The 71504-nt window shown below is 41.9% G+C and overlaps 3 protein-coding genes across 13 annotated transcripts; 1 reads left to right on the top strand and 2 right to left on the bottom strand.

The window, feature by feature from the left end:
* Positions 1-11118: 11118 nt before the first annotated feature.
* wt1a (WT1 transcription factor a) lies at positions 11119-31292 on the bottom strand. Of its 7 annotated transcripts, none has more exons than XM_024380007.2 (9): positions 30507-31292; positions 26585-26701; positions 25476-25578; positions 19085-19165; positions 15116-15215; positions 13171-13315; positions 12965-13054; positions 12663-12746; positions 11119-12374 (listed from the first exon to the last, which is right to left on the bottom strand). In XM_024380007.2, exons 1-9 carry the CDS (start codon positions 30904-30906, stop codon positions 12253-12255), a joined length of 1242 nt encoding a protein of 413 aa, XP_024235775.1. In that variant the 5' UTR covers positions 30907-31292; the 3' UTR covers positions 11119-12252. The 7 variants fall into 7 exon arrangements, with proteins under 7 accessions (XP_024235775.1, XP_024235774.1, XP_024235773.1 ...); XM_024380006.2 differs by having other exon boundaries at positions 19085-19168; positions 30507-31291; XM_024380005.2 differs by having other exon boundaries at positions 11120-12374; positions 12654-12746; positions 30507-31291.
* A 16666-nt stretch (positions 31293-47958) lies between these two features.
* LOC112218817 (coiled-coil domain-containing protein 73) lies at positions 47959-65679 on the bottom strand. Of its 5 annotated transcripts, XM_024379998.2 has the most exons (20): positions 65560-65679; positions 65301-65376; positions 62681-62776; positions 62440-62577; positions 60924-60995; positions 60658-60729; positions 60046-60081; positions 59750-59824; positions 59225-59263; positions 58632-58767; positions 57620-57699; positions 57148-57273; positions 56976-57035; positions 56603-56707; positions 55801-55911; positions 53786-53926; positions 53443-53626; positions 51680-53278; positions 51383-51510; positions 47959-48517 (listed from the first exon to the last, which is right to left on the bottom strand). In XM_024379998.2, exons 3-20 carry the CDS (start codon positions 62717-62719, stop codon positions 48221-48223), a joined length of 3438 nt encoding a protein of 1145 aa, XP_024235766.1. In that variant the 5' UTR covers positions 62720-62776; positions 65301-65376; positions 65560-65679; the 3' UTR covers positions 47959-48220. The 5 variants fall into 5 exon arrangements, with proteins under 5 accessions (XP_024235766.1, XP_024235764.1, XP_042157650.1 ...); XM_024379996.2 differs by lacking the exon at positions 65560-65679 and having other exon boundaries at positions 65301-65541; XM_042301716.1 differs by lacking the exon at positions 65560-65679 and having other exon boundaries at positions 62440-62496; positions 65301-65541.
* A 1163-nt stretch (positions 65680-66842) lies between these two features.
* On the top strand, positions 66843-70544 carry LOC112219140 (DEP domain-containing protein 7-like). The gene is made up of 9 exons (XM_024380347.2): positions 66843-67014; positions 67275-67695; positions 67797-67915; positions 68068-68254; positions 68409-68671; positions 68811-68953; positions 69227-69352; positions 70064-70139; positions 70230-70544. The coding sequence occupies exons 1-9, from the start codon at positions 66948-66950 to the stop codon at positions 70442-70444; spliced, it is 1617 nt and encodes a 538-aa protein (XP_024236115.1). The 5' UTR covers positions 66843-66947; the 3' UTR covers positions 70445-70544.
* The last annotated feature ends 960 nt before the right edge of the window (positions 70545-71504 follow it).

Genomic DNA, 71504 nt, shown 5'->3' with positions numbered 1-71504 from the left:
ATGCTTTCATCAGATTTCCTCACCAGAGATAATACATGTAGTCTAGTTCATGTTTTTATTAGGTGGCATATTTTCCATGTATGGCCATATATCACCTACCGGATAAGGCAAGCAGGGTTTACCTTTCAAAATAAAAGTGTTGTTCTTAATCTTATCTCCTTTTGACTAATGAAACTCTATATGGGCCACTAGAACAGGATCTAGATAGCCCATAACTGATATATTTTGGGCCCTAACTCCTTTAGGTATTGGAACATGACATGGGAGCAAAGCTTGTAATCCACACCCATTCCTCTCCAAACCTTTACACAGATCTATCTGCTCTTAATAGTAGAGATCCCGTCATCATTGTTGATGTAAGAGATCCACATATAATGATTTCATCAAGTTTAATACAGTTTTTTTACAATCACTTTGGCACTAATTGCGAACCTTGATGTCATTTTTCAGAACTCTAGACACAAAACTCACAACCAATGATCAAAATGCAAATTTTTCAAAACGCTGACACTTTTTCCAATTGCTTGGATACAATACACATTAAGCTAAGATCATTTGTTCATTGAACTAAAATCACCTGTTCAAAATGACACAACATAACATCAAAGTATTACCATTTCAAAATGCAATTCACACATTACATCTGAGATGACTGTCTATTCATTTAATTACAATGATCTAACTATCAATTGATATAACTGATCAAAATGATAAGTAACTGTTGCATTACTCTTAATGCATAGTTTTATGGAAACTGACAAACAATATTCCATGTTTAGATGATGAAAGTTTCAGGATAATGAGATCCATTGACACCAATTACCGTTGAACATGAACCAATTGGACTACAATATCTATGGATGTAATATTTCATCATCATTCTTTATCAGACACTGTTTCTATGGTCCCATGTATCACTTTTCCAGACCATGTTCTCAGATTTGACATTACTGTAAACTCACCGGCCACTTTATTAGGTACGCCTATAGGTACACCTATCTAGTGCTAGGTAGGACCCCCTTTTGCCTCCACAGCCTGAATTATTCACAGTGTTGTACCTTAAGAGATGCCCTTCTGCACAGCACTGTTTTAAACAGCTGTTATTTGAGCATTTATGGCCTTTCTGTTAGCTTGAATGAGTCTGGACATTCTCCTCTGACCTCTCTCATTAACAAGGTGTTTTTGCCCACAGAACTGCCGCTCACTGAATGTGTTTTGTTTATCGCACCATTCTCTGTAAACTCTAGAGACTGTAGTGCATAAAAATCTCAGGAAGGCAGCTGTTTCTGAGATGCTGGAATCACCATGTGTGGCATCAACAATCATACCACGGTCAAAGTTGCTTAGATTACACATCTTGCCCATTCTAATGTTTGGACGAACAACATCTAAAGCTTTCTACTCTATATACTCTATATATTGAGTTGCAGGCAGCCACATGATTCGCTGTTCGAATGTAACCTTCCTTGATGAGCTAAATCAGGTGTGTAGAGCTGATGGCATGACCTAGGTCATTGTGTGGGATAATGTCAGGTTCCACCTTGCTTAAATGGGGCAAGCATGGTTTCAGGCCCAACCACAATTTACCACCCTGTACTTACCCCCATACTCTCCTTTCCTTAATCCGAATTAAGAATTTTTCTCCACATGCAGGTGGAAGGTATTTGATAGGCGCCCTTCTCCAGGCCATGGATGACGCATGCAATGACATCACGGCAGACCAGTGTCAGGCCTGGATTCGCCCGAAGATTCTTCCCAAGATGTTTGGCTAATGAAAACATCCATTGTGATGTGGATGAGAACCTGTGGCCAAATCCACAAGACAGAGTTGAAGGAAATATAGAAGTACAGTAATCAATCATTTGTTTAGCTTTTTACAGTAAGCCAGGTGAGGAACATTGCAGTGATGTTTTACAGTAAGCCAGGTGAGGAACACTGCAGTGATGTTTTACAGTAAGCCAGGTGAGGAACACTGCAGTGATGTTTTACAGTAAGCCAGGTGAGGAACACTGCAGTGATGTTTTACAGTAAGCCAGGTGAGGAACACTGCAGTGATGTTTTACAGTAAGCCAGGTGAGGAACACTGCAGTGATGTTTTACAGTAAGCCAGGTGAGGAACACTGCAGTGATGTTTTACAGTAAGCCAGGTGAGGAACACTACAGTGATGTTTTACAGTAAGCCAGGTGAGGAACACTGCAGTGATGTTTTACAGTAAGCCAGGTGAGGAACACTGCAGTGATGTTTTACAGTAAGCCAGGTGAGGAACACTACAGTGATGTTTTACAGTAAGCCAGGTGAGGAACACTGCAGTGATGTTTTACAGTAAGCCAGGTGAGGAACATTGCAGTGATGTTTTACAGTAAGCCAGGTGAGGAACACTGCAGTGATGTTTTACAGTAAGCCAGGTGAGGAACACTGCAGTGATGTTTTACAGTAAGCCAGGTGAGGAACACTGCAGTGATGTTTTACAGTAAGCCAGGTGAGGAACACTGCAGTTGACCTTTAACTGTTTTTTATTTTTTGTTGCTAATTATTTTTGCTTTGATTCAAAGAAACCTATGTTGTGATTTTATTGCATTTCATCAGAAATGTCATATTTTGTTCAGTGATTCCACTGTGTCTGTAGTATTCTCTCTACTAGTCCTTTTACATTGATGTATTTACGTGTAGTAGCATAATGAAACATGTATCACATATTTTGTACTACAATATTTAATGATTGTACAAACAACTACACAGGGAAACTATCAGTATCTTGTGTGTGGGTGATCTAAATCAATGTTCCTATGGTATTTCATGATAAATGAGTTATTTGAACCAATGATTCTGCAAGTGCAAGGTTTCTTTAAAGATATGAATGCACTATGCTATGTTTTGAACATTGGCCAGCCTGTGTTACAAGTGATGACCGTTTTGAGTTTTGTGTCTAGAGTTTTGAAAAATGACCACAAGGTTCTGAAATTAGTGCCACAGTGGTTGTCAAAAACTGTTAAACCTGGAAACCTGGAAACGAAAGCTTTTGTTATTTTATATCCCACTTTTCATGTTGATCGTGTCATATTTTTCCCCATTCAACAACAACAACACAACAACAACATAGTTTGTTTTACAACAATGCGAACAGAATAACGCTGTCCGAGGGAAACACCCCATCAAATTAAATCATTCATCAGAGGAGAGTAGTGCCACAGTGGCACTGAGAAAGACCAGCAGCCAGCACTCTAAGAGAGGAAGAGCCATATGCCTGAGAGAATTTTAAAAGGTATTTAAATCAACGCTCATATCTCAGATCACTCTGTTCCCCTCTCTTAAACCAGGGGGATAAATTATCAGACAGGGGCTCATCGAAGGCCAGCACAGCTGCACTGTGTGTGTGTGCGTGTGTGCGTGTGTGTGTGTGTGTGTGTGTGTGGGCAGTAACCTGTCTCTCTTCTCTCCAGAGTACTACCACCTAAATGGTTAACTGCCACTTTAAGGGGCCAGTGGTGAGGTGCACCTAAAGCAGCTCACCCTCTGCCCTCTGTGGTGCAGCTGCAGCATTGACCCCTATGAAGCGTTGTATTTCATCTCCTGTGTGTTTGCTTTCTTCTGTCTGTCTACTTTACTGTGTGGAACAGCAACAGACCCCCATCACCCTTAACTCACAGGGCAGGTTTGTAGCGCAGCTCTGCCTGGGCCTGAAACAGAGATGTGCACTTCCAACATTAAACCAAGCATTCCATCACATATACTGTTACAGCTTCTAGTCCCAGTTGTGCCTCTCCATATGTTTCACAATATGTTTTAAGAGTTGTGTGTGTGATCGTGTTGAATTTTGCCACATTGACTTCATGTCCACATCCCAGTTCAAATCTAACTGTAGCCTCAACCCTAACCCTAACCCTAACCTTTACCCTAACCCTAACCCTAACCCTAACCCTAACCCTAACCTTTACCCTTACCCTTACCCTAACCCTAACCCTAACCCTAACCCATACCAATTGGAAGCACTACAGGGCAGTTTTTCTACCAGTTTTTTCTGGTAGGAGTCTGCCAGCTGAGTATGGTTGGTCTAGGTCAGGGGTACCTGCAGTCTGCCAGTTGAGTATGGTTGGTCTAGGTCAGGGGTACCTGCAGTCTGCCAGTTGAGTATGGTTGGTCTCGGTTAGGGGTATCTGCAGTCCACCAGTTGAGTATGGTTGGTCTAGGTCAGGGGTATCTGCAGTCCACCAGTTGAGTATGGTTGGTCTAGGTCAGGGGTATCTGCAGTCCACCAGTTGAGTATGGTTGGTCTAGGTCAGGGGTATCTGCAGTCCACCAGTTGAGTGTGGTTGGTCTAGGTCAGGGGTATCTGCAGTCTACCAGTTGAGTATGGTTGGTCTAGGTCAGGGGTATCTGCAGTCCACCAGTTGAGTATGGTTGGTCTAGGTCAGGGGTACCTGTAGTCTGCCAGTTGAGTATGGTTGGCCTAGGTCAGGGGTACCTGCAGTCTGCCGGTTTAGTATGGTTGGTCTAGGTCAGGGGTATATGCAGTCCACCAGTTGAGTATGGTTGGTCTAGGTCAGGGGTACCTGCAGTCTGCCAGTTGAGTATGGTTGGTCTAGGTCAGGGGTATCTGCAGTCCACCAGTTGAGTATGGTTGGTCTAGGTCAGGGGTACCTGCAGTCTGCCAGTTTAGTATGGTTGGTCTAGGTCAGGGGTATATGCAGTCCACCAGTTGAGTATGGTTGGTCTAGGTCAGGGGTATCTGCAGTCCACCAGTTGAGTATGGTTGGTCTAGGTCTGGGGTATCTTCAGTCCACCAGTTGAGTATGGTTGGTCTAGGTCAGGGGTATCTGCAGTCTGCCAGTTGAGTTTGGTTGGTCTAGGTCAGGGGTATCTGCAGTCCACCAGTTGAGTATGGTTGGTCTAGGTCAGGGGTATCTGCAGTCCACCAGTTGAGTATGGTTGGTCTAGGTCAGGGGTTCCTGCAGTCTGCCAGTTGAGTATGGTTGGTCTAGGGGATATGTCCCTTTCGTGGGTAACAGACCTCTAGTCCCCTTACCTCAACCTAGATTCATGTCGACTTCCCGGATTAACACATAAACCCTATAGCCTCAACACTAACCCTAGATAAGTTCTCGGTTTAACACTAACCCTATAGCCTCAACACTAACCCTAGATAAGTTCTCGGTTTAACACTAACCCTATAGCCTCAACACTAACCCTAGATAAGTTCTCGGTTCCCCTATAGCCTCAACACTAACCCTAGATAAGTTCTCGAACACTAACCCTATAGCCTCAACACTAACCCTAGATAAGTTCTCGGGGACTAACCCTATAGCCTCAACACTAACCCTAGATAAGTTCTCGGTTTAACACTAACCCTATAGCCTCAACACTAACCCTAGATAAGTTCTCGGTTTAACACTAACCCTATAGCCTCAACACTAACCCTAGATAAGTTCTCGGTTTAACACTAACCCTATAGCCTCAACACTAACCCTAGATAAGTTCTCGGTTTAACACTAACCCTATAGCCTCAACACTAACCCTAGATAAGTTCTCGGTTTAACACTAACCCTATAGCCTCAACACTAACCCTAGATAAGTTCTCGGTTTAACACTAACCCTATAGCCTCAACACTAACCCTAGATAAGTTCTCGGTTTAACACTAACCCTATAGCCTCAACACTAACCCTAGATAAGTTCTCGGTTTAACACTAACCCTATAGCCTCAACACTAACCCTAGATAAGTTCTCGGTTTAACACTAACCCTATAGCCTCAACACTAACCCTAGATAAGTTCTCAGTTTAACACTAACCCTATAGCCTCAACACTAACCCTAGATAAGTTCTCGGTTTAACACTAACCCTATAGCCTCAACACTAACCCTAGATAAGTTCTCGGTTTAACACTAACCCTATAGCCTCAACACTAACCCTAGATAAGTTCTCGGTTTAACACTAACCCTATAGCCTCAACACTAACCCTAGATAAGTTCTCGGTTTAACACTAACCCTATAGCCTCAACACTAACCCTAGATAAGTTCTCGGTTTAACACTAACCCTATAGCCTCAACACTAACCCTAGATAAGTACATTGTAAGTCCAGTGTAACAATGAGTAATTACAATACACGTTACACTGTAATTACTGTAATAAGGACACTGCAATGTAAACTGTCATCTAAATATAATGTTGCTCTGGGTTTTGCTCTGGGTTTTGGTCTGGGTTTTGCTCTGGGTTTTGCTCTGGGTTTTGCTCTGGGTTTTAGGCTGGGTTGCTGTATAAGAACTTTGTGTCAACTGCTGATGTAAAAGGGGCTTTATAAATACATGTGATTCATTGATTTGATTGATATCAAAGCACAACTACAGTATAAGGCTCAACTAGCTACAGCCCCCCCATACCAGAACCACCTTCCCCGGTCTCGGTCTCATCCCAGCCTCAGCCCATGTCTCAGACAGGCAACAGGAGAAGGAATGCAGCCTCCAGAGGAACGGCCAGCGCTCCACTCGGCGCTAAGCTGTACCAGGTCCCAAACATCTACAGTATCATCTCCTATCATTACAGCATTACCCAGTGGCCAAGAGGCCTGTACAACACCAACACTCACTAGCTCCCTCTCTCTCTCTCTCTCTCTCTCTCTCTCTCTCTCTCTCTCTCTCTCTCTCTCTCTCTTTCTCTCTCTCTCTTGCTCCTTTGCACTTGTTTATTTCTCTCTCTCTCTGTTTCTCTTCTGCTCACTTTCTCTCTCTCTCTCTCTCTCTCTCTCTCTGTCTGTTTCTCTTCTGCTCTCTTTCTCTTTCTCTCTCTCTTTCTGTTCATCTTCTGCTCTCTTTTTCTCTCTCTCTCTCTCTCTCTCTCTCTCTCTCTTCTCTCTTTCTCTCTTTCTCTCTCTCTCTCTCTCTCTGTCTCTCTCTGTCTCTTTCTCTCCGCCTCTCCGTCTCTCTTTATCTCTCTGTCTCTCTCCATTTCTCTCTCTCTCTGTCTCCCAATATAGCCCTGATTTGGCTCAGCTTACTGTACTGTCTGCCTGGTGAAAAAAAGCTGGGATTTGAGTGCTAATAACGATTTCAATTTTCCATTCTATATTCAATAATGCTTTTCTCATAATCATAACAATATTTATGATTATTGGAATTAATTGCATTTTTACTCAAACTGTTCTGCATTTGTTTATGATCAACCCTCTCCTTTTGTTATCGGGGTAGAGCTTCTATAAATTGCAGTTAAGGCAGTGTTTAGTATCCATTGTTTCGTTTGCTTTATATTTTCAAAGTGCACTAAGTGTCCTTCATTGTATTGTGTCCCTTAGATCCAGGAGGTAAAGAATCCACAGATGATTTGTAATCAAGTAAGGTTAATCAAGGACATTAGAGGGAGCTGCTAAAAGACTATGACCTCAAGGTGATGTTATATGTTATAGGTTCTGTGGATTTATTCCGTTGCCATGCAGGTTGGAGTACACATGTTTTTGGGCAGAGTGAGTGTGGATGGGGGTGAGAAGTAGGAGTGTAACTTCATGAGATTTACAACTCACTGATACTTCAGCTACTATCCGCTCTCCTTGGATCAGATTCTCTCCGCTCTCCTTGGATCAGATTTTCTCTGCTCTCCTTGGATCAGATTCTCTTCGCTCTCCTTGGATCAGATTCTCTCCGCTCTCCTTGGATCAGATTTTCTCTGCTCTCCTTGGATCAGATTCTCTTCGCTCTCCGTGGATCAGATTTTCTCTGCTCTCCTTGGATCAGATTATCTTCGCTCTCCTTGGATCAGATTTTCTCTGCTCTCCTTGGATCAGATTCTCTTCGCTCTCCTTGGATCAGATTTTCTCTGCTCTCCTTGGATCAGATTCTCTGCGCTCTCCTTGGATCAGATTTTCTCTGCTCTCCTTGGATCAGATTCTCTCCGCTCTCCTTGGATCAGATTCTCTCCACTCTCCTTGGATCAGATTCTCTCTGCTCTCCTTGGATCAGATTCTCAGCGACAGGCCTTAAGCTTCTAATTGCTGACAGACTCCTCCAGTCTCACTACCTATTCCCCAAATAAACAAACTGATCAGACGCTGAGTGCCTAAGACCCTATACATTCCCTCCTGTGTCTTTACTCTTTAATAGGCCTCATTATTTATCACCATCTCCCTGTTAATCTTATCAAATCAGAGGCTTGACTGAAGGGCTGAGACGGGCCCACTGGTCTGGGTCGTAAACGTGTCAGCGACACGGCAGGATTCTTTGACCAGCAGAGCAGCTAAGGGCTTATCAGGTTGGAATCACCCACCAGCACTTTACAAGCTCAACACACACCAACCCCACACTCACTCTCTGGTCACTGGTCACACTGTTTACTATATCACCGAGCTAGAACTCATTAATAATGTTGTGTGTTCAATAAGGTCACTAATATTATATAAAGTGATATAATATAGTATGCAATGGTTAATATAATTAGCTGCTATATAGAAATACTGGTTTAGGGTGCTAAAAAATAAGATGGGGAGCAGGTTTGAATGTGTATATTCTCTGAACGGCGTCTGTATCAGTTGAATGGTTTGCATAGATGAGGCATTGTTAATATAACAAATGTGTTCTACATTGTGTGTTATTCCCACATCTCTGGACACAGTGCCATGGCTTTTGCATTCTGGAAATGGATGAAAGAGGATTCTGAGGGGATTTCAAAGTTGTAGGAAGATGGCACATCTATATGGAGACATCAAATGTACACTATATTATTTATGTTAGCGTGTTCTATCAGATATCAGTCGATTGTTTGGTTTCTTCGGGTCAACTGGCATAGAGGAGAACCCCACTGAGACATCTCTCTGTTCTGAACCTAAAACCACACTTTCTTTTTAACAGTCACAGGATCTTCAGTCGGTTTAAGGGGTTACTGTAATGTGTTATATATACTGTACATCTCATGACTGCTAAACTAGATGACTAGCGCATATCAAATCCATAGATAGTCATGTAAAATGTTAATGACCTTTTATGATGAAGGTACACCTCATGAACAATGACTTCTTAGATAACACAAAAGGCTTTGAAAGCAGTGTTTAATGTACTGTAAAGTTGTCCTACGACAGTACACTATACTGATGTCATCCATATTCTTTCCCATTCAACCCTATCCTCTTAGAAAGCCCCACATTTGTGTAAAGGAATGTACTATTTCTATGTGGATGGTTTTCATACAGCCTCTGTTGTGACGATTATAAGTGGACTGCACTAAAGTTACAAAAAACAGTCACCTCTCTTCAAAGGCTGTGGAGCTGGGCCTTGGAGCAGAAATCTGGGACAGAGATTAACCACTGGCACTCTTGAGATATAGCGTTTTTCTATATGAGTAATAGTGTGAGAGAGTCAAGCTGATTTACACAACACTGGGGCCAAGTGAATAGTTAAAGAAAGAAGAGGATCTCAACAACAATATTCCCCCAATGTGATAAAACAGCATCACCATGCAGTCAGCCACTCGGAGAGAAGGCTTGATGTTTTAAAGCTGTAGTACATTTTGACATTATAGCAAGCTGTTTGTCTTGTTTTCACAGTGACAGTGCATTAATGTGGATGTCAAATGATTCAAAAAATGACAACGGAAAGAGGATATTTTTGTCTTGATTTAGAAACAACATAGACGTGTGTCCTTTTTCTAAGTGCAGGGAGAGTGCATAGCTGGCTTGATTAAGATGGAGTGCTGAGCAACAGTGAGTTTGAGAGAAAACATGTTTATGTTTATCTGTGTCTCCTGTTTCACTCAGAAGCCAAGGAATTTTAAAATAATCTGGTTCGAGATAAAGAAAGCAGCGGATGTTAGCTACAGTCAAAGAGTTCTGTTTTGTTATCATAACTACTTTTATGCTGGCCAGTATGAGCCTCCTCTGGCGACTCGTGTAAGATGACCTACGAGCGGTCACGACCTGGTCAGGTTAAGGTCAGGCTATGGTCTGGTCATTGGGTCTCAGGAGCGCGGTTGATCAGCCCTGTTAGTGAGGGCAAAAGTAACTCAACACTGGCCCCCTGAGCCAACACAGCTGCCCAGGCAGGCCACACACTGCTGGAGGACTTTAATACAGAACTCAATGGGGAAAATAACAGCAACAGAATCAGCATATATATATGTATATATATATATATATACTGTATAAAAATAGTGGGGAAAAATACAGTTTAAACAGAGGGGAACAGAACATAATATACTGATAATACACTTCAGAGTAAAAAATTAAATGCTTCCATGACAGATAAGTGTTTTGACACTTACAGTTTTTCTCAATTGCTAAAACACAACTTCTGAAACCTTGCTCCATTTCCTGAAAACATTAAACACAAAACCTCATCTTCCAGCACTATTTACATAACCTCTGACTCCTCTCGCAAAATGAAACATTCACCTCAAAACAGTTTTACCTGTGTTCAAAATCAAACACTGCTCTCAAATCATAAACAAAGTGATCAAAATGATTGAGAGTGATATACACTCTCAAGCAATAGAAAACACATTGTTCAAAACATACAATTCTCAGGGAGAAGTACATATTTTTCTGTCATTGTCTTTTGATGAACGAAAACATGTTCTATCATAGTAGCTCAAAATTGCTCAAAATGGATCAGAAATTACAACTCTGCTTTGCTCTTTGCAATTTTGTTTTTTGTTCTTCCTCCTCCTTGTACCCCTATTTTTACAGTACTGTACCCTGCATCTCACAAACTTGTCCTTTGTCTCTGTGATACTGTAATTCTTGTTCTTTGTTGATATGAACCTGCAACCAGTCAAAATCTATTGAGCAGTCAGTACTGTTAATAAATGGAAAGCAAAATGTTCAGGACCATACAATTCATCCATTGTACAGTATACAGCCTACAATGCACTGTACTACAGTATCCATTCTCAGACTTTCTCCTTCCCACCTTCAACAACCTGTTTGCTCTCTGAACCAACTTATATTGGTTGTGTCGCATCATTTGAAACAGGTTAAATCCATTTTGAGTGGTTGTGTTCAATCAATGACATATATTCTCTATTTGTATTTGATTGTTGCCACTTGTGTTTACCAGTATGGATGACATGTGCATTAGAGTGCAGAATGTGTTTTGAGAATGAGAATGTGTTTAGAGTTTTGCTGAAAAGTCTAAGTGAGATCTGCTAATGGTGTTTTACCATGTGAAATGGTTTAAGGTATTGACAACAGACTGCATAATTAGCTAAATGAGTCCAGGCAACTGAGAACTTTGTTCAGCCAATGGGTTTTAGTGTTTTAGCAGTTGAGAAAAACTGTAAAAAAGCATTTCCTGGATCTATCAAAGTAGGTCTAGTCTAAAGTATAATAGTTAAGTCACATGTTTCCATGGCAAGGATATTTTTTTCAAATACAATCCATTGTCCAGTACTATTATTTACATAATTTAATACCACAACTTCTTGGCCACATAGCCAGTGTGACAATACATGTATATTTTTTAACTCACATCCCCAAAATCCACAGTCAAAGTGAAACAATATTTACAGACAACATCCCAGACCGAAGCGGACTTACTGTAGCTTTATGATTCAACTACCTGGTGCAGATCAAATTTGTGGACTGAACGAAAGCGATGATGAACATGCTGCTGGACCAAAGTAAAAAATGTCCCCCGTTCCAGAAATCATTCCAGTGAAAGATATTTTAATTCACAAAAGTATGATAAAATAATAAATTAATCTGAAACTGCTCAAAGTAACACTACAAATGAAAAAAAAGGCATAAAGTCATTCACATCTACTGTATACAACACCAACAAGAGACAGAAACTATTTTTTTTCCTCTTTAAATGTCTTACTAAAAATAACCCTCTGGATCAGAGCATCTGGACAGAGGACCGTCCTTAGATGGGGCTGTTTGGAGGACTGTGCGTAGGTGAGGCTCTACAGCTACATGCAGATGAACAAGACTGTCAGCCCCCTGCTCTGTTACCACAGCCACAAAGTAATAAACCCCGCCTATTCCTACAATTTCTCTTCTTTAAATATCTACAATTTCTCTTCTTTAAAACCTTATACCTAACCCTTACCTTAAATTAAGACTAAAAAGCTCATTGTTGTTTTTATGAATCTTTACAACGCAGTGATGTTTTACTTTGTGACTGTGCTATCTAGTGGATAGACCTGCTCTGCTGCGTGTCCCCTTTGTGCTACAGGCATCATTGAACGAGATGGAGATTCAGAGTCTCATGTAGGCAGAGTGTTAGAGAGCAGCGAGGCCAGTGTGTATGCAGAGCAGAGTGGTCTGGTTCAGATCTGGCTCAGATGGCAAGTTGCAGCTTGGTCAGGTTCCTCTGGTGCATGTTGTGGTGACGAACCAGCTCATCAGACCTGGCAAACTTTTTCTGACAGTTGGGCCATCTGCAGTTGAAGGGCTTCTCGCCTAGGAGAGGGAGAGAGAGCGTTGTTAGGTAGTATCTGGTTTAAATTATACTGAAGGGGAGGAAGAGATCCAATTCATTTCCTATGATCCTTTTAGATCACTTTCAGTAACATTTTATCTAACCAATTTCCATCTGGTAAAATAACATATCCTTGACTCGTTGAAACACTGTACCCCCAAAGCCTTGAGCTCTACATACCGGATGTTCATGAAACGTACCTAACTAAGTTCTAAGCAGAAAAGAGATAAGTAGATGTGTAAAAATAAACGTTTACGCACTTGTTTTACCTGTATGAGTCCGGGTGTGGGTCTTAAGGTGGTCAGACCGCGAGAACTTTCTCTGACACGTCTCGCACTGGAACGGTTTAACCCCTAGGCACACACAGAGAGAGACAGACAGAGTAGAGCACAGGCCAGGAGGGAAGCCATTGCAAAGGGAACCTGAGTTATAGTGTTCCATTAACAATAGAGAGGGCAGAGAGATGGAGGGAGCTCAAACAGAGAGAGAGGGAAAATGAATAAGAGAAAGAGAAAGAGAGAGGGAAAATAAATAAGAGAAAATGAAAGAGAAAAAGAGAGAAAGGGCAAACCTGTGTGTCTTCGCTGGTGTCTCTTGAGCTGGTCTGACCTGGAGAACCTTCGTCCACAGTCGGTAAAGTCACACTGGTAGGGCTTCTCACCTGGAGGGAGGGCAGGGGGGAACACAGAGTGGGCTTTGGTACAGCGAGACCTGGATCACTGATACACTAGTCTGTTTGTGTAATAGGGTTTGATCTATGGTTGCCCTGGCTCTTACCTGTGTGTTTCCTGCCATGCATTTGCAGGTGGGACAGCTTGAAGTATCGTTTGTTGCAGCCAGGATATGCACACATGAATGGCCTCTTCTCATTGGTCTCTGAGCGAACAATGGCTGGAGCGATACCTGGCACCCGTCGGACATCCTGTGATGTGGCGCGCACACGCACACACACGGACACACACGGACACACACGCACACGCATACACACACGCGCACGCATACACACACGCACACACACGGACACACACGCACACGCATACACACACGCGCACGCATACACACACACACACACACACACACACACACACACACACACACACACATAGTAAGCAATGGTACAGGTTTAGAACCATAACATATCATATAAAGAGATAACAGTAACTAAGCTACCTACTAGTCTATCACAGCAAAAGGTAACTCAAAAATAATGACCAATTAAAAAAGGCCAAGGCAAAAGAAGTGTGATTATCTCGCTAACGGAGGCTCATTATACTAGAATTAGCCGTAAAACGAGCGCTCAAATGAACTCCATGCCACTGATTTAGTCTCTAAACGTAAGCCATTAGTCACGGACGTTAGGCAGACCCCATCTCAGTTGTCCATGCCCCCCCTGTACTCCTCCCCTTCTTCAACCCCCCCAGACCCTGAAACCCATCTGATGTTCATTAGGAGGCTCTTAGTGTAATGGGCTCTGTGGACACTGGCAGTCTAAATAATAGTGTTAGCAGTCTATTGATAAGTAAATGATTTCAGTGTTTTATAGCACTGCTGTACTGCCTGCCTTGTTCTTTATCTAGACACCAACACTTCACAGAGGGGGCAGAGCCAATGTTGGGATTGTCCAATAAAAGGCTTTCTGAGCACCAACACACTTTTTAATTGTGTCCACTTAGACCTGACATTCCAAACATAGACCTTTTCATACCATACATTTCAAATGTTTCATCCAAGTATGTCTTTTTTGTGAATGAGGTTTTCCTGGTTTAATTTGAAAACAATGGGAAGGGAGTGAGAATAGGTCTGGAGAATCTCTGCTCTCTGTATTTTAAAGCTACCGACGGACACTAACTAAGATCTAATGATTTATTAACATGGGCCTGCGTATGGAAACTATCTTTATTGTTCATGGATTTCTTGAAAGTGATTCCTCTTCCCTTTTCATCCTGAGATGCCTTTTAAATGTCCCAACTATTCTGGCATTCTGCTCACTGCGTCAGGCTCTTTCCTCCTCCTTCTCTTTCTTCATTCTTTCGATCTCTCTCTCTTTACTCTACCTCTCTAGTCTCTCCCACCTCCTCCTCCTTTCTTCACTCTCTCTCTCTACTCTACCTCTCTAGACTCTCCCACCTCCTCCTCCTCTTCTGCCAGCACCCGTGCAGTGCCTGGACTTGGCAGTAGAGGATGACCTTGTTCTGGCATTTAGGAGTGTGTGTATGTGTGTGTGTGTGTGTGTGTGTGTGTGTGTGTGTGTGTGTGTGTGTGTGTGTGTGTGTGTGTGTGTGTGTGTGTGTGTGCGTGCGTGCGTGCGTGCGTGTGTTCATGCGAGAATATGTGTCTGTGCTCCTTGTGCCGACCTTGGCCCTGAGCACATAAGGAAAGTTATGTATGGAGAGTAGGAATCAGAGTGTGACCTGGGTGTGAAGAATCCATGAGAGGAGAGAACTGACCTGCATGCCTCTGAAGATGCCGTGGGTGTGAGAGGAGAGAACTGACCTGATGCCTCTGAAGATGCAGTGGGTGTGAGAGGAGAGAACTGACCTGCATGCCTCTGAAGATGCCGTGGGTGTGAGAGGAGAGAACTGACCTGCATGCCTCTGAAGATGCAGTGGGTGTGAGAGGAGAGAACTGACCTGCATGCCTCTGAAGATGCAGTGGGTGTGAGAGGAGAGAACTGACCTGCATGCCTCTGAAGATGCCGTGGGTGTGAGAGGAGAGAACTGACCTGCATGCCTCTGAAGATGCCGTGGGTGTGGATGCGGTACTGGGTGCTGCAGCTATACACCATGGGAGGGTTGGGGTCACTTTCATAGCCCGTAGCATGGCTGTCCACAAACAGGAAGACACAAGAGCATTTTTTAGTGAGGAATGATGTGACCATTTTCTATTTTGTCTGCCAAATTACAACTCACATAAAAGCTGAAGTTCAAGAGCATTCAGCAGCTTCAGGGCCATGAAAAACGGCAGAGTGGAAGTCAAGAAAATGTAGGATGCAATGTAGGATGAATGCCTATTATTTTCACGTTGTTAAATGTACTGTAAAACTGCAGTAAATGGTCCCTCTTGAAAAGGGTCTCCCTGTCCTAAATAAAACTTGCCATTTAGGAGTTTAGCACTCTTCATCTAGCTAAGCCAGGTTCAGCTGCATTGGCATTGTATTTCAATAGCATGGACAGTAGGTAAAAGCCCAGAAGAAATAAATGCCGCGAAATCCCCCGCTATAACTTGTCTTGACATAGGAGCAAATTGCTCTATGCGTTACAGTGCAGTATATTCACCCAAAGCATCCAAAGTGGAACTCGGAGGAAAGACAAAAGGTTCACTTCCTGTCATTCACAGATTTATTCGTAAGGCTAGGCCTCTCTCTCTGACCCGGGATTAACACACGTTCAAGCTGCATACTATATTCGTTTTCCTCAGTAAATAAGGGCTTGTCTTAGTAAATCAAAGAGGAACTGGTTAGCACTGCAAGACCTGGTTGTCACCCACCTACTACTCTCAATCAAATAGGGATACAGGATAAGGACATAGCACAAAAGTACCATGATCCATTGTAGTATATCCAGAAATATGGAATATGTATGAAACATAGTTTAGGTATCGTGTGCGATCCTTTGTATTGTGTACTAGCCTACTTGTTTTAGAAATGGAAATGTTTTCTGAACACTTATTAACAATCACAAACTGAGGGTAGCCTCTGAGAGTATTAACTGAAGATGGTTCAGTTACGTACAGTACACTGCAGCTACAGCATTTCAAGACAGCTACGGTTCACATTTAGTCCCATAATATCCAGATGGCTTATATCTGTCATTAGTTTTAAAAAGCATTCTGTCATTTTTCTATTTCAGGGAAGGAGGGTTTGTATCCTGTACAGTTAAATGATCAATACATGGTTGTGAGGGCATAAAGCAGTGTTTGTCTCTGCTCTTTCCAAGGACAGCCGGAGTGGAGACAGTGAAGCTGCATGCTGCAATAAATCTCCCCACAGATCAGTCACTCATTCATTGTGGCGCATAACACCTCAGGCTCACGTTAACATATACAGTCAGAGCCTGGGGAAGGAGATGGGGCTGGGGAGGGAGACGGGGCTGGGGAGGGAGACGGGGCTGGGAACGGAGACGAGGCTGGGGAGGGAGACAGGGCTGGGGAGGGAGACAGGCCTGGGGAGGGGAGGGAGACAGGGCTGGGAAGGGAGACGAGGCGGGGAGGGGAGGGGAGGGAGATGGGGCGGGGGGAGGGGAGGGAGACGGGGCTGTGGGGGAAAGACGGGGCTGGGGAGGGAGACGGGGCTGGGGAGGGAGACATGGCTGGGGAGGGGAGGTAAACAGGGCTGGGGAGGGAGATGGGGCTGGGGAGGGAGACAGGGCTGGGGAGGGGAGGGGAGGCTGGGGAGGGGAGGGAGACAGGGCTGGGGAGGGGAGGGAGACAGGGCTGAGAAGGGAGACGAGGCTGGGGAGGGGAGGGAGACGGGGCTGGGGAGGGGGACAGGGCTGGGGAGGGGAGGTAAACGGGGCTGGGGAGGGAGACAAGGCTGGGGAGGGAGGGAGACTGGGCTGGGGAGCAAGATGGGGCTGGGGAGGGAGACAGGGCTGGGGAGGGAGGGGAGGCTGGGGAGGGGAGGGAGACAGGGCTGGGAAGGGAGACAAGGCTGGGGAAGGGAGTGAGAGGGGACTGGGGAGGGAGACAGGGCTGGGGAGGGGAGGGAGACAGGGCTGGGGAGGGAGACTGGGCTGGGGAGGGAGACAGGGCTGGGGAGGGGAGGGAGACGGGGCTGGGGAGGGAGACTGGGCTGGGGAGGGAGACAGGGCTGGGGAGGGAGACTGGGCTGGGGTGGGGAGGGAGACGGGGCTGGGGAGGGAGACTGGGCTGGGGAGGGAGACAGGGCTGGGGAGGGGAGGGAGACGGGGCTGGGGAGGGAGACTGGGCTGGGGAGGGAGACAGGGCTGGGGAGGGAGACTGGGCTGGGGAGGGGAGGGAGACGGGGCTGGGAAGGGAGACAGGGCTGGGGAGGGAGACAGGGATGGGGAGGGGAGGGAGACGGGGCTGGGGAGGGAAACTGGGCTTTGGAGGGGAGGGAGATAGGGCTGGGGAGGGAGACTGGGCTGGGGAGGGGAGGGAGATGAGGCTGGGAAGGGAAACTGGGCTTGGAGGGGAGGGAGATAGGGCTGGGGAGGGAGACTGGGCTTGGGAGGGAGATGAGGCTGGGGAGGGAGATGAGGCTGGGGATGGTGACAGGGCTGGGGAGGGTGACAGGGCTGGGGAGGGTGATTGGGGAGTGGTGGCGTTTATCTGGAAGAGGCACATGCATACTTTGCCGTGCGTTTCTTGAGATGAGACTCCACATCTAATTTTCCACAGCCTAAGCACTAGAGTCCCTCTCATTTAGAAGCAGATTAATCATTCAGTCACCCCGGCCTCTGCTGGCTTTTTCGGGGAGGTGGTGGAAGGGTCAGACCCTCCCCTCCAGTCTAACTAAGCCCTGGCTCTGGAGCCCAGGCTGGAGGATCCCAGGGGGAAAGCCTACTGATCTACTTCCACTACTCCCCAGTGCAGAGCCCTTCCCCTCTGTTACATGTCCCACCGTGGTCAAGGTTGATGCCCCACACGGGAAAATTATAGCAGGATACATTTCCCAGCCAGGACAGACAAAACAGAGAGGCTAATTTAACATGCACACAATCTCCGGAGAAAACAGACAGAAACAGAGGGAGGGTTCGGGAGGAGGGGAGGAGGGGAGTTAGAAAAAGAGGGACACTGAAAATGACAACAAAGCAAGAATGAAAGAGGACCTTTTCATTAGAGCAGTAAAGCAAGTGAAAATGTGATGTTTCCCCCTCAACTAGTGATGTGATGCAGTGATGTAGTGATGAGGAAATAGGTAGGTTAACTCTGATCACGTCGTGTGAAAAAAGTAACGCTCCCTATATTTACTCCCTATACTTACTCCCTATATTTACTCCCTATATTTACTCCCTATACTTTCTCCCTATACTTACTCCCTATATTTACTCCCTATATTTACTCCCTATACTTTCTCCCTATACTTACTCCCTATATTTACTCCCTATACTTTCTACCTTCACTTACTCCCTATACTTTCTGCCAATACTTACTCCCTATATTTTCTCCCTATATTAACTCCCTATACTTCTGCCAATACTTACGCCCTATATTTACTCCCTATACTTTCTCCCTATACTTACTCCCTATATTTACTCCCCACACTTACTCCTTATATTTACTCCCTATACTTACTCCCTGCATTTACTCCCTATACATTGTGTGTGTGTGTGTGTGTGTGTGTGTGTGTGTGTGTGTGTGTGTGTGTGTGTGTGTGTGTGTGTGTGTGTGTGTGTGTGTGTGTGTGTGTGTGCCAGAGAGCTAAGAGAAAATAAAAACAACCCATATGTGACATGTGACATCTGTGATAGAGGGAATATTTTTTCTTTCTAATCACCTCAGTGAGAAATGATGTATTTCACAGGCCCCCTGTGGAGCCTCACTCTGCTACTAAATCAAATATTTAAACAATGCCAGTGAGTGTTCAAACGTGTGATTTAATGAAGGGAGCCCTCCACCCCCAACAACCACCTCCTCTCTCCGCTATTCTGAGACTAGTGCAGATTAATGACTGTTAATCCCGATCAAAGAGGAATGTTTCAGATGACAGGAGCGGGTCACGTCGACATACCTCTTAATGGTGGAAGCCAGCGTGCTAACAGGGTTCCATGCCATGCATTCCAGCTGAGATGCCATTTGGTATAAATTATCACTGCTGGGATTTAAACAAATAAAAAACATTTTTAGGAATTTTTCCTTGGGACAACGTGGTACCACTGTTTTCAGTGTAGACAAGCACCACAGGAGAGTCAGAGAATTATCAAATGTGGCCCCATCTATACAGGTTCATCCTGGGCAACGGCTCATGAATGTTCCACAGAATCAGGATCCACCCACACTAACACCAACAGGGTGATGTGTTAACCATAGCCCTCCATAGCCCTCCAACCCTCAGATCCAAATAACCATCTGTTATTAAGCGTCTGGCTCCAGGATCATTAGTTAAACTGCCAGGTGCTTTCCCAAACACATACTTTAGATGTATCACTGCCGCCCCTGACATCACATCGTTTTATCATACCACAAGAACAGCTCACTGTAGTGGGATGCTCTGGTGCCTGGTACCCTGTACACTGACGGTAGCCTACACTCTATCTAGTGATTAAAGTACGTACAGTACAGTGTTCTGTAGAGTTTCACTTCAAATCAATTCAACTATTTGGAGGACAGAGGGTTAAAAGATGATGAGGGTTAAAAGATGATGAGGGTTAAACGATGATGAGGGTTAAAGGATGATGAGGGTTAAAAGATGATGAGGGTTAAAGGATGATGAGGGTTAAAAGATGATGAGGGTTAAACGATGATGAGGGTTAAAGGATGATGAGGGTTAAAAGATGATGAGGGTTAAAGGATGATGAGGGTTAAAGGATGATGAGGGTTAAAAGATGATGAGGGTTAAATGATGATGAGGGTTAAAGGATGATGAGGGTTAAAAGATGATGAGGGTTAAAGGATGATGAGGGTTAAAGGATGATGAGGGTTAAAAGATGATGAGGGTTAAAGGATGATGAGGAGGGTTAAAGGATGATGAGGGTTAAAGGATGATGAGGGTTAAAAGATGATGAGGGTTAAACGATGATGAGGGTTAAAGGATGATGAGGGTTAAAAGATGATGAGGGTTAAAGGATGATGAGGGTTAAAGGATGATGAGGGTTAAAATATTATGAGGGTTAAAGGATGATGAGGGTTAAAAGATGATGAGGGTTAAAGGATGATGATGATGATGAGGGTTAAAAGATGATGAGGGTTAAAAGATGATGAGGGTTAAAAGATGATGAGGGTTAAAGGATGATGAGGGTTAAACGATGATGAGGGTTAAAAGATGATGAGGGTTAAACGATGATGAGGGTTAAAAGATGATGAGGGTTAAAGGTTGATGAGGGTTAAAGGATGATGAGGGTTAAAAGATGATGAGGGTTAAAAGATGATGAGGGTTAAAGGATGATGAGGGTTAAAAGATGATGAGGGTTAAAAGATGATGAGGGTTAAAAGATGATGAGGGTTAAACGATGATGAGGGTTAAAGGATGATGAGGGTTAAAAGATGATGAGGGTTAAAAGATGATGAGGGTTAAAAGATGATGAGGGTTAAAAGATGATGAGGGTTAAAGGATGATGAGGGTTAAAAGATGATGAGGGTTAAAGGATGATGAGGGTTAAAAGATGATGAGGGTTAAAGGATTTTTTTTTTCACCCTAAGTAGGCTAGTTGAGAACAAGTTCTCATTTACAACTGCGACCTGGCCAAGATAAAGCAAAGCAGTGCAACAAAAACAACAACACAGAGTTACACAGAAACAAACGTACAGCCAATAACACAAAAGAAAAGAAAAATAGAAAAATATATGTACAGTGTGTGCAAATATAGAAGAGTAGGGAGGTAAGGCAATAAATGGGCCCTAGCGGCGAAAGAAATTTCAATTTAGCATTAATACTGGAGTGATAGATGTGCAGATGATGAATGTGCAAGTAGAGATACTGGGGTGCAAAAGAGCAAGAGGGTAAGTAATCATATTCGGATGAGGTAGTCGGGTGTGCTATTTACAGATTGGCTGTGTACAGGTACAGTGATCGGTAAGCTGCTCTGACAGCTGATGCTTAAAGTTAGTGAGGGAGATATAAGACTCCAGCTTCAGAGATTTGTTCCGGTCATTGGCAGCAGAGAACTGGAAGGAAAGGCGGCCAAAGGAAGTGTTGGCTTTGAGGATGACCAGTGAAATATACCTGCTGGAGCGCGTGCTACAGGTGGGTGTTGCTATGGTGACCAGTGAGTTGAGATAAGGCGGGGCTTTACCTAGCAAAGACTTATAGATGATCTGGAGCCAGTGGGTTTGGCAACGGATATGTAGTGAGGGCCAGCCAACGAGAGCATACAGGTCGCAGTGGTGGGTAGTATATGGGGCTCTGGTAATAAAACGGATGGCACTGTGATAGACTACATCCAGTTTGCTGAGTAGGGTGTTGGGGGCTATTTTGTAAATGACATCACAGAAGTCAATGATCGGTAGGATAGTCAGTTTTACAAGGGTAAGTTTGGCGGCATGAGTGAAGGAGGCATTGTTGCGAAATAGGTTTAATTTTGGATTGGAGATGCTTAATGTAAGTCTGGAAGGAGAGTTTACAGTCTAACCAGACACCTAGGTATTTGTATTGTTGCGATTCTAGATTTCATTTTGGATTGGAGATGCTTAATGTAAGTCTGGAAGGAGAGTTTACAGTCTAACCAGACACCTAGGTATTTGTATTTGTCCACATATTCTAGGTCAGAACCGTCCAGAGTAGTGATGCTAGTCGGGCAGGAGGGTGTGGGCAGCAATCGGTTGAAGAGCATGCATTTAGTTTCACTAGCATTTAAAAGTAGTTGGAGGCCACAGAAGGAGAGTTGTATAGCGTTGAAGCTCGTTTGGAGGGTTGTTAACACAGTGACCAAAGAAGGGCCAGATGTATACAGAATGGTGTTGTCTGCGTAGAGGTGGATCAGAGAATCACCAACAGCAAGAGCGACATCATTGATATATACAGAGAAGAGTCGGCCCAAGAATTTAACCCTGTGGCACCACCATAGAGACTTCCAGAGGTCCGGACAAGTCGAAAGCCTTGGCCAGGTCGATGAAGACGGCTGCACAGTACTGTCTTTTATCGATGTCGGTTATGATATCGTTTAGGACCTTGTGCGTGGCTGAGGTGCACCCATGACCAGCTCGGAAACCAGATTGCATAGTGGAGAAGGTACGGTGGGATTCGAAATGGTCGGTGATCTGTTTATTAACTTGGCTTTAGAAGATTTTAGAAGGGCAGGGCTGGCTGGATATAGGTCTATAACAGTTTGGGTCTAGAGTGTCTCCCCCTTTAAAGAGGGGGATGACCGTGGCAGCTTTCCAATCTTTGGGGATCTCAGACGATACGAAAGAGAAGTTGAATAGGATGATGAGGGTTGAAGGATGATAAGGGTTGAAGGATGACAGAGGGTTAAAGGATGATGAGGGTTGAAGGATGATGAAGAGTGTATCCATTAGCACCTCTAATGGGAACTTTGCAGTCTAAACCATTACTGTACATGGTAGGTAGAGTCCTCTATGAACAGCTCTATACATACCTGAGATTTTCATCTCTTGAGAAAATAATCAAATGCAGGGGTGTTTTGGTTTAAGCGGCTCTAAAGTTTCAGTCATCGTCCTCTACACCACTGCTTCCCAAAGGAACTTTGTCCCTGGTTCCCTGGTTCTTAGTTTCATAAGTGGATGTGTTTTTATTTAATGTATTTCCAAAATGTTAAAAAGTACATAACTGCCGTCTGACTGTATAAATACAGCGCTGTTGGTACCGGGCATTTGATTAGAGAGCGGCTTAGTGGTTTGATTTGAGGATTCCCAGCCCCTTCCCTTCCACAGCAGATATCAGGCTGTTTATGACAGCAGGAGGAGCAGAGCCTGCAGAATGAGGCTTCCAGCACAAGTATCCAGTCTGACTAACACACTCTTATCAAGTCCTATTCCCTTATTTTGAATCTTTATGTTCCCTGGAGCTGAAAACAAAATGTTAAAGGTATTCAAAGAATGCAAGCTAATTTTGTGCCATCTCAAGGCGAGGGAGTAAACAGTTGTGTAAGGTTACACTGGGGTTCTCTCCCCTCAGAGAACAGTGAGCTACTTATCAGTAGAAGGAATTCAACATTGGCCTAAGACTGGAAACCAGTAGTGTTTACACCACTTATCTTGGCCTGCTGAGCACTGCTCCCATTCTCTGTCTGGACAACTGTGATTCATTTATCTGGACATGATCCTCATCCATACCATCTACATACTGTATTTAACAATTTAACTCAATGAAACAAACTTCAAATATGAATAAAACACAGTAAATATGCTATTATCTTATTCTTTGTCAGGTCGTGAATGCGATTTGAATAAGCGGTGAATGGATTCAGTCCAATGGAAAGTTTTGAGAGTAGAACTACAGTACAAACATGATAAATGCCTTTCTTTAGATCATTTCCTGGATGGAAATCAGTACAGTCTCGTACTTCCAACTTCCTGCCACTGTTACTTCACTTCCTCCTTCCTCTAGCCACTCGGAGTGCTCAATGGCAGAGTGACTTCTCCACATTTAATTTTAGAACTATGTTGATGATGATTATTGTCTTCTATGACGGCAGCACAAACTTGGCCAGTCAGGACAGCTATAAAGGTGCAGCTTCCTGACCCCCTTTAACCAGTGGTGTAAAGTACTTAAGTCAAATTTATTTTTAAAGTACTACTTAAGTAGTTTTTGTTGAGTATCTGTACTTGACTTTATTATTTATAATTTTGATAACTTTTACTTTTACTCCACTACATTCCTAAAGAAAATAATGTACTTTTTACTCCTTACATTTTCCTTGACACCAAAAAGTACTCATTACATTTTGAATGCTTAGCAGGACAGGACAATTGTCTAATTCACGCACTTATCAAGAGAACATCCCTGGTGAGTCCTACTGCCTCTGATATGGCAGACTCGCTAAACACAAATGCTTAGTTTGTAAATTAGTCTGATTGTTGAAGTGTGCCCCTGGCTATCCGTATATTAAAAAAACAAGAATATCGTGCAGTCTGGGTTGCTTAATATCAGGAATTTGAAATTATTCATACTTTTACTTTTGATACTTAAGTATATTTAAAACCAAATACTTTTAGACTTACTCAAGTAGTATTTTACTGGGTGACTTTCACTTTTACTTGAGTAATTTTCTTTATATATTTACTTTTACTCAAGTATGATAATTGGATACTTTTTCCACCACTGTCTTTAACTAACTTCAATGACTATAATCATCAAAACTATATTTGCTTAATAAGATGTCTGCATGTTAGACTGCTTTGTAACATTAACAGATGTTTTAGCACTGGTGAGTGGTAGGAGTGTGGCTTCGGTGACTGGCAGGGGTGGGGCTTAGGTGAGTGATAGGAGTGGGGCTAAGGTGACGGATAGGAGTGGGGCTTAGGTGAGTGATAGGAGTGGGGCTTCGGTGACTGGCAGGGGTGGGGCTTAGGTGAGTGATAGGAGTGGGGCTAAGGTGACGGATAGGAGTGGGGCTTCGGTAACTGGCAGGGGTGGGGCTTAGGTGAGTGATAGGAGTGGGGCTAAGTTGACGGATAGGAGTGGGGCTTAGGTGAGTGATAGGAGTGGGGCTTCGGTGACTGGCAGGGGTGGGCTTAGGTGAGTGATAGGAGTGGGGCTAAGGTGACTGGCAGGGGTGGGGCTTAGGTGAGTGATAGGAGTGGGGCTAAGGTGACGGATAGGAGTGGGGCTGAGGTGATGGATAGGAGTGGGGCTTAGGTGACGGATAGGAGTGGGGCTAAGGTGACGGATATGAGTGGGGCTAAGGTGACGGATATGAGTGGGGCTAAGGTGACGGATAGGAGTGGGGCTAAGGTGAGTGATAGGAGTGGGGCTAAGGTGAGTGATAGGAGAGGGGCTAAGGTGACAGATAGGAGTGGGGCTAAGGTGAGTGATAGGAGTGGGGCTAAGGTGACGGATAGGAGTGGGGCTTAGGTTAGTGATAGGAGTGGGGCTAAGGTGACGGATAGAAGTGGGGCTTAGGTGAGTGATAGGAGTGGGGCTAAGGTGATGGATTGGAGTGGGGCTAAGGTGAGTGATAGGAGTGGGGCTAAGGTGAGTGATAGGAGTGGGGCTAAGGTGACGGATAGGAGTGGGCTAAGGTGAGTGATAGGAGTGGGGCTAAGGTGAGTGATAGGAGTGGGGCTTAGGTGACGGATAGGAGTGGGGCTAAGGTGAGTGATAGGAGTGGGGCTAAGGTGACGGATAGGAGTGGGGCTAAGGTGAGTGATAGGAGTGGGGCTAAGGTGAGTGATAGGAGTGGGGCTAAGGTGAGTGATAGGAGGGTGGCTGAGGTGAGTGGCAGGGATGTGATGTCAGGTAAGGGCAAGTGAATCTACTGTAGTGGGGCTGCTCCAGTACTCACCTGTTGTAAGGGTTCCTCAGCAGTAGGGCTTGGCTGCCTGTACAGCTGTCTGATGGGGTGTGGCATCCATACACGGGTGGAGGAACAGAATACGGCTGCTCACCTACACAAGCAAAATACATTCATCACCCTCCAACTCCACTGATTGAGAATTAAAACAGTGCAATGGTATATTAAGGAGTGCTTCACAACTGCTCAGAGGTAAGTTTCCTGATAGATGTGTAACCAACGTGACACTTTATACTGTCTGGGTCTGGAAGTACCACATTAACCACAAAGCTTTCAGGAAACTCATCCCTGGTCCAATGGAGCTGTTTGTCTGACAGCGCCTCTTCTGAAAAAACTATCCTGAGAGGGACATTGAGAAAGAAACCTGTGAACTGTGTCTGAATATAGACAGCACTTCTAAAAACAAGAGGCTGTTCTTTGAAGCCGTAAAGCACACGGACTATTTTTGATTTTTCAAAGTGCAAATGAAGGATCACTGCTTTGGCTCTGCCTCCACGTGTTGTGAATGGGTCCCAGGGCAGTTCTAAACATTCCAAAAACCTTGTATTGCCGTTTCCTCCAGTTATCATTTCTATACAGAGAGCTCACGATTTACAACATCACAGTAATACAATTAGCAACACACACATCCGGCTGCTTACTAACAGCAGGACCATGGATGAAGAAAAGGACAATAAAGAAAAAGATGCTATTAATTTATGACAGTGACGTGAAGGTCAGTGTAAGACTTAACCTCACAGTGACTTTAAGATGGAGGCCACTCCCTAGGTGAGGAGTACGGAGTTCACAATACACATGTTTACCATGCAGAATCCTCTGTGGAAAAGGTTCTACCTAGAACCAAAAAGGGTTCTTCACAGAGTTCTCCTATGGAGACAGCCAAGAGACCCTTTTAGGTTCTAGATGGCACCTTTTATTCTAAGACTGTGCATCCACGTACACACATATGAATGCTCACACACACCCGCACACCTGCACACACACACACACACACACACCCGCACACCCGCACACACGCACACCCGCACACCTGCACACACACACACACACACCCGCACACACACACAAACCATCATTGCAGTAATATAGGTGCTGTTTACCCATACTGGTCTGCTGAGCTAGGGAGTTTTCATCTTTAAAGGAGTGGCTGAGGAACTGGGAGGAGTGATGTGTGGGAGTGTGACCGTAATTAGTGGCACCATCGAAAGCACTGTAACCTGTAAACACAAAGAAGAAAGGTTTAGAAAAACAAAATTAATAATTCCAAGACTTTCAGAACATGGAATTAGGTAAAAATGTTAGCTCACTGGCTAACATTCAGCGCCCTGACCCTTTGTGCTGCATATGTAGGTAAAAATTCCCTCCCTTCCCCAGTAACCCCTGCGTTGGGGTGAGAGTGAAAGGCTCCTGAGTGAAAACAAACTGTGGCAGGACACTGGAGGGCTGACACCAGAATCATGCCTATGTCTGACCCAGGGTGGGACACCAGATCATCAATCACACACCAGCAAACAGCAACGCCATTAATTACACACCAGCACAACTTTCACCAGCGGCCCAGCAGGGTTAACTCAAAACTCATTAAAGAGTTCTATTTGTCTTCCATCCCTGTCTGACTGAGTAGAGGAGGACTGATCCCCATCACATTACACAGTGCTGGTCTGGGTCACGGTGGGCATAGTGAAGGGCACTGCCTAGGCAGTTTGTGTCCAGTCTGCTTTACGCACTGCAGTACAGTGGGATGTGAAGAAATACCAAATGCACTTTTTTATTTTTTTACCTTTATTTAACTAGGCAAGTCAGTTAAGAACAAATTCTTATTTTCAATGACGGCCTAGGAACAGTGGGTTAACTGCCTGTTCAGGGGCAGAACGACAGATTTGTACCTTGTCAGCTCGGGTGTTTGAACATGCAACCTTCCGGTTACTAGTCCAACGCTCTAACCACTAGGCTACCCTGCCGCCCCACTTACAAAGTGACATGACATTTTTCCTATATCTCTTCTAAAATAGAATGTTTATTTGTTGGTTTATTTGTTGTTTTGATGGTTATAAACTTCTTATAAACTATTGTGAAATATATTATGAACCATTCACAAGCCATTGATTTTGAGGACCAGTAATCAAAGCTAAACCACTGAACAATGACCTTAAGGGTATTACTTACAGTATCTATGTATCTAGTACCTAGTATCTATGTATCCAGTATCTAGTATCATACTTACAGTATCTATGTAATAATACATGTTGACGTTATACCGACTCCCAAAGTCTTAACATGCTACAGAAGCCATTGTGAATAGTCAACTCATAACCTAATTAATAGTCAACTCATAACCTAATTAATAGTCAACCCATAACCTAATTAAGTCAACACATAACCTAATTAATAGTCAACTTATAACCTAATTAATAGTCAACTCATAACCTAATTAATAGTCGACTCATAACCTAATTAAGTCACCACATAACCTAATCAACAGTCAACTCATAACCTAATTAATAGTCGACTCATAACCTAATTAAGTCACCACATAACCTAATCAATAGTCAACTCATAACCTAATTAATAGTCAACTCATAACCTAATTAATAGTCAACTCATAACCTAATTAATAGTCAACTCATAACCTAATTAATAGTCAACTCATAACCTAATTAATAGTCAACTCATAACCTAATTAATAGTCGACTCATAACCTAATTAATAGTCAACTCATAACCTAATTATTAGTCAACTCATAACCTAATTAATAGTCAACTCATAACCTAATTAATAGTCAACTCATAACCTAATTAATAGTCAACTCATAACCTAATTAATAGTCGACTCATAACCTAATTAATAGTCAACTCATAACCTAATTAATAGTCAACTCATAACCTAATTAAGTCAACTCATAACCTAATTCATAGTCAACTCATAACCTAATTAATAGTCAACTCACAACCTAATTAATAGTCAGACGCCAAGTGTCTAATTCTATAAATTAGTGCTTTCATAAATAAAAACACATTTTACAGTGACTATAGATATACTGTAGATATTAATACACTTCAGAATTCCATCTGTGATTCCCCAGTAATTGTATTTCGATAAGTGACTTCTTCTTCTTTTTATTGTGCATTCTGACAAAGCAGGCGTAAAGTGGCCTACAAATCTTGAAAGTATACTTCAAGAAATATTGTTGTGCTTTTACATACTATTACAGAATTTACATGTATTACAAATGTCACCCAGCATGGTAAATCAAGGGAACTCATTTATAAAACTGTGTGACAACGGAATATCTGAATGATAAGCCTACTTAAAAACAATACGTTAATTAAGAAATCTAAACATAATAAAAAGGGAATGTTCTGAAGGGTAACGTAACGCTTTGAAGGGTAACACAAATATGTTCCGTTTTGGATCATTGTGTACAAGGAAAGTGCCTACAATAATTCCTGAACTACTTTATCCTCATGTTCTCCTCTTCCACTCAAGTAAACTCAACACGCACACGTGGAATTACACAAGCACAAGTACATTGGCAAAACAGACCCAAATACACACATAATGCCTGTCCTCACACTAACTAGTTCGGACTGTGTCGTTTCGCATGGTAACCGTAAACAGATCACGAGTACAGTGGATTCTCCCTCAGTGAGCCTCAGTGTATTATCAGTATCTAGTGAAAGTGACCCGCCTAAGATTTAGCCATGGCTTGTTTTCACTGCTTGGCCAGGCACAGGAGGGGTATGATAAGGGGACTGAAGGTTGGATGAGCCCTTTGATACTGATGTTAGTTGTAATTAATCTGACATTAAAAGTGCAGACAGGTTACATTTGGGGTGTGAGCACGGGTGACCCCAGTAGCCCTGAAGAGAAATCCTAGAGCTTGACTACAAATAGCTGTCATAATAATATCACTTTTCAAAAAACTGGGAAATCAGGAGCCAGGTAGATGTCACTCACAATTGGTCAGCTTCAGATAATATTTTACTGATTTAAGGAGTTATACTGAGATTAGTTTATGTCAATTAGTTCACAAGTAATTACATTTTCTGTCATCACTGAGAATTGTTTTCCCTTCATTTATATTAATTTAGTATAATATTCTATAGCCTATACAGTAGCTACAGTATATGCCATGGCTAATTAATGGTTCAGTTCATCATAACAATGATTCCATTAATTATGAATGCTTAGTATGTGTGTACCTTTTCAACCCCAAGACTCCTAAACATTTGTATTTGCAATTTCTTTGAATACTGTACACTCTCATATGATCAGTTTAACTATACCACAGCTGCTGTTAGAATTTCAGAGATCAAATTGTGTGTCCACTTTTAAGGAAAATAATCTATTCTGTTTGAAAATAATTTGGGTTTAAAATTACACATTCATTTAAAAGCAATGTGAGAAATTCATAATATAATTCCTAATGAAAATGTCTGACTATAGCATATACTAATGACAAATCATTTAAACAGTACAAAGTTCAAATAACTTAAAGTTCTTATAAGGAAATAAAGAAAACAGCATAGCAAATGCAGATATTTTCTACATTGTAAACTAATGTCAACAAATTGTCATTGTACTGTGCTGGCAATAAGATCAGTTATTTCACTGACATACAAACTAGCAAAATAAAACACAAGCTTCACCTAAGAAAATGTCATCCTCGATATGAGCTTGACATTATGAATGTATTTATTGTTTTTCAGGTCTACCTATCATTCCTTTGTTTGTTTATTGATCATGAACTAGACACAGCTGTACATCACCAGAGTTAACAAAAACTGTCGGCAGGGAGATAGTCATGGAAGCATAAAAACATAAAAGTGCAATAACTGTACAACATGATACAAAAGTACTAGAAGTATACCAACTGTTGAAACTACAACGACCATAATGAACATTACTAAACAAATGCCATATTTCTGTGACTGAAAATATTTAATTAACCAAATATCAAGTCCTAGTGCAACCACAATAACATTTTAATACACTAATCTCCAGATTAGATATTGATCTTACCCTGGTTCCTGGAAGAGGGCTGGGTGTCCATACAATTGGTCAGGTAGGGTGCATTGCTGAACATCCTTGGCTGGCTTGGTGGGGGCTGACTGGGTGGAGGGGGGCCCCCGAAGGCCCCGTACCTGCAGGCCCCTGTGCCAGTGAACTGGCCAGAGAAGTGCAGGGTGAAGGCACTCAGGCCACAGTGAGGGTCCTCCTGGGGATCCCCAGAGCTCCAGCTGGGCTCCTGCTTGATGAAGGAGTGGGGAGCCAGCGAGCTGTAGGGGGCACCAGTGTGGAAGTCCAGTACAGGGCCCCACTGAGGGCCACTGCTGACGGGCAGGGTACAGTTCCCATTCCCCCCTGGCAGGGCTGGCACCGGGGGCAGCAGGGCGTTGAGGTCACGTACGTCTGAGCCCATCTCTGTTGGAGCAACCGCACCTGGAAACCAGTCTGTCCAAAAACCCGACAGGATCGCTCTGAAAACGGACCTAAGTCTTCTTCGGCGTTCTGATGTACCGGCTCCTGGTTCTGTGGAAACTTAAGTCCAACAAAGCTTCATTGTTGCATTGAAAGACAGCTTTTTTTAAGGAAAACACACACAATTCCCCCCAAACGAAAGTCGAAACAATAGAAGGTGTCTGTTTTGTGTGCTGTGATAGATAGTCCATGTAGTGGAGAGAGGTCTGTCTGGATGTCTAACCTGGGGAGCGTTCTCTCAGCTCTGTCAATGGAGGAGAAAGAGTGGGAGAGGAAGAGAGGAGGAGGGGGGTAGCCCTCTATTCCTTTACTCATGCGTCTGTTTTCTTTAGAGCCCACAAACCCCTACAGACCCAGTGAGACGGCTGGAGGAGGAGCCAAGGCCAATGAGCAAGAGGGATGAGTGCTGGGCTTCATTCATTTAGTACTGCCCCCTCAGCCTCTCACTTTAAACGCCCATCTCTCTGTGCACCCTAAATGAGCCTGCGCTCGTGTGAGTGTGTGTGCGTGTGCGTGCGTGTGTGTGTGTGTGTGTGTGTATGTGAGTGAGAGAGAGAGAGAGTTCTGTTTGAATAGCACGAAGTTGGGGGATTTAGAAATAATAATACAATTGTACATCTTTTCACTATTATTTTCACAACATGTCCAAATAAATTGTCAGTACCAATGTTACTGCTTGATTTTTCTGGAACATGATTATTCATTGAATCTTTGGATGTTGCCAAATAGTTAGATTTGGAATTATTATTACTGTGTGTGTTTAACTTATTCCGGAGGTGGCTTATTTCTAATCATGAGCTTTATCCAAAAAATAGGACATATATGGGAAGTGGATACATATTTAATATTACTGCATACGAAGACCAACAAAATATGTAAGCTATATGCTTCTGAAATAACAACATAGTTTCTCATCTTTTTGGTCACAAACACTTACGTTAAGCTAAAACATTTTAACGCATTTTAACGCTGCCGGGGCCTAGCAGTTAGAGCGTTGGGCCAGTGACCGAAGGTTGCTGGATCGAATCTCCGAGCTGACAAGGTAAAAATCTGTCGTTCTGCGCCTGAACAAGGCAGTTAACCCACTGTTCCCCGGTAGGCCGTCGTTGTAAATAAGATTTTTTTTAACTGACTTGCCTAGTTAAATAAAGGTTAAATAAAATTTAAATAAATGTAAATCAGTGTCTCTTTTCCATGTAGTGCGTCATGAGGAAGTCGTCATGGTTCGGTGAGTTGAACATAATTGTCTCTCATACAGTTCGTCACTGCACGTAGCCTAGCCTGTATCATGAAAGCAATTAAAAGTGGCCTATTTATGAAAATACAATTCGTAAATACAACATGAACAATGGAGTGGCATTCTCGTCTCTCGAAATGTTTTGCGAAATTATATCATAGCCTGAATATGTTTTAACATTGATTAAATAAGCGGCTCCAATGAAGGTAAAACAATTTGTTTTCGAGAGGTGCCTTGGTCAATTATCTTCTGATAGGTATATGTAATTGTTTTGACTAAATGTATTCTGATCATTCCTGTATTTTTTCTTCATTCGTTCACTCTATCTCTAAACATTATATGAAGCTGTCGAAAAAGTTGAACATATCTCAGTCTAAACGTTAATCAAAGTAGCCTATAATAATACAAATATTAGCCTAATAATAATAATAATAACGTATTATTATGTTTTATTGTTATATTATATTTATATTAATAGTTACAAATTACGCTCCTTAATTTGAAGTATGCCTACATTTATAGGCTATTATGAATGTTTTGTCGATGGTGACGTGAAATTTCTAGACATGTTTATTTGTGTAAATTCTGTCAAAACAGGTTTGTGACCTTGACACTGAAATTGAGGGTTTGGCTATACATCCTTTATTACGAATACATGCCCAAGTATCTTCCTGTGTAAATTAGCGGTATTTCTACGGGGCTATGACTTAGAAAAGGCAACACATTGACATGTCACTGTTATTTGGTCCGAAACTAAACGAATTATGTTATTTAAAAAACGTAGAAATAGTCTGAAAGACGAAACATATAGGACTAGCCTATCTCGTTACCTCGACTGCAGGGAGACAAATTGTGCCATCGGAAAGAATCCAACACTTTCTTTATAACGGAAGATTATGTATAGGCTGCTATAGCAAAAAATAAATGTTCACCTAAAATGCTCTCACTGTAACACAGCATGGATTATGGCTATTTAACTGGGACAAACTACCGATATCCCCCCGCCATTTGATGATGGCACTGCAGCCACTGAGTCGAAGAACTAGTCAAAACTTCACGTGGTTCATAATAATTAATGTAGCTAGCTTGCATCGGCACAGTGAGAATTCCGTTTCGATTAGAAAGGAGTATATATGGCCAAGTCTTATATATTTATAGCCTACCAAAAAAGGGCCGCGCAAAACCTACAGGTGCTGACTCTTGGTTGAACTCTCTGGCAAAGTTAAGCGAGCAACACAAAGACACTCACTATCCGTGAACGTGACCCCGACCCTATCTCGGCCAGTTGAGAATTTCAGGAATTGTATTGTCTAATGCGTTCAAAAGTGAAATGGATGCATTTTAAGTCACAGGGGAATGGTCCATTGTTTGTCTGAAATAAGCTTTGTAAACCAGCAAAGTGAAGAATGTGAAAAAGTGGATATAGAAAGCAATGACTTGTAATAGCATACCATTAGCTTTTTGCCAAATCCTGCACATTCAGATGCAAAGAAAATGTTAGGCTACTTTCCCTTCTGTGACAGTGCACTGACTCCCCTTCCCAACCCTGTCTGCTGTGACCCCATACAGGGCGTTAGTAAGGGAGAGAGGAGCCGATCTTCACCTGGGAGTGAAGCCTACTGTACGCCCACAAACAAGGATGCTTGCCCATATACACTCACACACACTGTGTTCCTCACTCATCAAAACCCCCAACAAGCAGTGTCCAACTGTAAAACCAGGCAGAGATCCAGGAATCTGTCAGAACCTGTGTCTGTATGGTCGTATTCCTCAGTGAGTTTACTGAGCTCAGTAATAAATAGCTGGGGTGACCCAGCTTTAGCCAGTTGGATGGTGGGGGGGGACAGCAGAATGCTGCATCAGAGTTCTATCATAACACACTGCAACACACAGGGAAAAACACAACACAACATAGTGTTTGTGAGGTTAGAGTCAGTGACTCACTGCTTTAGCTGGCAGAACAGAAATGGCTGTGAAAAGTGCTTATTGCATAGGCAGGGCTGACTCTAGCCTCTTTAAACCGTTTTTGATTTTATTTATTTATTTACATTTCAGTCATTTGTGACCGACAGCCTCATTTGGTCTTATGTAGCAAAATTATAAATTGTGTTTTTTACTTTGGATAAAAGTAGAGACTCAGCTAGAAAATGGTATATCATACTGCAGATGAAGAACAATGGAAAAGTCATTCGGATTTAAAAGTTGATAAACTTGTAACCCCACTTTTGAGAAAATGGCAGACACTCTTATCCAGAGCGACTTACAGGAGCAATTAGGTTTCAGTGCCTTGCTCAAGGGCAGATTTTTCACCTAGTTGGCTCAGGGATTTGAACCAGTGACCTTTCGGTTAGTGATCCAATGCTTTTAACCTCACGGCAAAATATTTTAGTATTTCTCTGTTGATGGTGGAGAGAAAAATGTACGTTTTAAAGTTAATTTACTACAATTCTACACATTTGAACAATTTTATAAAACAAATGATGCAATTCTCCTCATTTTGCAATGAGGCAGAGATAGAGTTTTAAAGCTGCGTGCCGTGTCGGATTACTACAACTTTAGATGGCTGGCTAGACTAACTAACAATCCAAAAATTGACACAGCTAATTTTCAGATAATTGAGTGACTGACATAACAAGACACATTTTTGTGATATATGTTTTCATTTTTCATTTTTTGGCGTCAGTTTTGATAGCTAAATCATTCATTGCTGGACCAACAACATAGGGGGAAACAAAGCATGTTATTGAAGAAAGATGTATTTTACCAATGGAAATGTTACAAATAGACCCCAATGTGTTGTTCTATTTAACCACATGAGTAGTCCTTGAGCAGTCCCACTGTTTTTGATATATGACAGCTTTTAAGGTTATCTGTACTGCTTCTGGTCTTGCCAACTCCTCAGTGCTCATGGCAACACTGACACAAACAGCAGACATGGAAGAAAGTGAACTCAACATGGCATCCACCTCAATCTCAGTTTACATGGACATCAAAGTAGCCAATCATCACCACTGATTGCAACATTGTCAGCTCTGTTCTCAGTAACTGACTCAATTTGTTACTTTACTAGCCAGAAATGTTCTTGCAGGGAATATGTCCCAGATCATTTATAACAGGGTGTCAACTTTTCTCTTCCTAGAAATGAATGTCCAATACACTAGCAAACGGCCATAGGCCTAGATGGACATTTGGTCTATACTGCAGGATGACGTGTCAGAGTTTGGGGTCCCTAACAGAAGTACCTACTCTGCATCATTTTCTCCTCATATCTTCCTTGTAGGGTACATAGTGGCCATCCTGTAACCAATTAGACAAGATATGCTCAATTTGTTCAGCATTTGGGCCGTGTTGCGGCCGGAAGCTTTGGCCTGAGGATATACGCAGCAGCTCTCGTTAAACTGATGAGCTGAGATAGTTTCTGACTCCACCATCTGGAATTCTAGTCTGGGGTTCTGCTAAAAGCTGCTGACCCACGTTTCAACTCTTAAACTCAGGGAAGAGAGCAAGAAAGAAAAAAGACTGTCATGTTGGGAAGAGTCACTGTGTCAAAGTCCTTTATCTTACCATCAACAGGGGAGTTGGAAATTGGAGATTGGAGAGGGCTGAGTCTGAAGCAGGCTGGGGAAATAAAGACAGAGCTATAAGACAAGTCAGACTGCTGTTCATTCTAGTGGTGTACTGCAGAGCTTGGTCCGCGGTACCTTATGATTTCACAGCTTAATTAATACTATTATATTTAATAGTTTATATGATTGCCAGTAATAGCTACATATGTATTATTTCAACATAAATGCAACTACTGTATTTTTGTGAACATTTCTTTCTTTGTGTTCTCTGTGTTCTGACGAATGGGCAGATCAATCATGATACCTCTTTAGATGTTGTTAGATAGGAAGGACTGAGAAATACCACAGATCTTGATAGCGAAGATTGAATGAGGCACAAAGTTGCAGTCTTTCTCTCTCTCTTTTTGTCTAACACACATACACCCTTTTCCTCTATAGTAAAGGTTTAGCTATCCCAGAGGAACTCTGAGGCATTCCGCATTTCTTAAAAATATCAGAGATGAGTAATAGCTCCCGAGGTAATTTGAATGAATTTTTACTCTACAAACAACAAATTATCTTCAAATACAACATGCATGACTTTTACTGAAGACTGCAGCTGACCCATCTTTTTATTTTCCCACACCATGCAGGTTCAGCAGAAAGAATGGACTTCAAGGTAGAACAGCAACCCACTTCATTTGCTCTCTGCACTAATTGATCGCCTCAGTCGACTTTCAGTCATTTGATTCATCTGTAGTCTAAATCACTGACAGGCTTTATAGAAAATTACAAATGCTGCTTTTCATCCATGGCAGAGGACTCTAAAGTTTGAATATACTTCTGAATATACTTCTGAATATACTTCTGGTGCCTTGAGCAAACAGGCAGCACTTGAAGCGAAAATGTATCGTATACATGGAGAGAATATGGCCTATTTTCAATGGAGTGCAGAACAATGCTGTTGAGGGCAGTCCGCAACAAACTGTACAGATGTCCTACTAACACACCATTTTTGTCAAATGAATCACCATGTCTTCTTTATCAGCCTTTGAGTTGCTTAAATGTATCTGAACTGCTTTTGAAATCCCCCTCAGTCAGCTTCAAAACAATGTCCCTCTGTTCACACTCTCACTCTCTCACACACACGCACACACACACACACACACACACACACACACACACACACACACACACACACACACACACACACACACACACACACACACACACACACACACACACACACACACACACACACACACACACACACACACACACACACACACACACACACACACACACACACACACACACACATACACACACACCACTAGCCTTACCCTAACTGTCTACTGCTCTACATCCATTTCCACTGACTTTAAAGTCTACAGTAAATATAAATGGAAGATAGTGCAGGGGGCTTTTTCAGAGGGATGAAACTCTCTTTTGTTCGGGTCCTGTAGTTGAAGCTGGTGCCGTTAAGGCACCTGGTCACTCCCATCTACACTATCTGTTGATACTACTGGGGTCAGTTCACAGCAGCACAGCTGGCTGGCAGCTTGGCCACGGACACAACAACACAAACACTAGTCAGGTGTTGGGTAGAGCAGAGAGAGCCTATATGGAGCATCTCTCTGTATGGATAGTAATGACTGATACAGACACTACCATAGCTGATAACAATAATCAAATCAATTTTTATTTGTCATGTACAGCATTTGAAAATGCTTGTGTGCTAGCTCCTTCAACAATGTAGTACTATACTTAAGCAATAAGGCCCGAGGAGGTGTGGTATATGGCAAATATACCACGGCTGTCAGCCAATCAGCATTAAGGGCTCAACCCAGCCAGTTTATAATCAATAATAAAGAGCCAAATAAACATAGCAAGTAATAGAAGAGGTCGTTTGCAAAGTAATGAAAAGAGGGAGGTGGCCATGGGGGCTAGTGGCCTTGTGGGCTGGTGGCCTTGTGGGCTGGTGGCCTTGTGGGCTGGTGGCCTTGTGGGCTGGTGGCCTTGTGGGCTGGCCTTGGGGGCTGGTGGCCTTGTGGGCTGGTGGCCTTGGGGGCTGGTGGCCTTGTGGGCTGGTGGCCTTGGGGGCTGGTGGCCTTGTGGGCTGGTGGCCTTGGTGTTCCACAATGCCCATTGTTAACTAACTGGTACAGAGGACTGACTACATGATCTCTTCAGCTGTACTGGCATTCATTTAATTCAATACTACATAACAAGTTTAGAACCAAAACACAAAAACATAGTAGCTGCAGCTGTAAACGTAACAACCTTTCACTAAGATTATATTGGAGGAGCAACATGAGCCCCTCAGAGGGGTATAAATAGTAACATTAACTCAAGTTTCTATCAACACAATGCAAATTACAGTAAGCCTAAACTGGGGACAACTCCACAGAAAAGTTACAGATGAGCCTCAAAGTCTGGTCAGAAATAATAGCGTAGCTTTCCGTTGGGGGGTTTGATTTACAACCAGAAAGAGGTTGATGTTAGAATAACAGGTGCAGGTGGTGTTGGATTTGGGCAGTGAGGTTGATAAGGCAAAGGCCAAAACTTGTGTGAGACTTGAGTATTTTAAAACACTGGCAACTCTTCAAAAGGCTGAATGAGGAAATATGCTGCTATTTGAGCGGATGTGGGAAGCTGTCCAACATTAGCTAAACACAGGGAGACTTGGAGAGATGAGGCAGTAAGCACCGTATCAGCCAGAGTGGTACCGCCAGCTGCAGCACCATTAATTAATATGCCTTGGTGTGCTGCAAGTCAAATGACCTTGAATCCATGTCAAAAACACTAAACTATGACTGGAAAGTACAAACATACCAACATTTTTGTTGTTGTTGCAATGCAGTGCTAAGGATTCATAAGTCGTCATTTTGGTAATACTTTTGTATGAACTATCAGTGTATATAACATGTTCACACCGTGTCTACTGTACCTGTGTACAGTCACACAAACAACACTTCAATAACATCCATAGTGAATTACATCCCTTTAACTGTCTCTCAGTTAATTATATCCTTTTAGCTGTCTCTTAGTGAATTACATCCCTTTAACTGTCTCTCAGTGAATTACATCCCTTTAACTGTCTCTTAGTGAATTACATCCCTTTAACTGTCTCTTAGTGAATTACATCCCTTTAACTGTCTCTCAGTGAATTACATCCCTTTAACTGTCTCTCAGTGAATTACATCCCTTTAACTGTCTCTTAGTGAATTACATCCCTTTAACTGTCTCTCAGTGAATTATATCATCCCTTTAACTTTTAGCATCCCTTTAACTGTCTCTTAGTGAATTACATCCCTTTTGTCTCTTAGCTGTCTCTCAGTGAATTAATCCTTTTAGCTGTCTCTCATCATCCCTTTAACTGTCTCTTAGTGAATTACATCCCTTTAACTGTCTCTTAGTGAATTACATCCCTTTAACTGTCTCTCAGTGAATTATGTCCTTTTAGCTGTCTCTCAGTGAATTATATCCTTTTAGCTGTCTCTCAGTGAATTATATCCTTTTAGCTGTCTCTCAGTGAATTAAATCCTTTTAGCTGTCTCTCAGTGAATTACATCCCTTTAACTGTCTCTTAGTGAATTATATCCTTTTAACTGTCTCTCAGTGAATTATATCCTTTTAGCTGTCTCTCAGTGAATTATATCCTTTTAGCTGTCTCTCAGTGAATTAAATCCTTTTAGCTGTCTCTCAGTGAATTATATCCTTTTAGCTGTCTCTCAGTGAATTATATCCTTTTAGCTGTCTCTCAGTGAATTATATCCTTTTAGCTGTCTCTCAGTGAATTAAATCCTTTTAGCTGTCTCTCAGTGAATTATATCCTTTTAGCTGTCTCTCAGTGAATTATATCCTTTTAGCTGTCTCTCAGTGAATTAAATCCTTTTAGCTGTCTCTCAGTGAATTAAATCCTTTTAGCTGTCTCTCAGTGAATTAAATCCTTTTAGCTGTCTCTCAGTGAATTAAATCCTTTTAGCTGTCTCTTAGTGAATTATATCCTTTTAGCTGTCTCTCAGTGAATTAAATCCTTTTAGCTGTCTCTCAGTGAATTATATCCTTTTAGCTGTCTCTCAGTGAATTATATCCTTTTAGCTGTCTCTCAGTGAATTATATCCTTTTAGCTGTCTCTCAGTGAATTATATCCTTTTAGCTGTCTCTTAGTGAATTATATCCTTTTAGCTGTCTCTCAGTGAATTATATCCTTTTAGCTGTCTCTCAGTGAATTATATCCTTTTAGCTGTCTCTCAGTGAATTAAATCCTTTTAGCTGTCTCTCAGTGAATTATATCCTTTTAGCTGTCTCTCAGTGAATTATATCCTTTTAGCTGTCTCTCAGTGAATTATATCCTTTTAGCTGTCTCTCAGTGAATTAAATCCTTTTAGCTGTCTCTCAGTGAATTAAATCCTTTTAGCTGTCTCTCAGTGAATTATATCCTTTTAGCTGTCTCTCAGTGAATTAAATCCTTTTAGCTGTCTCTCAGTGAATTAAATGAATTACTATAAGCCGTTATAACTGCATATGGCTCCCTATAACAGCCTTTATAAACAGTTTACACAGAACATTGTCTCTTCGTAAATGTCCCATAGGTATTCCTCAACAAGTAATTTACAATAGATAAAGAGGAAAGTCCCATGTAGTATGTGAGTTCTACATCCTAATAACACACTATCAATCTTCTGAGTTGAAATGATTCCGTCTCTACTCTCTGCGGTTTATGGGGAGGAGAAAGTGGAGAGAGCCTGGCTGGGGTTCAACAGACAGAATAAATGATTCCGTCTCTACTCTCTGCGGTTTATGGGGAGGAGAAAGTGGAGAGAGCCTGGCTGGGGTTCAACAGACAGAATAAATGATTCCGTCTCTACTCTCTGCGGTTTATGGGGAGGAGAAAGTGGAGAGAGCCTGGCTGGGGTTCAACAGACAGAATAAATGATTCCGTCTCTACTCTCTGCGGTTTATGGGGAGGAGAAAGTGGAGAGAGCCTGGCTGGGGTTCAACAGACAGAATAAATGATTCCGTCTCTACTCTCTGCGGTTTATGGGGAGGAGAAAGTGGAGAGAGCCTGGCTGGGGTTCAACAGACAGAATAAATGATTCCGTCTCTACTCTCTGCGGTTTATGGGGAGGAGAAAGTGGAGAGAGCCTGGCTGGAGTTCAACAGACAGAAGAAATGATTCCGTCTCTACTCTCTGCGGTTTATGGGGAGGAGAAAGTGGAGAGAGCCTGGCTGGGGTTCAACAGACAGAAGAAATGATTCCGTCTCTACTCTCTGCGGTTTATGGGGAGGAGAAAGTGGAGAGAGCCTGGCTGGGGTTCAACAGACAGAAGAAATGATGTTTGGTCGGCCCATTTCTTCAAAGATACCATCTCTGTGTATAAGAACGCCACAGCATCAGTTTAGTAGGAATCAAATACCAGGCCCACAAATCACAAAGCAGTGCTTGTCTTCTGCCAAATCCACAGTACTGAACTCTAAAAGTGAAGAACACGTCAGACGATTGGTGTCAGCGATGGGATCCAACCCGGCTCATGATAAATAAAGAACGTATTGCTTTGAGAAAAATCCAAATGTTACAGTGTTTCAAATTGAAAACATCATCACCTAAGGACAAGGGTTTATTGGTGGGCTGCTGGGTTGTTTTGATCATGCCACTGCCTGGCTGATGTCTTGATTCCTCTGACTCACCAGGGAGATAATGATGTGTCACCTGATGATCTCAATTTGATCATTGTTGGGTGGTGAGTGAGTCATGAGTTGTTGTAATATACGCAAGTAGTGATGTGGAAGCCACATTCAAGGTTACGTTCTGTTCCCTAAACATCACGTCCTTGTCACCTGTCCATGAGGCAGATACTGCAGTAGCTGCTATTAGGGAGTCGGACTCAACAAGATGACATTTCTGGCAAGAACGTTTGGCAGGAAACCTAAGAAGAGCACAGTTACAGTACATGAGTAGGTCTGTCTGAGTCTGCCACTGGGTTCACTGGCTGGTCACTGTAGAGTATTACACAGGAACCACATAGGCCTACAGTAGCCTCAATACAGGGACTTATCACGTATAGTAGCTCCAAAACGCATCAATAAGTTCCATGTATCATGTGCATCACACATTACATTAGACATGTTCCAGAAAGTTCGACATGTTCCAGAATAATGTTATATTCTAACATATTTTCTATATTCTCTTTGTGTTATTGACAGATTTGACATCCTGACCAGTGGCCATTTCTCTGTGGAATTATTTGTTGTTGTTGCCGTGCAGCGTCACCCATTACCAATGTAATGTTGTCTCCTTCCTGGACATTGGCTGTGAGGCATTGTGTTCACTGTCTAAACACAAACCTACTGTGTCATGGCTCTCTCTCTAAAGGAAGATTAGTATTTTTTATTTAACTAGGCAAGTCAGTTAAGAACATGTTCTTATTTACAATGACAGGCTACTGGGGAACAGTGGGTTAACTGCCATGTTCAGAACAAAATAATATTACCTTGTCAGCTTGGGGATTTGAGCTAGCAACCTTTCAGTTACTGGCCCAACACTCTAACCACTAGGCTACCTGCCACCTTGAATCAAAAAGCCATGCACCATGTTATGGTGTATAATGTGTGATACATGTAATATAAACGTGTATGTTTTGTATACAGCATTAAATGATTGCAGATATTATGAAGACATTAAAATATACTGTAGACCTTTGTTCTAACCCCCCCAACTCTTTACATTGCACACTCGCTACACTTGATGATATACAGTTATCTGTTGCTTTTTTTTGCTCTGGGAAAAACTAACAAAACTTCACTTCTGATGCTAATACATTACAGAACACACCAAACAAATAAATAAACATTGCTTATCACTGCTGAGGAATGGAAAAATGCATACAGTGGCACCAGCAAACCAGGAACTCCATTGATATCAATCTGAAGACCTTTGACCCCATTTGTCCTCCAATCTGACAGGTCATTAAACACTGAACTCTACATCATCAATCTGAAGGTCATCAATCAGGTCTGATCCTTGTTTGAAGAAAGTTATTTACAGACTTTATCAACAAGTCTACATGCTATCCCTAAGAACTCAACAACTGAGAAGGAAGTGAATAGATCCTTGACAAAACAAGGAAGTGGGTAGATCCTTGACTGTAACGTAGGCGCAGGGAATCAGGAAGCAAGCACAGTTAGTGTGTTTAATGACGAAGAACATTGAACGATACAAAACAAGAACAGCGTCTAAACATGGAAACATAAACAATTTTGCCTGGGGGGTGATAACAACGGCATGCTATATATTGGGGAAGTAATCAGGGAGGTGATGAAGCCCAGGTGTGCCTAATGAGGCGTAGGGGTGCGTAATGAAGGTTGCCAGGTGTGCGTAAGGATGGGTTGCCAGGACCGGTGGTTAGTAGACTGGTGACGTCGAGCGCCGGAGAGAGGGAACGGGAATGGACGTGACGTTGACAAAACAAGGAAGTGGGTAGATCCTTCCAAAGACCATCCTTCCACACACAAAGTCAGTTCGCATTATTAGTGACAAAAACACAATGGTAAAGACATTGTGGCACATCCCATCCCCATAACCCATCCATGCCAATGGAACAGGGATGGGGGCTGAAAGATGGACAGGGGATGTCAGCCTGGTGTTTTATGTACCTACTGATGCCTGTGTGAACCTGGAGGAAGACTGTTTACAGGAAGAGTAGCTGCTGCCTTGGCAACAGCTAATAACAGCTAAAGGGGATCCTAATAAAATACTAAATACTACCTGTTCCAGGCGCGGGTTCCTCATCACTGAGCCCCTCCAGGATGGCCTATATATCCTTTATCCTTTCACTGAGCTAGTTATCTCTGGAGCTTCTCCCTCCGGCATACCAGCAGCTCACTCAGACGTGGCTGCCTCCGAACAGTGGGAACCAGAGTAAAGGGACACAGTGCCGAAAACTCAGACTGGATCCACCAATAGAGTGATAATAATATGACCCTTTAGGAAGAGGCATAAACGCCCATATTACAGCTCCCTATTAAACAGATTCATTTATAGGAGATGAGAAAGAGACCAAACCTCAAATGACACACTCCACATCTGTCATCTTATAACGTCCTCTTCCATCTCATATATTGTTGTAATATTCCCAAGACCCTGTACCAGGATCCAGATCCACACAAAAAACAGGGCGAGAGAGAAGGTGAGAGAGAGAGCAAAAGCCAGCTAGCCTAGGATCAACAGCCCCCAAGTCAGAGGCTCCATTTGTCAGAGAGGTGAAGTCGAGGGTCGCTAGGAGAGAGTAATAGAGCATATCATTGAAGCCTCATCAGGAGGTTCTCTGGTTTGCTGGCGAAATAAGCACATACCCTACAAGGAATGAAGGAAAGACAGTTTGCAAGTGTAAGTATATTGGATAATTGCTGGTTATGTCAGAGATGTACATTATAATATGTGCTATGTTGAATACAGCAGCTTCCTGTCATCTAAAAGCAGCAAGAAAAATACTTTTACCAGCTGAAGTGTAGAGGGAACCTTTTATACAGTTTACATCTGTAGATTCTTCTGGTTATACAAGTCAACTTCAGAGAGAATTCTATAAATGTATTTACATTTGACATGTAGAACATTGTTGCACTGGAAAATATAGTGGAGAAAAGCAGTATCGAGAAACATCACACTTTTACACTGAATCACACACACACACACACACACACACACACACACACACACACACACACACACACACACACACACACACACACACACACACACACACACACACAGTAGGCTCACTGTAACTTTAAACAAAACTTTATTTATTGTCATAAACTAAAATTGACATGCTTTTTTTATTCCATACATATTTCAGCCCTTTGAAACAGAATAAAAGTACTTTACAAGTCGCTGTGATCTCCAGCCATGTTTCAACATTGAATAAATAGAACATGACTACTTAGTGAACAACAGAACACACCCTATTTCCAGAACTCTTTACAAGTTTGTAACTAAATACATTTGTTGCTTAATGGATGTTGGTGTCATTCTGTGGTCATGATTAAGGAAGAGTAGTGCAGGCTGAGGTTGAGGCCCAGACTAGGACAGAAGGCTGGGTGCATGGCAGTTTAACAAGATCCCCTGGAGTGAAGAAGTGTTCTCCATCATTTGGCTGCTCCATCCCGCTGCGGGAGACTTATGAGCTGACACCTCAATGGGGATGTGGCTTAATGCAAGACGGTATATGGGTTAAGACCCAGCTTCAGTTCCTCCTTCAATCACAGCTAAAATGGTTCATTCTTTATGGAGTTCCACACAGTCAAGAGTTATTCCTACTACAGATATATAGGCATTACTGACATACCTGGCTGTGGAAGAATCATGTACCCATATGATGTTGTCCACCTTGTCTCAAATCAAAAAAGTATGGCGTTGCCATGGTGGTCTTTGAGGAGTATTATTCAATCAGAGGAACCGTCCAAAGAGTTACTTTCATATCTCTCTCACTAGAAGGATTTTTACTGGGATATTTGTACATTTTTCTGGACTGATAAATTACGGCAAAAACAATGAGACTACGAAGACACAAGTGGCTGAGCTTATTTAAGAGCATATACATGATGTAAAGTGTGAACTTTAAACCCAGATGACCTTTGACGGTGGGGGCCAGCCTAAGATTATGTTCTCTCTCGCCACAGCAGACCCAGGAGAGGGGCTGAACAGAAGTGATTCACAGCTGTGCACATGCCCACAGGGAGAGCAAGAGTGTAGTCACTCATCTTAAACCTTGCAAGCAAAGGTAAAGTCAGTTATTCATTGTGAAGTTGTGAGGTTTAGTACAGTAAGTGCTTGTAGAGTACAGGCTGTATAATATATTTTTTTATCAATACTCAACTGTATAACACTATAGAGTAGATGTGTAAAACTAATGTAAAAAAAAAAGGTGAGGTCAGGGTTGTTGACAATTAATCGTTTGTGATTATATTTTCAATCGTTTTTAATGATCCCTTCTTACTTCAAATATACATCTTCGGTTTATGTTTTAATCGCATTATAACAGTTTTCTAAAAAACTAGAGGCGGTATGGCGAGTCCAGAGTAAAATCAGCCCATTATAATGTACTCATGCACCCTAAGTAGTTTACAGACCAGCAGCTGAAGTATTTCACTTCATGAGGCAGTGCACTTGGAGTGCCAGGATTGCACTCAAGCTTTACAGGACATTTTCTTCTCAATTTAATAAGACTTCCTGGTTGTATTTATTGTGATGGCTTTTGAAGTAAAGAGGCATAATATGACAAAAAATAGCTCTAAAACCTCATGATATTCCACACATACTGAGCATTTAGAGGGATCCGTTTAGTCGAAGATTACAGAGACTTGGCAAATAAAATGTTTTCCCCACTTATAAAGACTATTTAATAAAACATGACTTTAAATCAGGAGTAAACTCAAAACTTGACTCAACGAGGTGTTTGTTCGGAGTTTGAGGCTCATATCCTATGTGGGGAATACATGTTGAGCACAAAGTTTCCTAGTGTTTTACTCAACTTAGTTTCATACTCTGGCAGTAATTATCACTCACACACTCACCTGTGATAGACAGCAGTCTCTCTGGTCTACACAGTATATAAAAATAACCAACAGCCCATGTAAGACATTCAAATTATATTTAGGAAAGGGATGACAGTCGATCTGTGATTCACACACACCACAGTGAAAGAAGACTATACTGTATTTTTTTAACTAGGCAAGTCAGTTAATAACAAATTCTTATTTTCAATGATGGCCTAGGAACAGTGGGTTAACTGCCTGATCAGGGCCAGAACGACAGATTGGCAGCTCGGGGATTTGAACTTACAACCTTCCGGTTACTTGCCCAACGCTCTAACCACTAGGCTACCCTGCCTCCCCATTGTTGTATGTTTGCATGTGTTTCAACAGGGTGTCTTGTTCCCAGAGAGAACACCTTCCTCAACCATGTTTGCACTGGATGTTATTCTAATGTTAGCTGAATGCACAGGACTCAGTGGAGCACACAGGGAAGAGCAGGGGCTTGGCTAATTTGCTTGGCACTCAGTGAGGACACAGTGATGGAATGTGAATGTCAGCAGCCTCTTATTTACACACTATATAAAACCAACTGGTAATTAAGATTGCCGTCCTCCCGCGCGCAAGTGTAATTGACTGTTTCAAAGGACCACCACTTCATAATCTGGCAGTGTATTAAAATGACCCTCTCCATATTGCCCCATATCCCACCCTCCGTTTCAGGACAGGGGTCACCACCACTGGCTGAGACACATAAGACTTCTTTATGAGGGCATTAACATTTTGACGTATTCGTAATGGGTAAGTGCAGTAAGACGGACCTCGGCTTGGCGAGACCTTGTGCTACTGATGAAGGTGTGTGGATTTTAGCTGTGCAATGAATTTTGTTGAGGAATACAACTTGAGTATTGAGTATTAAGTCTACTGGGGATCTGTAGGAGCAAAACGATAATGATCGTTTTCTTTGTGGAGTCTGTAGGGGTAACTTACTGAAAAGCCATTCTATTTCCGGTTGTATTTTCCAGGGTTTTGTAGTTATACAAATTGGAAATAGACATTTACATTTATGCTGCATTTGACAGCATCTTCTGGCATCTATTTCAAAGTGATCATCCCAATCGTAATTATCCACGGTTACAGTATAAGTGCTGTGTTGAAAGACCAGTTTTCTATTCTCTATTTACAACACTACTCTCTACACCTGCCACACTTATTGAAATAAAATATCCACTAGTTAATCTTGACCGGTGAGGCCCGTGAGCAATATATGTTGTCATCTGTATCGCCCTAACATGTGTCCATATGGTCTCTACTGCTTCCTAACAGGGACATAAACTTAATGAGAAGCTCATTTGCATTTGTTAATTTGGCTTAATGTGCAGTAATTGATTCTTATTTAATACTTGTGTATTCCAATTAGCCCAAGTTATAGTTGCCCAGTGTTAGTGCTACTGCTGGAAACAAGTGGCGTTTCCTTCATTAAATTCCCCCTGAGGCACTGCCAGATTGGTTGTAGAGTAATTAAGAGTTAATTAGCTTGTAAACAATTAGGCAAAGCAATTTTCTTGCTACCTTTGTTTTTCTGTTTCAGTGCTTCGTATTGCAACGTATACTGCTGACTATCCTTTCAAACATACTTCTCAAGTGTATGACAATAGAGCTAAAACAAGCCAGGTACTGAACAGTTGGCTACTTTTAATATACAGAAATGTAGGTCAATAACAAACAGCATGGATTCATAAATAAATATGGTGAAATCCATAAATAGACCCAATAATAAATACATACAAGAAACCACTTAAAATCATTTAACAATGCCTTCTTGCCTTAAGTGTTTTCAAATATTAATAACAGAATATTTGACAGTTTGAACAAGTTTGATAGTGTGAACTTAATGTAATGATCAATAACTTAATGAAATCAACTCTAGTACTTCTTTACAACGGCATAGTTTCACTTGAATCCATTTTGCGTTTCTTTGGGAGTCTCAACCTCGCGGAGCACAGGAACGGCTCTATTTTAGCAATCTGGGCCCTGATGTTGGATTGCTGTGACTCTTCGTCGTCCTGTGAGCTGGGTGGGAAAGCCTCAGAAGCAGTCCCTCTGCAGAAGCTGGGGTGACAAGGAGAGGAAACGGTCCTGGGGTAGTCCTGCCACAACCTGCTGCTGCCCATAGAGGAAGGGGTCGTGATGATGGGCAAAGCAGAGCTGACTGAGATGTGATCTCTGCTTTCCTGCAGAAATTAACACAATAGCCTACAGTTCATCACTGTGAAAATGTACAGGCAAACCAGCGACCCTCTCATATGCTAGCAAAATAAATGAAACAATCTTATAATCAGGTGAATGGTAAGGAGAAGTAATCAACATTTTAAAATTAATTGATTTGGTAGATAGTCTTCCATTATTTTGACATTTTACATAGCATATTAGATAAAAAGGTAACTTCAAACACATTTTCGCTAATAGCAGCTGTTCAGCTGGTTAAAACAAAAGCTAGCCATGTGTTGGCAAAAACTGTCACGCCCTGACCTTAGAGAGCCTTTTTATTTCTCTATTTGGTTAGGTCGGGTGTGATTTGGGTGGGAATTCTAGTTTTTCTATTTCTTTGTTGGCCGGGTATGGTTCCCAATCACAGGCAGCTGTCTATCGTTGTCTCTGATTGGGGATCATACTTAGGCAGCCTGTTTTCCCACCTTAGATTGTGGGATCTTGTTTTTGCACAGTTGCTGTATAGCCCTGCAGAACTTTACGTTGGGTTTTGTATTTTGTTGTTTTGTCGGAGTTCAGTAATAAAATATCATGAACACTTTCCACACTACGCTTTGGTCTCATTCATCTAACGACGGACGTAACAAAAATGTATTAAGGTTTCTATTCAATCTGTATTCAATCTGTTGCACAAATGTAAAGGTACTTCCATGGTACGGATTGAATAGTCAAGCAAGCTTACCAGCAGTCAACGACACTTATCACAACTGGTACTCATGGGTGCTTTTTAAAAGTTGTCAAGATACTCCAGGGAGTGTAATTAGCTCCAGTGAGTGTAATTTACTCAATTTAGGAGTTGAGAAATAAAGTTGACATCATTAGAAATAAGATATTCTCCTCTTTTCTACTGTAGGTATGTAATTCAAAATGTGTTTATTCTGTTGTTGCTAGTTTATTATTTTGTATATATATTTTTGCGGATCCCTTGCAGTACCCCAGGTTAAAAACACCCTTGTCCTATACTATTCCACTGCTGCTATCTTTCACCTTTGTGCCTTGTTTATAATACATATAATATATAATGTTACGAGCCATCTGGCCGTAAATAATAGATCAAATTTGTTGCAATTGTCCCCTTACTGTATTGAGGGTCTTTCCCATTTTACATTAGACATGTTTGGTTATTTTCCTCTCAATTTACAGCACCTGGCTCTGATAAACAGCAGACTGACACGATGCGATGATTGTGATGAGAGAGTAAGTGAGTGAGTGAGGAAAAGTAGCAAAGTATCATTAGGTAGCCTATTCCCACAGCCAATCCATTCTCTATCTAGCTATGTCAGTTTTACATGTTGAACAACCCACCCCTCAACAGAAGCATCTCTGTGAACCTCAACTCAGAGGCTTGGATACAAAATAAAAATAAAGTTTTACAGGAAACGATCTGCAATAGTTTGAACTGTTTTCTGCCACAGATATACCTGAGGGTTCCCTATAAACATACGAGGAAGAGTTGATTCAACATCGCAGACATTCCCAAGCATGGTTGATCCCGTCTACCAATCTATTCCTTCAGAGTCGAGATAAGGTGTCAAACATACGGGTGGTTTAGAGTAATACAGATTTTAAAAAATTATACTTTTTTGGGGGGGGAAAACTCAATATACACTGAACATAAATAGAAATTGTTGCATGTAGCTTTTATAAGATTTTAAATGAGTTACAGTTCATATAAGCAAATCAGTCAATGGAAATAAATTATTTATGGGTTTCACATGACTGGGCAGGGGCTCAGCCATGGGTGGGTCTGGGAGGGCATATGACTACCCACTTGGAAACCAGGTCAACCACTGGGGAGCCAGGCCCAGCCAATCAGAATTTGTTTTTCCCCACAAAAGGGCTTTATTACAGACAGAAATACTCCTCAGCACCCCCTCCCCCCTCAGATGAATCAAGCAAGTGAAGAAGCCTGATGTGGAGGTCTTGAGGTGGCGTGATTACAAGTGGGCTGCGGTTGTGAGGCCGGTTGGACATACTGCCAAATTCTCTAGAAGGACGATGGAGGCGACTTATGGTAGAGAAATTAACATTAAATTCTCTGGCAACGGCTCTGGTGGAAATTCCTGCAGTCAGCATGCCAATTGCATGCTCTCTCAAAACTTGCGACATCTGTGGCAAAGTGTGACAAAACTGCACATTTTAGAGTGGCCTTTTATTGTCCCCAGCACAAAGTGCACCTTTGTAATGATCATGCTGTTTAATCAGCTTCTTGATTTGCTACACCTGTAAGGTGGATGAATTATCTTGGCAAATTATAAATTCTTACTAAAAGTGATGTAAAAAAAATTGTACACAACATTTTTGAGAAATAAGATTTTTGTGCATATGGAACATTTCTGGGATCTTTGATTTCAGCTCATGAAACATGGGACCAACACTTTACATGTTGTGTTTATATTTTTGTTCAGTATACTTTAAAATCTAAACTGTGTAGACATGATAATGGACCTATATTCATAGAGTTTATTGACTGTCCAGCTCACTAATAATCACTAAACAGTCAGGGAGCATCGCAAATTCATAAAACTATGGATAGAGGACTATTCTTTTGTCATTTTTGAAGGCAAGGAAATATAAAAACATTTCAGTGCGGCCCTCCGACGGTTGCTGAAGAACGAATGCCGCCTCCGGGGAAAAATTTGCTCGACAACCCTGCTCTACGTGATGAATACACTGAGACTATCAACCTCATTCCACCCTTGCTGAAACATTTTTGGAAATGGAAATAAACTTGAAGCACACTTTTTAACTTCATTGCTCTGCATAGCTGCGAGTTTAGCTCACTAGGGTTTTCCCCCCTGCTCCTTAGATACTGTATATCAACTCACTTTTTCTGCTGACATTTCATAAAAGGTCTCTCTAATGGTGTTCCATTCCCCTTGATGATCTCTCTTGTGGGACGTCAGGAGGCTGGGAGGGTTGTGTGAATCTGCAGACCTAGTCATCATTGATGGATCTAAATGACAGAGGGAATGGAAGATATACTCAAGCCAATCTGATACATTTGATAAAAATGCAGGTACGCCGATCGCAGGGAGGCAATCATGAAGCCACAAAACAAGAAAGATTATTTGAAAATACCACAATCTTTACACTAGAGTACTCTAAATGATTGCCTCACTCACCTCTGGTGTTTTGCTTGCCCTTTAGAAAGATGGGTATTGTGAATGGAGAAGGAGGCTCTTGGAATCCAGAGGACAGTTTAGTTTTCAGGTCAGACACTGGGGATATCTGGCATGTCGGGGTTGTTTGACTAATTACGATGCTGTGCATGTTCCTGGAATGTATGTCCCTCTTCTCTGAAATTAACTCAAATGATGATCGATATCTTTTGTTGCTTGCTAGAAACGAATAGTCAATGGTTTCAGATGTCTTCTCCTCAGTTTTCAGCAGGCAAGATTGTTTTGAATGATTGCTTTTGGGGGAGAGATCTGTCTCATCGCTTGGGGGTTTGGAGGTTGCTGGGTTGTTGTGCTTAACTTCAATATCTTTGTCATTGGCATGTTGTGGTCTCAACTTCTGCTCCACTGTAGAGTTACAGCAGTGGCCTTCATGAACCCTCTCAGACTGTGGTGAGTCCATAGCCACTGGACATGGTTGGGACTGTGATCCAACAGGTCCGTCAACGTCCACACTAACATCTGAAGAAGGTTGTTCAGGATCTCCATGGGTTCCAGCATCAGGGCTCACATTGAGATCTCCACTCTCTGGTAAGGTTTCCTGACAATTAGGATAGAGTGCATCCTCAGTTACTGGCACACAGTCTCTAGCTGGTTGTTTATGCTTGTCCTCAGGCTCCTTGGTTCCAATATTACAGTCAGACTGAGCACAGTCCTGTGCAACAACACCATGGGGATTGATTTGCTGTGGCAGGTTCAGGGGCTGTGATGGAAGACAAGATGTGCCGATTGTCTCTTGTTCTGTCGGATTCTCAATGTGTGTGTTGCTGTGTTGTTGGGCTGAGGCTGGTAATGAGCTGCTAGGTGACTCTGAAAGGATGTTGACCTCATTGGCCTCTGGCGTGTGACATCTTATTTCATGGATTTCAATGACCTTCTGAAGGAGAAAGTTGCATGGATCTGACTGTGAGACTGCCAATGGGGTCACAGCTTGGACTGGGTCAATGTCCTGAAATGATGATGTGCTTTTCTGTCTGCCTCTGTGTTTATTAAATGTCTGGCTGGTTGTCATCTCTGGTGTATACACACTCTGTTCTTGCTCTCCATCCCTTGTTCCTCCAGCCACTGGGTCACTGTTTAGCGCACCATAAACAGAACTGTTCTCAAAGCCAGATAGCCCACTCATAGAGTCACCTTTGTCGCTCAGATGGACGTTGCTGGACGAGCAGACATTATTAATCAAACTGCAGAATGGATAATTGAAATCACTGGAGCTACGTTTGTTGTTTGAGTCAGTTGCCTGACCTTCTCCTGTTCCGCAAATACTCAGCACATGGACCACGTCTGTGACCGTGGTCAGACCGTCTGCAGATCCAGACTGGAGCGAAGCCAACCCCTTCAGACTTCCTGCTGGTGGCTGGAGCACTGAGCTAGGCTTGTCTTCACCCTGACTGCTCTTTCCACCTCCCTCTACGTCTGTGGACCGATCTGGATTGGAACCATGGGTGGCCTGTACACTATCGATAACCTTACAGTGGGATGTCTGTGGGGAGGCATCAATCACAGTCTCCGAACAACGGGAAGGACCGACTTCCCTGCTTTGGTCTGTGTAGGTAAATCACATAGTCAAACATCATCAATAATACATTTCCCAAAAATGTATTATTGATGTTCATTCATTGCACCTAAATCAATATCACAATTAAATCTGCAATTAATTTTAAAACAATGGCAATCTATCATGTAATTGAAGTGGATCACTACATTACCTGACACATCTGTAACATCTAGATTATCCTGTGTAGATTCACTTTCCGCTGTTTGAGCCACTTCATCCACTACAACTGTGTCCACTCTAAAAACGTCCTTTGAGACATATTCATCCTTAGCGGATTGATCTCTGTTTTCAACCATTGGATTCTCATTGTCTTTAACATAGTCCTTCATCCCACTCTGTATCGGTGAATCAAAACAGACAACATAGTGTTATTGAGTTATTCACGGTGTGAGGCTGAAATACTGCAATTAAACATAGGTATTTCTGTTATTAATCAGCATTGTATATCAGCATATATAGCTTCTATTTTGATTTGGGAAATGTTGCTGTCTCACCTCTAGTCCCTGTATGTGTTCTGCTTGCAGTATAGCGCGGGATGATAGTTCTGTGTGTTGCTCATGAAGGTGGCTATAAGCCTCCTTTACAGATCTCAGGTCTTGGTGCTCTGACTGGATCCTCTCTTGTAATGTCAGTTTCTGTTAAAGCACATGCAATTCAAAAGTAATGTAACACTTAGTAAAGGGCTGTTTTAGTTTTTCATGGCGTTAACAATGTGTCAAACTCATTCCATGTGTTTAAATAGCTACAGTTGAAGTCAGAAGTTTACATACACTTAAGCCAAATACATTTAAACTCAGTTTTTCACAATTCCTGATATTTAATCCTAGTAAAAATTCCATCTTAGGTCAGTTAGGATCCCCACTTTATTTTAAGAATGTGAAATGTCAGAATAATAGCAGAGAGAATGATTTATTTCAGCTTTTATTTCTTTCATCACATTCCCAGTGGGTCAGAAGATTACATACACTCAATTAGTATTTGGTAGCATTACCTTTAAATTGTTTCACTTGGGTCAAACGTTTCGGGTAGCCTTCCACAGGCTTCCCACAATAAGTTGGGTGAATTTTGGCCCATTCCTCCTGGCGGAGCTGGTGTAACTGAGTCTGGTTTGTAGGTCTCCTTGCTCGCACACGCCTTTTCAGTTACAATCTATGGGATTGAGGTCAGGGCTTTGTGATGGCCACTCCAATACCTTGACTTTGTTGTCTTTAAGCCATTTTGCCACAACTTTGGAAGTATGCTTGGGGTCATTGTCCATTTGTAAGACTCATTTGCGACCAAGCTTTAACTTCCTGACTGATGTCTTGAGATGTTGCTTCAATATATCCACATCATTTTCCTATATAATGATGCCATCTATTTTGTGAAGTCCACCAGTCCCTCCTGCAGCAAAGCACCCCCACAACATGATGCTGCCACCCCCGTGCTTCACGGTTGGGATGGTGTTCTTCAGCTTCCAAGCCTCCCCCCTTTTCCTCCAAACATAACGATGGTCATTGTGGCCAAACAGTTCAATTTTTGTTTCATCAGACCAGAGGATATTTCTCCAAAAAGTACGATCTATGTCCCCATGTGCAGTTGCAAACCGTCGTCTGCCTTTTTTATGGTGGTTTTGGAGTAGTGGCTTCTTCCTTGCTGAGCAGCCTTTCAGGTTTTGTCGATATGTGACTCATTTTACTGTGGATATAGATACTTTTGTACATGTTTCCTCCAGCATCTTCACAAGGTCCTTTGCTGATGTTCTGGGATTGATTAGCACTTTTTGCACCAAAGTACGTTCATCTCTAGGAGACAGAACGCATCTCCTTCCTGAGCGGTATGACGGCTGCGTGGTCCCATGGTGTTTACACTTGCGTACTATTATTCGTACAGATGAACCTGGTACCGTCAGGCATTTGGAAATTGCTCCAAAGGATGAACCAGACTTGTGGAGGTCTACAATTTTTTTCTGAGGTCTTGGCTGATTTCTTTTGATTTTCGCATGATGTCAAGCAAAGAGGCAGAGTTTGAAGGTATGCCTTGAAATACATCCACAGGTACACCTCCAATTGACTCAAAATATGTCAATTATCCTGTCAGAAGCTTTTAAAGCCATGACATCATTTTCTGGAATTTTCCAAGCTGTTTGAAGGCACAGTCAACTTGGTGTATGTAAACTTCTGACCCACTGGAATTGTGATACAGTGAATTATAAGTGAAATAATCAGTCTGTAAACAATTGTTGGAAAAATTACTTGTGTCATGCACAAAGTAGATGTCCTGACCGACTTGACAAAACTATAGTTGGTTAACAAGAAATGCGTGGAGTGGTTGAAAAACAAGTTTTAATGACTCAAACCTAAGTGTATGTAAACTTCCGACTTCAACTGAATGTGAAATAAAAACACATAAATATAGCATGCCTCTAGTTTAGTTTTACATCACAAGAGAACCTTTCTCCATTAAATAAACGTGTCCAGTACATCACAACAACATATTTTCAACCGTATTTGACAATATTCAGTGATACCTCATTTTCCCAGATCATTCTACAATGTCTGTACTCCTCCAGCAGATGAGTGAATCGGTCTTCTTTTTCCTGGATCTTCTCTTGGATCACTTCATGTTCTCTTTTAAGGGCCTGCAATAAAATTCATCACCCGAGAGATTTTTAATGCAATAATACATTTTTATGTGTTTATTTAACCTGGACAGAGGGTTTTAAACACACAGAGAAGCTAATACAAATCAGTTGGGTTGTGTCATGTTAATAATGATTTTAATAAATGAATGACGGTGAATTAAAACGGGGAAGAGAGGCAAGTAAAAGACAAGCGTCTTTCAAGGCAGAATAAACACAATAAACACATATCATCCAGTTGCACTTTGTGTGTTCTATTGTGTAGTGTGATATACAATGTACTCCATCACCTTTATGTGCTCTGAGCACCATCATTTATTTCTGTCCTTGTAGAACTTCACTCCGTAATCATTTAAATTATATAAGAAACCTTTGTTCTGTGACTAAGAGGAAGTGTTTTATTCTACCGTTTTGTATTTAACCATGTACAATCTGTTCACTTAAACCCAACCTTTCAAATTGTTATATTTTCAGAAAATGTATCATACACTTTTTGTCTTTCAATTCCCTTATAAGTCATGGGTGTATTAAAACATGCTATAAGTTGTTATAGAGCAGAATAACATTCATATTATGAATATATAAACTAAACAATTGATGTTTAATCATCAAAAAAGATAAATGTATCCTTTTCTTTAGCTTAGTTTGTTTGTTAGAAACTAGTTGACTAATAATTGCTCAAAGTCCTGACCTGGTACTCCTCTCGCTGTGCTTGAAGCTCTAGCTCCACTCGGCTCACAGCCTGAGTCTGTGTCAGCAGAAGCTGCTGGGCAAGCTGTAGGCAGTTCATCACCTCCTGAACACACACACAAAGGGGGTGGGGGCTGTGTTAATGACATACAGCACAACCGCTTGCCTGTCCTGCGTGGAAATCCCCCTCTCCCAACGCCCACAAGCCAACCACCTTTATTTTATACGGACACACTTACCCCAAAATCATCAAATGTAACCTTTTAACATTTTCACCCCATCGAGCAACCCACATCATTATGGGGTAATTGGGGGAAAAGGGTTGAATATGTTTTATACTATGCTATGTAGGGTGAGGGGGAATTGATTCTGACCTTTTTTCCATTTCTTTCAGTTGTATGCTCATCTCTGAGTTTTTTATTAATTTCAGTTTCCTGAAAAATACAAAAATAAAAACCTATTGAATTATTAACATTTAATTCATGTTGTCTTGATATACAAGTAAATTAAGATAACAATTAATATATCCCAAAAAATAAATTTTACCACATGCAGCCTGTGTTGGAGTTCCTGTATGTTTTGCTCTTTGACTGTGAGGTTGCAGTTCTCTTCAGATCTACCCACAGATGTCACTTTGGCCTTAATAAGCTTGTTATTAAGTTCCTCCACTTCCTTGACGAAGAAAGTAACATATGAGTGCCTTAACTTTCAAAGTGGGATACTAACATGGTTATCAAGCCCAAAACTCAGATCCACATACATAAGTCGGAACAGTAACAAAACTATGTCATGGTAAAATATGTGTAACCTTCAGGCTCTGCTACTTAACAGATCACTGTGCATGCTCTGCATGTCTATTCCAGAGATACAGCACAGCAATTATATATGGTCTTCTTTGATCTCCGAGGCAGGGAAATATTTGAGTTACACCTCCAGGTACTGCCTGCTCTCCCTAATCTTACCCTCCACACAGCAATCTGTATTCAATGATGATGTAACATTTTAAATCATGTCTCACCTGTTTTAAGGAGATGATTGTGGATTCTTGTTTTCTATTGACAGAAGTTAGTTTCTTATTGAGTCTCATGGCATCTTCAACTGTAAGAGGGATCAAGAGTCCACAAATGGAAGCTTGCTGAACTAAATTCATTCATTAAATAAATAATGAAATATTTCTGGGATTTATGTGTAGCTATTTTCTTTACGCCACATGGAAAAGTAACAATTTCCAGACTAACTCCACAAGGCAGACAAATGTTTCCTATCTCCTTTAAATGAACAGCAGCTGCTGGCCCCACCGTAACTGTATCACCACTTTACATAAATAGTGATACTATGGTTTAGGGGCAAAAGATTAACATGTTTAAAAAAACAGGGCAATATAAGTACAACAGAGTTACTGGTTAAATGTCAGACAAGAATGGCTATGGCTACCTGATAACGTATGGCCTGCCACTGTTATCAGACGTCATAATAACAAAACACGTTGAGGTTTCTCAGATTAAAAAAGGCCACCACCGTACTGGTAATATCTGTTAGTCTTGGGGAAAGTCTTGATTTGAAAACATATGGTAACTAACACTTTACACTATCCAGAAATCGCACCGCCATTTCCTGGTCACTAAAATGCTAATAGTTTGCCTAATTTCAGTTTATGTGACAAAACAAGCAAGTATAGTGTGGAGAAACATCGTGCCATCTAAACCGCTGTGAAGTATCTTTTCCATAAACCAAAATATTGTATTTTCAGCTGTTTGAAGCTGGTGTACAAAACTAAAGGTAAAAGACAAAAATTAAACTTAAAAACAGGAAGCATAGAAATAGCACACATAGAACAGATCTACTGCTTCTTAGACTTGCTTTCAATCCAAATGACAGATCTATAACCCACATTTCTATGTGGATTTTGTCAGGTCGCCCAAAAAGATTTTACACCTTTAAGTTGCTCTGCACAGGTATAAGAGCAACTTAAGTGTTACATAAAATACTCTGTCTAAATGTGCTAGTGGGCATGGCTGTGGCGGGCATACCATTTTGCTCCAGCTTCTCGTGGGCCTGCTTGACCATGGCACACTGTCTGGAGAGAGCCCCAAACCTCTTCTCCACCTCCCCCAGTTGTTTCAGGTGGCTGTCTTTGGTTTGGGTTTGCAGCTGCAGCTTCTTCTCCTGTAATAAGCAGCACAGTAGGTTCTCTCAGTAGAATGGTCAGGATTGGTATGATTTTCCTCAGTCAGCTACCACAAAGGAGGACACTGGGAAAGAGTTTGCTGTCACTTTGGGCTGAGAGGACCTTTGTTTAACATCTTGGCCGCCGGCTCCCCTCCTAGAGATAAGGAGTCAACTTGACACATGCCTGAGAGCCTTTTATTGTTCATCGCTGTCATTGTTGTTTGATTGTCTGTATCAAGACACATTTTTTCTTAGTCACTGGAAGGTTAAACAGAGCGAGGCTCAGTTATAAAATATTTTAATAGTGATATTTTCTCGGCTGCACTGGGGGTTCAAGTGTCGTACACTCCCTATCCGTTACTCCTGATGAGCCATTCCCTCTCCTCATCCTCCTCTTTAATTCCACCCACTCCCACACTCCCCTGTCAACAATTTCTATAATTGGAATCCTTACCAGCTCGCTTAATTTCTTCTCCAAACTGTACTTGAACAACTGTAAAACAGTAGTAAAAAGACAGTTATGTTTTTCATCAAGATATCATGACAACAATGGTGCAGACTTTCAGGGAAATGTTATAGTATAACCAAAGCCTCACACACGTGCACATAACATTCAATAAACACAAACTCTTAAAAATGTAACTCAAATTAAAATGGTTTAAGATATGACATAAAACAAAGTCAACATAATTATGCCATAATATAACCAAGAAGTCCATTATAATACTACAAAATAAAATATCAAAAGAGACGTTATTGCCCAATTGCAGGGTTAGGTTGTAAATGCAGTGGACCATGGCGACTGCCATAATACACCTTAGCTGTCTCACCCCAGAGTCTATTCCACACACACCCCAACTCAGAACATCAGCGGTGGGATAGCGCTTCCCAAAGTTCACCCAAAGCCTCCAAATGGGACGAACAGGGGGGAATGGAGAGCTGTCCTGCTCCCTCTGGGTGTGTTTCCTAGAAACGTTACCTGGAACAATTTCAGTTCCTCCTTCAGACTGTTGATCTCCTTGTCCTTTAACTCGGCTGTCAGCTGGTGCTTTCCCTTCAACGGAACATTGCCACAGAATACAATTGTTTAGTTTATTAGAATAAATAGAATAGATTGTATTTGTTAAGTCTAAACTAAACTCTGTCATTTTTGCATCACTGATTTACTGCATTCGAGCAAAACAATATGAAACAATGACCTTTAGTGACACAGTATGTTGTGAAAAATGTCATTAAAAAAACGAGTATCAATAAAATAATTAAAGAGTATCATACCCTTTCACCTTCGACCCCTCTGATTTTGGACTGAAACTTAATTCAGGGGAAAATGTTTTAACAGATTGCAAAATGATTATGATCATGACATCAGAAACAAATGTCACCAAACTATAAAGCAAAGTTAGACATCATTTTAACACAAATTAAAGCTGGTTACATTGTTTTTAGTTCACCAGATCCACAAACATCAATGGCGAAGGTGCATAAAGATGGCGGCCCCCATGTACTTACCACAAATCCTTAATTTGCTAAGTTTGCACTATTGTACGTTGCTCTCCATTACTTTTTGTTAGTATCGTCCTTAGCACAGTATACATGATCCCGATACTAGCTCCAAGATGGCGGCAATTCGAAAAAACTGAAAAGTTAATTGTGCTGATTTACTGGCACATTGAAAAATGTTGCGTGCAGTAGTTTAAAAACTGTGGGCAGTGCTAAAACAATGACGTTGATTCTGAATTCCTCCATCTTTATGCACATTCGCCATTGTAAAGGTTGATCGTATGTGCCCGTTCTACTTGCCCTTACACAGAAGGAAAAGGCAACATACTGAGGCAACATATTATATGATTTTGCTGCACCCAATGACAATGACGCTGAGAAAATCACCTGTTTTTTAACATTGGCAAGAGACTCTGTATGTTGATTTGCCATGTTGTCAATTTGATGTTGAAGGGATTCCTACAAAAAAGAAGGCATTACATTAACTCAGATAATAATTCAAGAGGTGAACTGATAAATAATTAAATAATTGTTATTTTTACTTAGCTAGCTTACGCAAGCACATTGACAATAATGAGTAATGTATCAGTCAAATATTTGCAGCTGTCTCATTCAACTAGCCCAATTAGGAGACAACTTGTCTAACTAGGTACCTTCTGCCATTCTAATTCCTGCTTCTCCAACACAAGTTTACTAATCTGCTCTTCATACCGAGTTTCAGCCTCCTGAAGCAAAAAGACAATACAAATATTAGAAATACATAGTAAAACCTCACAGATTTCACAGTAGTCGTACAGTATTCTTAGCATTAAAGTAATATCATGAAAAATACCAATATATTTTTCTTAAAGATGGAGTTTTACATGGTCCACAGAATACATTCAAAGAGGGAGGCTCAACTTTGAATTGAGTTTCAGTAGTTCACCCCAATATCGTTGGGAAAGTAGCGGTACATTAGAATGGTGATATTAGTGCAAAGCCATCCTTATCCTCCCTCAGCCCTGGAAGGCAGGTAAAAGTCAATTGCTTTCCTAGATCTAGGGACTTTTTATATGGGTGTGGGAGTTGGCTCATGGAGTTTATTTATAAGTTCCCATTAAACTATGCTACCAGCATGGCATACTCAAAAAGTGCACACAAGATAAAGCTGTTAGTTTGCCGAGGAATACTGATTTGATAGGGGGGGGGGGCAGTAAATAGGCTATTAAACTTGGTTATCTAAGTAAATCAGAAGAGGCAACAGCAGATCAAATAAGGCCTGAGCCACAACACACTGTACATATCAGGCCTATCCCATATGCAAACTGAACACTGTATGTGACTCACCCTATTATATGAAAATTCACAACACAGTATTCTAAAATCAGATAAATGCCTGCCATTGGTTTTCATTTATTCTCTTCATAGTCAAGGCATAAAACGATCTGGATTACACCTGGAGTCGGAATGCAGGCAGATCAATGAGATGCCCAAACTTTAACTTATTATAATTTTAAATTGATGTAGTTAAAAGTATTTGCCACTATTGCATCCTCACAATGTATATGAAAACAAATTTGGCCGGCGTAAGATAGTCTGACATGACAAGCTATGCTTTTAACATCACACCAATAAACGCAAGAACTACAAAGTGTTACTTTAACGGCATGCCTGAGGATCATATTGATTCAATGTTTTTGTCCCAGAAACATGGTAATAACAATAAAATGTGAGAGCCAATGGTTTATTTTCCTCTTATAACCTTTAAACATGTCCAGTGTCAGGTTTAAAGTGCTTGCTCCAGGGTACCCTTTTTACAAGCAAAGACATGAATTCACCAGGTCTTTGCTTGCATGACCCCGTTCAGATGTGCAACTACAGCTGGCTTGTGTCCAGATGGCCAAAAAGGGCTGTGAGCTTCCTCTGAAAACTCATAATATACCTCCTACGAAATTACACTCCCCAGTTCCTCATGACTTGACCAAATAGAGCCGTAAGTGTCTGAGCTCTTCCTGGTAAACAATGGGATGAAGAGGAAGTTGTTATTGTGGAGACATTCCTGAAAATATAACGATTTTGTTTTATGTTGTAATTCCTGTAACAATTTCAGAGAATGTACAAAGCTATTATCTGTCTTTATGTTACTATAATATCAAGAGATATTTGAAGGATATGTATAAATCAAAGTACCCTGTGAATATGTAGTTCTTCCACTGCTTCATGAAGAATAGTTTTAAACTCCAAAACCTGTAAGGAAATGATGCCACTGTCTGTCTCGTAAGGGGTATATGATAACAACAGCTCCTTTTCAAAGTCGTGTCCTCCAGTCTAAAGAGAACAATAAGTTTTACTGTAAGTTATGCAAACAAGCATAGACATATGCATTCTATTTTATTATATTGTATGTATTTCTGCAGTAACCCTAGCTTACCGTGGTGGGGCGTTTCCCTGAGTCTGCACTGACATCCATCAAGATGTTCAGGTCAGGAGAAGGTTTTGTTGGGACTCTTTAACACCCGGATAACTTCTGTAAAGTAAAAAATAAATATTGAATGATAAGTGTGTACAACAAAGTATATTTGGTATAGGCCTACAGCATTAAAACATTATTATTATTCAGTCACTAAGTAAACAGCATTGCAGGGGGATACAGTGCAGTGATTTGGTAGTAGTTCTTCAACCCATCAAGGTGGAAATTAAGCAGTCCTGAGAGTCTAATAGGGGTCAGAGCCATAACACTAAATGGACAAATTGCCCTGTCATTCAGCTTCTAAATTATATAAGTTATTTAATATGACCTGTGTAGATGGCCCCCTGTGTCCTCATCATGACTGACTTTTTAAGTAGGTCTCCACTGCTGACGATCCTTTAATAGAAGAGTATTTTCTCCATTTAACCTGCACCGTACTCAATCATGTGCAGGGATTAAATGATCCCGTTAGAATTTGCTACTATCATAAATGACATTGTGACCTGGGGGGCCAATGTCTTTATTTGCCTCTCCACTGATTCACTTGAGCAGATATTAAACAATTCTATAAACCATGAAAAGCTAAATTAAAAGGACACCATCCACATAACGGGATAATTCCCATCAGCAACATGAAGTCTGTATGACCTTTTGTGAGTTATATGACTATTGTCCTGTAATGCACTGAGAAAAAAACACTGCCATAATCAAAGCCCTGAGGTGAGGATAATACGTATTTAATCACAATGTCATCTATCGTGAATGCTACTCTGACTTAAACTCTTTAAGCACAGCTACAGCAAAGTATTTAGGGCTCATATACTACAATTACAAAATTACATGAGGTGGTTACTGAACTCAATAACATTGTTAGAGATTATAAACTGGGTGGTTTGAGCCCTGAATGCTGATTGGGTGACAGCCGTGGTATTTCAGATCGTATACCATGGGTATGACAAAACATGTATTTTTACTGCTTTAATTAAGTTGGCAACCAGTTTATAATAGCAATAAGGCACCTCGGGGGTTTGTGGTATATGGCCAATATACCACGGCGAAGGGCTGTATCCAGGCACTCCGCATTGCGTCATGCATGACAGCCCTTAGCCATGGTATATTGGCCATATACCACACCCCCCCGGGCCTTATCTGAAGAAGCATTATAGATTCATACCACACAAAATACTGTGCAAATAAAATAACATAGGCCTATTACTTTCATTATTATGATTAATTTATGGGGTGATTTTAAAAGCTTTAGATAACCAGGAACTACATGACAGGAACATGCAAGATATGACGACTAAGGTACCTCACATATGACTCCATGTTGAAATAAAGGTTAAATAAAACGATACAGTAACACCCTTGGTGGGTGGCGGCTTTTGCATCAGCCAAGCAGTAACATACTTTTAACTATAGTCTTTTACTTTATCATATATTTTTTTCTGTCAATATACTGATATCTAACATTTAAAAAATTGTGCCAGTCTGTTTCTGCACAGTTTTATTGTGTTCCAAATATGATTCAGGACTTTAAAACAATCTAAGATAGCTAAGTCTTCTGAGAAAGAGAGTGAAAATACACTCAACACTCATTCTATAAAGGAACAGTGTTAGATCTGGAATATCAAATTAATTAATTTAATTGTGTCCTGTACATCTCTCTGAATGCCTCAATGCCTATTTCTTTGAATATAAACATACATTAAGCATCATCTGCTCTCCACGTGATCAATCTAGTTTTATATTTGTTTGATTTCTCCCTACTTTTTCAGTTTTCCGTTTTGCACCGAAAATGCGATATTATTTTTGGAGTACTTTTACCCTTTTTTCTTGATCCAATTGGTAGTTACAGTCTTGCCCCATTGCTGCAACTCCCGTATGGACTCGGGAGAGGCGAAGGTCGAGAGCCATGCGTCCTCTGAAACACGACCCCACCAACCGCACTGCTTTTTGACACGCTGCTCGCATTAACCTGGAAGACAGCCGCACCAATGTGTCTAAGGAAACACTGTACAGCTGGCGACGGAAGTCAAGAGCGCCACAAGGAGTCACTAGAGTGCGATGGGACAAGGACATCCCAGCCCTCTCATAACCCGGACGACGCTGGGCCAATTGTGCACCGCCCTATGGGACTCCCAATCACAGCCGGTTGTGATACAGCCTGGAATCGAACCAGGGTTTGTAGTAACGCCTCTACCACTGAGATGCAGTGCCTTACACTTGTTGCGCCACCCGGGAGCCCCTATTCATTGGTCTGATTCTGTTGGAAAACGTTCTGTCATGGAAAGAGTTTAGAGTAGGAACCAAATGGAACAGCACGGGGAAGGGCCTACTTGAATTTGTCCAATAGAACCTCGTTTTCGTTGCATGACATTGAACGTTTGAAGTTAACGTTTTCCTTTGCAAAACGTTTTACAACATTAAAACACGTTTTGTAGCGGAATCCGACTAATGAATACACCCTGCCTAGTTTGTGGTCAACTCAATTCTGGGCTACCTGTAAATCGCTTTCCCTAAACGTGTCTTCAAGTCCTAAGGACCAGAACAATTCACTGGTATCGATTTATCGACTTACCGCTAGATCCCCTCTGCCACTACCAGCGAGCTAACGTCAGCTGGCTAGCTATAGCATGGTGATTTACCATTTTCAGCTGGTTGCCGTTGTAACGTTAGATGTGAAGAAACAGGCACACTTTTTAGAATACACAATAAGCGACTTTAAATAAATATTCTAGCAAGGTTCAAAGTATATCTAATGACAGTGTTGTTTGTTGAGCTACATTTATGAAAAAACATGGCTAGTAACAAAGGTAATGTGTAGTAGGCCTAGCTACCTGACATGTTGGGTAAATTCATAGCATAGCTCGCGCACAGCCAGGGGAGAGGCGGGTGCACAGAACACACTTTCATATCGCGAGGAAAAACTGGACTGAATTTGGCGCTGGTCTGACACATGCACAACAGCATATCTATAACAAGTCGTTGAGAAGTGAAGACTGGCTGAGCAACATATAGGCCTACCCAGAGAGGAAGAGGCGAAGCGAGAGAGGTTTCACACTCGACAAAATATGTCCAAAATAAAGCCAATGAGTTTCTATGGGCTTATTATTGGAGCTAAGCTTCCCACCTTTGGGACAACGACTTCCATTGTTAGGGCATGTATATTAGTATCTCATCATTATATACAGATATCTGGCTACCTTAGTCAACGGTTTCAATTAGTTACCACAACCACAAAGTAAAACTTGGCTATATCGTTACAATTCATTAACACAACATTTTTATTTTGGTTTTAATATAGGGTAAGGTATAATGTTATCAGTGTGGTAAAGGTTAGGGTAAGGTTTTAATCACATTTTAAGAAGATAATTTGTAGAGATAGGCGGGGTATATAACTTTGTGGTTGTGGTAACTAGTGACGACCCTAGCCAACCAAGTATGGTAGCTGCAACCCAATATGTCGACTGGTGGGTGACAGTGCATTCCATACACACTGTGTGGCTAGACCTGTCCACATTATTCTACTTTTGTAAAGAGAAGGGAACGCTGCTGCTGCTACCTCGCTCTCCAACCAAGGTGAATGCAATAGACTGAAGTTAAGAGGAAATGCAGCAACTCTTGGAGGACAGTGGACGTTTATGAAAGTGCTTATTTAATAACGTAAAACTTAACATTTCAAGTGGTCCTCCTATGGGCTCAGGAACCAATCACAATGGGAATACAAAACAAGATGCAGAAACCTGACATAATGTTTTTAAACTGACTGACCAATAGATTATAACTACAAATTACTTACATAAACGGAACGAGCGTTTATTTGCTCTGGCTGCCATCTAGTGTTCAATTGTGTAATTGTTCCAAAGTGTCATTTACGCTGTATTAGCGTAGTCCTTGGAGTAGACACCAAACATGTAAAAGCGAGCTCTTTGACAAAACAATCCATCCTGGTTAGTTCTACTGTTCACTACATACCACTATTTTAAATCGAAATGAGTAGCCAACATTTTTGTTACATTCGCTCAATTGTTCAAGTTCAATTGATGTAATCAGCAGGGATAATGCCTACTGCGTTCGTATACTATTCTACTTATTATTCTACTGCGTCTTTAACAGCTAATTAAGGTTTCCCTTGCTCACCTGAGGAATGAATAAAAGGGTAACGTTTTGGACAGGACGTTTTTTTCTTCATCATTACGTCACCACCATCCTTACCAATTGAGGAATGGCCACAGTAAAGGAGAGAGCTGCCGCGCTGAATTTGTCTGGAAAGTTGTGTCTGCCTTCTCCAGGTACAAACTTTGACCTTTATTGATGGCTGTAGACATATGCACGAATCATTAGCCTACATGGTCGTCATATTTTTCTACATAACAATCAAACCAATGACTCCCATGGATTTGTTGGTACATTTGACTTTCCCGTCTTGTTGTCCTTGAAGGCATTGAGTGGTCTACCAACACTGTTGATCAAGCACTGGCTGCTGATGGTTTAACCAAGCATATGGTTAAACCTATAACCAGTTTCTTTTCTCACTTATTTTGTGTTACAGGTCATGGCATGGTCCATAAGTCATTCCAGGCCTCTCCTATGTGGAGCAGCATCATTGCCAACCTCAAAATGTCAGTAAAGGTGAAGCGAAGGCGCTTTCACCTGAAGTCGCATAATGACTGCTTTCTGGGGTCAGATGCAGTGGCTGTGGTGTTGGCCCATATAGTCCAGAACAAGTTCTTTGAAGGTGCTGACATCTCACGGGACAAGGTGGTGCGTGTTTGTCAGGCCCTCCTGGACTGTAAGGTGTTTGAGACAGTTGGCGCAAAGGTCTTTGGCAAAGATAAGAGGCAAGATGTTTTCCAGGACAGCAATGGTTACCTCTACAGGTTTCTGAACACACAAATGCCTTCTATGGATGAACTTGAAAAAGGAGTCCTTTCTCCTGGTATTCAAAGCACCTTTTGCAGTGCTTCTTGCAGGTGGTTATTTGTTTTGATTCTATTTCTTTTATTTGAGACAAATCAATATGAAATATTAATTGGATGTAGTCTTTTTTTAACTTTGCTTTCAAATGTTGCAGGCAAGGGGAGCAACTCTATTCACATGGTACACCTCTGAGATCCAACCAACTGTTGGAAACTGTCCTGGGAAGTCTGAGTCCAAGCAAAGCACACATTGATTCTCCATTACCACAGACCCGTAAGTCATCTACTATGATAGTGTAAAGTCGGTATCATCTGATTTAACTACATAAGAGGTGCTGGTGTTGGGCAAAAACTCAAATGTGCTGCATCTCGGTCCCCAGGACTAGTATTGAACTCTAGTTGACAGTCCATTCCTTTACTCTGTAGTGGTTGATGAAGTGTTGCGTGAGGAAACGATGCTGAGACTGCTGCAGCTGGTAGAGCTCCCTATGTTGGACAATCTGTTAGAAGGTGGAGAGACCTCTCCCCGTCGCACGGCACAGAGGGACCCAGACTTGATTTACACCAGCAACTACCTGGACCGTGAGATCCTGAGGGCCTTCAAGGACTCACAGTATGTAGTGTGACTTATTGGTCTTACTTGAATAGCTAAGATGGATATTTTTAACATGAATTAAGCTTATCTCATGCAGGCCTACGGAGTATAATATTCCTGGTGGTGAGTGACCAAAGTTTCAGTGGCACATGATTATTTTATTCTGTTGAAGGGAGGATGATTGGCTTACAGCAGCATTGGACTGTCTGGAGTTCCTGCCTGACCAGCAGGTGGTGGAGGTGAGCCGTGATCTGCCCAGGTGTCCAAACGTGGTGGGTGTCGGCCAGGGTCAGCCCTGTTGTTCAGGCTCAGGCACCCAGCAGTGCAAACTTCTGCTGTATGAAACATTGGTGAAATACTATGGCCAGTCCGACCACTCACCCCTGCTCGCCAACCACATGTCCGACATCTACACTGGGGTTACCGAATTACTAGGTGAGACCAGAGCTATGGCCACTTCATATTACTTGGGTCATGATTGGCACTTTTTATACTTTATTTTTTATTTTGATTGTTTCCAGGCCAATCATAAGCAAATTGTAGGGCTGCATTAACTTGTGCTTCTTTTTTGCAGTGAATGCGAAGTTTTATAAAGCTCTTGAGGCACTGCAGTTGTGTTTGAAGCTTCTGCACCCTCGTAAGCGGGAGGAACTGCGCACATTGTTGAGCTTCATGGCTATGGCTGCAGACCCGCTGGAAATCAAGCTGGACAAAGAGGTGAAAACCATGGGTTAGTTATTTCTGTATGGAGTCAGCGTTCTTATTAATTTACTTTTGACTCATTTAGCAGACACTCTTATCCAGAGGAGTTTACAGGCGCAATTAGGGTTGAGTGCCTTGCTCAAGATTTTCACAATGTTCTGGGATATAAAAGTGGACTTTCGGTTACTGACCCAATGCTCTTAACTGCTACACTACCTGCCAGATCTTGATTAACCAGAATCAAATTTGTGCATAATGTTGGAATAACTTGTATGGTCTCATTTTCAGATTGAGAACAAAATGGTTGTGAAGATGGCTTTTTCCAGAGCCATCATCCACAGCAAATCTTTAGCCAAAGAGAAAGTGGACCTCCTGGTGCTGTTTATGCTGGACAACCGCCATTACATTTTTAAGGTATTCTTGATTTGTTGACAGAGCAGTGACATATTTATTTGTTTCCTTGAAAAGCTATATATACTGAGTGTAGAAAACATTGCTCTTTACATTGTGTACACGCAGCTCAATATTAGAAAGGTGCTGGATTTGCCTCCCAGGTGGCGCAGTGGTCTTAGCGCTAGCTGTGCCACCAGAGACTCTGGGTTCGCGCCCAGACTCTGTCGCAGCCGGAGGGTCCGTGGGGCGATGCACAATTGGCCTAGCGTCGTCCGGGTTAGGGAGGGTTTGGACAGTAGGGTTATCCTTGTCTCATCGCGCACTAGCGACTCCTGTGGCGGGCCGGGTGCAGTGCATGCTAACCAAGGTCGCCAGGTGCACGGTGTTTCCTCCGACACATTGGTGCGGCTGGCTTCCGGGTTGGATGCGCGCTGTGCTAAGAAGCAGTGCGGCTTGGTTGGGTTGTGTTTCGGAGGACGCATGACTTTCGACCTTCATCTCTCCCGAGCCCGTACGGGAGTTGTAGCGATGAGACAAGCTAGTAACTACGAATAATTGGATACTATGAAATTGGAGAAAAAGGGGGTAAAATAAATTGTTAAAAGGTGGATTTACACTGCGTGTACAAATAACTAATGTATTCTTATTACCACTATGTTGTGAATGCCATATGAGCATGTAATCATTACATCAAGTTTGATATATGGCTGGCTTGAAACATTTCTGTCTCAGATACCAGGATCTTTGCACAAGCTGGTCAGTGACAAACTTGCCAGAGTTGTGCAAGGGGAACAACCAGATGTGACAGGTAAAATATCTATCTAGTAGTAGTCTTTGTGAAAGAGTGCTGACCGCCTCAAATACATCACTTACATTTTGTTCTCTCCATTGTCCTTAGGGTCCACGTTCTGTCAGCAAGTCTCAACAAAGGCTTATACTGACTGTACTCAAAGAACAACACAAGAAGCGCTGTTGGTGTTACTGAGGAATATTAATGAAGACCCAAAGCACTCTGCCAAAGAGAGGAAACGGCTCCTCAGGCAATTTTACCAAGGCCACCCAGAAATATTTGTTCAGTATTTTGGAGATTCTGTGTCTGCTGTCGGTGTGTAGCCATTGTCAAAAGATCACTTTGTACATGTTTGTACATGCCTAGGTCACTTTGTATGCATGTGATTCTGAATTAAATTTAAATAAAGTCTTAATCAATGGACACCATGGTACATTGCACACTGTCATAATCATAAATAATGAAATTGTAGCCATCTGAGAACTTATTGAACATTTTGACTTAAACTCATAGAAAGATGAGCTCCATTTCCCACAGTATCCAAAAGGCAATACACACATTGGAACTGATTTAGCGTATTTCTGAGTTCTTGACAGGAGTTGAAGTTCGTCGATGCCGTAAAACGCCATGTTCACCCGTTTCCACTTACCAAAGTCATATTGTATTTCTGGTCTTAATTTAGTGAGGGTCATGAATGAGGTTGGCAGTGTGGTTATGGTTGGGTTTAAAATCACATTAAGAGATTGTAGCAATAGGCAGGGTTTATGACTGTGGTAACTAGTGACCATTTTCACTGGTTAGTGCTATCAGGGGTCCTTGGGACGTCCCTACCCTAAATCATAACTGGCCTACCTGGTTATATAAAAAGGTTGAACAAGTTCTCATTTACAACTGCTACCTGGCCAAGATGATGCAAAGCAGTGTGACAAGTTACACATGAGAGAAACAAATGTCAACACAGAAATCTTATGTACAGAGTGTGCAAATGTAGGGAGGTGAGGCAAAATGATTACAATTAAGAATCAACACTGGTGTGAGATGTGCAGATGTGAAAGTAGAGCTATTGGGGTGCGAGAGGCTAAATAATATGGGGATGAGGAAGTTGGATGTACAGTGATCGGTAAGCTGCTCTGACAGCTGATGCTTAAAGTTAGTGAGGGAGATATGTATCCAGCTTCAGAGATTGTTGCAATTTGTTTCAGTCATTGGCAGCAGAGAACTGGAAGGAAAGGCGGCCAATGTAAGTGTTGGCTTTGGGGATGACCAGCGCAATGTACTGGAGCGTGTGCTATGGGTGGGTGTTATGGTGACCAGTGATCTGAGATAAGGCAGGGCTTTACCTAGAAAATGATGACCTGTAGCCAATGGGTTTGGCGACAAATA

Source organism: Oncorhynchus tshawytscha, linkage group LG19 (genome assembly GCF_018296145.1).
Source record: "Oncorhynchus tshawytscha isolate Ot180627B linkage group LG19, Otsh_v2.0, whole genome shotgun sequence".
NCBI lineage: Eukaryota > Metazoa > Chordata > Actinopteri > Salmoniformes > Salmonidae > Oncorhynchus > Oncorhynchus tshawytscha.
Note: the sequence above shows the minus strand (reverse complement) of the source record. Positions and strands in the feature narration are given on the sequence as shown.

What these genes read in the sequence shown, in the direction of transcription:
- LOC112218817 (XM_024379998.2), bottom strand. Translation starts at nt 62,719, where the DNA reads ATGGATGTCAGTGCAGACTCAGGGAAACGCCCCACCACG. An exon ending in CACAGCGAGAGGAGTACCAG is followed by an intron (nt 55,912 to 56,602) that starts GTCAGGACTTTG and finishes ATTTTATTGCAG; the next exon opens with GCCCTTAAAAGAGAACATGA. An exon ending in AGATGTTACAGATGTGTCAG is followed by an intron (nt 53,279 to 53,442) that starts GTAATGTAGTGA and finishes TTACCTACACAG; the next exon opens with ACCAAAGCAGGGAAGTCGGT.
- wt1a (XM_024380004.2), bottom strand. Translation starts at nt 30,906, where the DNA reads ATGGGCTCAGACGTACGTGACCTCAACGCCCTGCTGCCCCCGGTGCCA. An exon ending in CTGAGGAACCCTTACAACAG is followed by an intron (nt 19,169 to 25,475) that starts GTGAGTACTGGA and finishes TTTAAATCCCAG; the next exon opens with CAGTGATAATTTATACCAAA. An exon ending in GCATCTTCAGAGGCATGCAG is followed by an intron (nt 13,316 to 15,115) that starts GTCAGTTCTCTC and finishes GCCACATCACAG; the next exon opens with GATGTCCGACGGGTGCCAGG.
- LOC112219140 (XM_024380347.2), top strand. Translation starts at nt 66,948, where the DNA reads ATGGCCACAGTAAAGGAGAGAGCTGCCGCGCTGAATTTGTCTGGAAAG. An exon ending in TGGGGTTACCGAATTACTAG is followed by an intron (nt 68,672 to 68,810) that starts GTGAGACCAGAG and finishes TCTTTTTTGCAG; the next exon opens with TGAATGCGAAGTTTTATAAA. An exon ending in AAATCAAGCTGGACAAAGAG is followed by an intron (nt 68,954 to 69,226) that starts GTGAAAACCATG and finishes TCTCATTTTCAG; the next exon opens with ATTGAGAACAAAATGGTTGT.